General features: G+C 36.8%; 4 protein-coding genes across 5 annotated transcripts; all 4 read right to left on the reverse strand.

The window, feature by feature from the left end:
* Positions 1 to 4,102: 4,102 nt before the first annotated feature.
* LOC107792252 (cell wall / vacuolar inhibitor of fructosidase 1) lies at positions 4,103 to 4,995 on the reverse strand. Its single transcript, XM_016614445.2, has one exon. The coding sequence runs from the start codon at positions 4,849 to 4,851 to the stop codon at positions 4,333 to 4,335; it is 519 nt and encodes a 172-aa protein (XP_016469931.1). The 5' UTR covers positions 4,852 to 4,995; the 3' UTR covers positions 4,103 to 4,332.
* A 12,993-nt stretch (positions 4,996 to 17,988) lies between these two features.
* Positions 17,989 to 23,084, reverse strand: LOC107792249 (nuclear poly(A) polymerase 3-like). Its single transcript, XM_075231359.1, has 10 exons — positions 22,765 to 23,084; positions 22,587 to 22,664; positions 21,801 to 21,908; positions 21,323 to 21,385; positions 21,061 to 21,222; positions 20,829 to 20,942; positions 20,323 to 20,385; positions 19,918 to 20,220; positions 19,571 to 19,735; positions 17,989 to 18,553 (listed from the first exon to the last, which is right to left on the reverse strand). The coding sequence occupies exons 1-10, from the start codon at positions 22,891 to 22,893 to the stop codon at positions 18,164 to 18,166; spliced, it is 1,575 nt and encodes a 524-aa protein (XP_075087460.1). The 5' UTR covers positions 22,894 to 23,084; the 3' UTR covers positions 17,989 to 18,163.
* Positions 23,085 to 26,507: 3,423 nt separating this feature from the next.
* LOC107792251 (F-box protein At5g49610-like) lies at positions 26,508 to 28,270 on the reverse strand. Its single transcript, XM_016614444.2, has one exon. The coding sequence runs from the start codon at positions 28,027 to 28,029 to the stop codon at positions 26,947 to 26,949; it is 1,083 nt and encodes a 360-aa protein (XP_016469930.1). The 5' UTR covers positions 28,030 to 28,270; the 3' UTR covers positions 26,508 to 26,946.
* A 2,648-nt stretch (positions 28,271 to 30,918) lies between these two features.
* LOC107792250 (serine carboxypeptidase-like 26) lies at positions 30,919 to 35,718 on the reverse strand. 2 transcript variants are annotated; one of them, XM_016614443.2, is made up of 10 exons: positions 35,398 to 35,718; positions 34,373 to 34,480; positions 34,062 to 34,157; positions 33,874 to 33,966; positions 33,696 to 33,784; positions 33,308 to 33,589; positions 32,812 to 32,972; positions 32,593 to 32,688; positions 32,016 to 32,121; positions 30,919 to 31,331 (listed from the first exon to the last, which is right to left on the reverse strand). In XM_016614443.2, exons 1-10 carry the CDS (start codon positions 35,654 to 35,656, stop codon positions 31,185 to 31,187), a joined length of 1,437 nt encoding a protein of 478 aa, XP_016469929.1. In that variant the 5' UTR covers positions 35,657 to 35,718; the 3' UTR covers positions 30,919 to 31,184. The 2 variants fall into 2 exon arrangements, with proteins under 2 accessions (XP_016469929.1, XP_016469928.1); XM_016614442.2 differs by having other exon boundaries at positions 32,812 to 32,978; positions 35,398 to 35,717.
* Between the last annotated feature and the right edge of the window lie 36,371 nt (positions 35,719 to 72,089).

Below are 72,089 nucleotides of genomic sequence, written 5' to 3' on the forward strand. Positions count from 1 at the left end.
GCGACGCTTCGCGTCCAAGAACAGCCAACCGATGAGTCACTTGCATTTAAGGCCATTATAACATGACTGACGAGACGTTTCGGGCTTTTTGCATTTCTGTCACGGCGTATTGAAGAAGGAATCGTGGTGCTCATGTCGTTTCTCGTCAGCTTGCTCTCTGAGAAACGAGAAGACTATCTGTATACGGGTAAAAACCGAGCTCATGATATAATCCGACCTCCAATAGGATAAAACTAGCTCGAGATATGATTGCGAAGGATCGGAATCGAAGCAAAGGTCTCATCGAGTCAGAATCCGGGGGCATGATGCCTGCCCTCTAGAATATCAAGGTTATGATTCGAGATCGATCCAAATCCTGAAAGACTTCGGAGAACATTGTCGGGCAATCAAGCCCTACCAACAAAAGGCCGTAATATCTTCGACCGACTGGATATCACGGCATGGATCTCGGTACGTATCGATGAAGAACCAATAATCAGTTAAACAGAAGGGGGGTCTGATAATTCATTAGACACATTGTAAGATGCATTCCAAAGCAATATACTAATATTTTCACTATTATTGTAAGCTTTTTCTCTCGTTCATCAAAATTGTCCACTGTGAGCTCCGATTGAGGGTGAATGCTTCACTAAGTCTGGAATCATCCTACTCGCGTGGTTTGAATTTACTATATCTTTACTTGTCTATTCTAACTCAATTTATCATTTTGTATCAAATTAATCCGTATATCCTTAAAAACACTTACAAATTTAATTGTTTTTCGATTTTGAAGGTAAGTGCACCTTTCAGTTAGTTGAAGGTAAAATATGCTTAATTATGTATCACAGTGCCCAATATCATAATTTGCTTATATTTCAAGTACTACAATTGCAAATTTCCCTATTCTCTTAGTTTAAAGTTTAAACTTTAAAGATAAGAATATGCTTCTATTTTTTTAATACATACTAATATTCTTGTTCTCGCTTTATTTTTCTTTCCTTTTTGGAGATAATGGGGTACAGATCATCATTCATCTTTAGGCAAAACAACTACATCAGTTTTGCTTTTCTTCTAACTTTCCATATTACTACACAACCTTAAAGCATAACCATGATTACCTAATAAAATAACTATGGTATGCATTTTTATATGTTAACTTACCACAAAAAAAATGTGTTCACTGGAGATTTATTTAGTCTAAAACTAGATACGAATCATATTTATCTAAACGTCACTTCCACTTTACAGACAGTCCTAAAGGAAGAAGACGAATAGGAAAAAAGTCACTTTTTTTTGCGAATCTCACGACTTTATTCTTCCTTCTAAAACATCCCGTGCTCATATACAATTCAGAAAAAGGGCTATACTCTTATAAGTAATTTTACGGTTCGAATCCATAATATATAGGTCATACAGAGATAACTTTATCGTTGTTTCAATGCTTTCTTTCACAATTATCATATGTTAAACAGGATATTCGTTACATATTTATGCAATGAGATACTATCACATGTTAAATATTTAGGACACTCAATATTTAAATCAATTCAAATAATTTAATATTAGCAGTAAAAACTCCAAATTAAAAACTTATCATCATATAAGCATTATATATTTTGTCTTCATTGATTTGATGTGATCATTTGAGTACCGGTAAATCTCAATAATACTATTATCCCCTCCCTGGCCTTTTGCAAAGATTCGCAAAATTTGGTAGATCCAGCAAATATTAATTTAACATCTCAAATTTTAGTATTATTTTATTGTGTAAGGTTTTGATTTTTAATTTTCTTTTGTTCAATCATATTAGTTTTATTAAGGGAAAGCGTACATTCATATGCAAGCTCGAAGCAAAGGTTAAATTTTAATTCTCGAACTTGTTAAATTCAAAGAAAATAGCGGAAGATCTTTGCAGATCCTATTCCTAGTAGATTTAAGATTAATCTTGGAGACATCCAATAAAGTTGAAATGGCACAGAAAATTGACAAGCTCAGAGTTATCTTTGAAGAAACAAAAATGAAAATCGGTTTTAAGTTTTGATGACAACTACAGGCTAACATAATTTTTATTTGACAGAATTCAAATTGTAACATAGACAAAAATATTAAATGATTTCTTTTCATCAGCTACTTTGGTGGATAAAATGATTAAGCACCTATACCATTAAGGGATAGTTCGATGCACGCGGAATCTCGCGTTCACGCAAGGTCCGAGAAAGGGTCGCTCCTCAAGAATATGATGTAGACAACCTAACCCAATGTATAGGTCCGAGAAAGACTCATGACCTATACGTCACACAGAAATAACTTTATCATTACAGAATTAATATGTTCAAAAATTAAGTCGAATACTATTGTTATAAATTAAAATCCAATTTAAGCTGTTTTTTTCTTCCTAAACGAGATAGCGCAAGTGGTTTAGATACTCTTTGAAGAAAAGAAAAAAGAAGTGAAAGCAAACCATCACCTCGTAGAATATTTCCTTTATGTCGACGCACCAACTAAACCATCATCAGAAAAGCAAGAATAAATTTTTAGTAGCATTAAACTTCAACTACGGGTCAAAAATTAATTATTTTCAGCATATAGGATAGTTGATATCTTTATTTTTAACTAGAGTTTTGGATTCGAACCCTGTGAATGAGAACTTCTAATAGATAACGTTTTATCCTTTACTTAGTGGTGCGAATTCAAATTAGTCATACCTATAGCCTCTAACTACCGAATGATTAAACCAAAAAATAAGATATGAATTAGGTCCAAATCTTTGAGATAGGGCCCGATAGAGTATTTAATGTTTGTTGTGACGATAAGTTTCATTTTTGTTACTTTCTTTTTAATAGTTGAAACATTGACAAAATAAGTGGCGCACAAACAAAGATATATACTCCGTCTATATAGTTTTAAGGCGATGCGATTCACGGGAGAAATTCAAAAATAGCATTTATAAGTAGTAATTAAAAAATAGTCATAGTTTCAAAAGTAATCAAAATTTAGTCATTTTTCATGTAAAGATAAATCTGAACGAAAACACTATTCAAAATCAGAAAAATATTCCAGCATAATATACTGGAGTTCCAGTATAATATACTGGTTCAGCATAATATGATATGCTGGAAGTCCATACACATGTGCTCCAATCTCCAGTATATTATGCTGGAACTTTCCGCGTGTTGGAGTTCCAGCATAATATGCTGGAAGTTCATACACAAGTGCACCAATATCCAGTATATTATGCTGGACCAGTCCGTGTTGCAGCAAAATAGTGGCTATTTTTCAATGACTTTGCAAACGCTGGCTATTTTTCAATTACCAGTCCGAAAACTGGCTAGCCCGTACTATTTTACGCGATTCACCATGATCTTTTTTTTATTCTTTCACTCGGTAGTCAGTATTGGTATTGTGACCCGATTAAATCAAAATACGTGCCGAAAAGTGTTCACATTGGGAGGTAAAAGTGCTCCATAACGAAGGCGGCTTAAAACCCAAGGCTCGAAACCAAGAACCTCTAGGATTAAAAAAGTATTTATCAATCTATAACAACCTTTGTTGGTGATTCACCATAATATTGTTCTCATATGCCATCATTCCCTTTCTTTTCTTTCCTTTTTCGTTCCTCTCGAAACAAATAAGTGTAAAATATTAAAACCATACGTCCATAAGTAATACACTTGAACAGACACATATACTCTACGTCAATTAGTAATTTTTGAACGATTTAGCTTATATGTACCGATAATGCAAAGTAATATTTGTACTACTAGTGTATTTATAATTTGTTGTAATAGTAGCCTGTACCTTTTTTTCAGGTTAGTTATTCCAATTTTATATATTTTTATATTATCAATATATATAAAAGTTAATTAAATTCTATATCTCTAAAAAGGGCAGCTTGAGCCCGGTGCACAAGCATTATGCATTCACGCAGGGCAAAAGCCGCACCTCTTGGGGTATAATATAAGCAACCTAGCTTGATGAAAGTATCAGTGACTGATTTTACAGCTCGAACCCGAGACCTGTAGGTTATATGAAGACTACTTTATAGTTGCTCCAAAGCTCCCCTCTTAAATTCTAAATTTCTAAGTATAATAAAGATCACACTCGCTTACGCACACCCACACACTCAAAGAAAAGAGATAAATACACTTAAATATAAAAAACTGTACATAATTATGCAGGAGTAATTTCTAATCTATGTTTATGTTTGACATAATTCACACTCATTTTCACATATACACACAAGCACCCAAATGAAATAAAAAAAGCAAAAAAAACACAGGAATATAAAAATCCTATTACAGCACTAATAAACTAACATAACCAGAACCTTGTATCTTTGGTTCTTTAATTTCCTCATAATAGCATTCTAATAATAGATTTAGCCACAGAAGACAGTTCAATAATCTCCTTATTCATATCAGAAACTGGAGAAACCAATCCATTATACTTAAAACTAAACTCACAAGTTTCTGCTTCTACAGCAACATCAACCATTCCATTTTCAGCAAATTTAGGGACTCCTCTTTTTAAAGCTTCAACAGCAACAGTTACATCAGCATGTAGAACAGCATAATACACTATGTAACATTGGCTAAGAGGTAGTCTCAACTCGGGGTTCGATTTTTCGAGTTTTTTTATACTTTTCATTATTTCGATGGACTTTAATTTTACCGCATCTACCATGACGAGGCCGAGGGTGGTGAGGTCCGCCCCCTCGGCCTCGGAGGTACGGGGATCAGAGTGGAGGGTGGTGAGGCACAAGGGGTAGTTTGTGGTGGCTCTGCAGGTCGTGTTGATGATATTATTACTGTTGTTGTTGTCGTTGAATGCTAGATTGGTGATTAACATAAATATGGGGAATAAGTTTCTCATTTGTTTTGAGAGTGGTGTTATTGAAGATGAGGATTGATATAAAAGATAAAAGGAGGAGAGGCCAAAGGAAAGGTGTTTGGTTTTGTTTAGATGACTAGTGAAGCACAAACAACTAATGAACTAAAGCTACTACTTTGTTGAGATATTTATAGGGATAGCGACCAAAAGGATGAATATTTAAATATATATATATATATATATATATATATATATATATATATATATATATATATATATATATATATATATATAGAGAGAGAGAGAGAGAGAGAGAGAGAGAGAGAGAGAGAGAGAGAGAGAGAGAGAGAGAGAGAGAGAGAGATATGTAATCTATGTATACCGGCTAAAAAAAATAAATATTGAGTTTGACCGACTGTTTGTGTAAAAAATCCCGAATCAAAGTATATTCGTACACATTATCTTTAATTCGAACTATATGTAAATTAAATTGGATCATTTTTTTTGTCTTTACATATATGTACTAGGCGTTAATTCCTCATCCACTATGATAATGTATAATATTAGTGAGTCTAATTCATTAAATCTACCTCTTGAGATGGTTACTGAATCTACTAATGATAATTCGTGACAATTGATGTGAATTTACGCATATATTCATGTGTATAGAATTTCTATACTATCAGTGTATTTTAATAAAGCGTAGTAAAAAATATAATTTATTTCATATTTTATTAGGTTACTAATTCCATGTATCACGAACAGTTACCTATATTAAAACCTATGTTGTAAGTTGAAAAACAAGGGGTGGGGGTTGAAAATTTATCCGCGCCCCGTAGTTACACTGAGCGAATAGATACATAATATGTGCTTGTATATAGGTTTCTTGCACTTATTCATAGTTAATTACTAGTACATAATCTCACTTTATTAAATAGCTAATATGGTTTGGTGTAAACATTCCCGCAAGTCTTTGTCTAAATAGGGTAAGGTTGAGTTGATTAACGTGGTGTACAAGTCTTATGAAGCAGCTTATGTGCACTAATAATATAACAAAGTTCCCCAAAAATCAATAACAACGAATTAATTAGGACAAGAAAACATACTCTATTCATGATAAGAACATTTTGATGCTTCTTCCACTTAATCTCATTGCTGTCTTCATTTTCTTGATAATTGATTGGACTGTTTCGTCAAGTTGGATCAAATTGAGCAATTCTAATTTTGGTATGATTAATTGTTGCCTATAAGACACTACAACAAGATCATAAACACGGCTTTCTTGGTCATTCTGTGAGCAAGATAGATATTTTTTAAGCACACGGTAAGGACCAAAACTTAAAATCAAAGCCGTAATGATTACTATTGATCAATAGATTTTTTTAACTTGTACTCGTCGCCAAAGGCGAATCTAGGAATTTAACTTTATAAGTTCTTATAATAATATTAAATTAATATATAATAATAATCGAATCAATAACTGAGTTTCGAGCTAATATTTTTCTATATTTAATCAATTTTTTGTACAAATATAAGATCTAGGCAAATATTACTAAATTCATGTGACACTATTAGAAATTTGGCCAAAACCGACAGCGGCCGACCGACTCACTTTGGTCGGTCAGTTTTTCAAAATATTTTTTTTTATGAAACCGACCAACTTCGGTCGGGTTTTTGGCGCAAAAATGCGAAAAACTATTTTCGCGTCCCGCGAAATTTATTTTTTAAGAAACCGACCAACTTTGGTCGATTTTTCATGTAAAATAAATTAAAATTAATATTCAAAAAACCGACCGAAATCGATCGTTCATTTTAAAAAAAAATCAACCGATTTCGGTAGGTAATTTTATATTCTAATAAAATCGATCAAAATCGGTCGGTTATTTTCGCAGAAAAATATAATTAAAGAGTAGAAATAAAATAAAATAAAGTCTTAAACCAAAATGTACTAATACTTTAGTGGTAGAATAGTATCCTGCCAAAGTACAGACCCCCAGTTCGATTCCCAAACAATGTATTTTTTAATTACATAATAAAAATACCGACTAACTTCGGTCGAAAAATACCGACTGAATTTAGTACAGTCAAACCTCTCTATAACAATCATCCTTTATAACAACATTTCACTATAATAGTTTAGTTTTCTTTTGTTAAGATGATTATTTGCAGAAATTGAAAGAAATGATGAGAAAGAAACCCCTAGATCGGGTGAGACGAGAGAGAAGAAGAGGAATACTTTTTTATTTCATCATCCGTGTAAAATGAATCTGTTACCAAAATTAATAAATCACCCATGCTATAAAATGGGCATAATATACTAATGGGCCAGTTGTACATATTGGAACCAGTACTACTTATCAACCATTGGGCCTCTCTTCAGATGTGCTCTATTCAGCTCAACACCCTCACTCAAGCTTGAGGGTGTTGACACTCCAAGCTTGCCAAGCAGATGATGATGAGTGGTGCATGTAAGGGACTTAGTGAGAATGTTAGCAAGTTGAGCAGAAGAAGAAACATGATGTAAAGTGATGAGACCAGATTGTAGGCTATCCCGAACATAGTAGCAATCAACTTCAATGTGTTTAGTGCGTTCATGGAATACTCGATTCTTGGCTATATGCAAAGCAGCTTGGCTATCACAAAACACAGGAACAGGACTGGAAATAACCAACCCAAGATCAGCCAGCAGTCGAACAAGCCATGAAATCTCAGCAACCACTTTGCGTAGAGCTCTATACTCTGCCTCAGCAGATGAGAGAGATATAGTAGGCTGTTTCTTGCTTTTTCAAGAGATAGGACAACCCCCTAAGGTAATGTAATATCCAGTTACAGACCTTCGAGTCTGGGCACAAGTGGCCCAGTCAGAATCAGAGTAAGCTAGGAGAAAAAGATCATTAGACTTAGGAAGGAAAATACCCAAATCAGGAGCATTCATCAGATACCTCAAAACATGTATAGCAGCCAGCATGTGAGGAACTTGAGGAGCTTGAAGAAACTGACTAAGGTGTTGGACTGAGTATGCAATATCAGGCCTTGTGTGGCATAAGAAATTGAGATTTCCCACAATCCTTCTGTAGATGCTAGGATTAGAAATGGGCTCCCCCATATCAAAAGATAGTTTGATGGAATGGTCAAGAGAAGTATTGACATGAGTGAAATGATCACAGTGAATCTCCTCCAATAGATCATTTGTAAATTTGTGTTGACACATCAAGAAACCTTGGGGTTGTTGGAGAACTTCCAAACCCAAGAAATAGTGAACACAACCTAAGTCTTTGTTTTTGAAAGTAGCATCCAAAAAATCCTTAAGAGCATCCAATTCAGAATGATCATCTCATGCCAATAAAATGTCATCCACATACACTGCTAAGACAGTCAGGGAGCCACCAGAGGACTTTGTGAACAGTGAATAATTATTTTTGCTGGAAATATAACCTCTGGAACACAAAGCTTCAGACAATTTAGAGAACTACTGTCTGGAGGCCTGTTTGAGACCATAAAGAGACTTCTTGAGTTTGCAAACTAGTGGAGAAGAGGAAGAAGAATGACTAGAAACCACTAGACCAGGAGGCACCCTCATAGAAACTTCTTCATGGAGATTACCATGAAGAAAAGCATTGTTGACATCTAGTTGTTAAACAGTCCACCCCTTTTAGTAGCAAGAGAGAGAGTAGGTACTTGATAGTGGTGAATTTAACAACTAGGGAAAAAATCTCATTATAATCTATCCCTTCCTTTTGTATGTCACCCTTTATGACTAATCTGGCTTTGTATCTTTCAGCAGTGCTATCAGATTTCTATTTAATCTTGTACACCCACTTATAAGGAATGGATTTCTTGTGAGGGGAGAGAGGAACAATATCCCAAGTGTGGTTAGATTCAAGAGCTTGAAACTCTTTTAGCATGGCTTCTTGCCAAGCAGGATGTGAGGTAGCCTGCTGATAATATTGAGGTTCCTGCAACTGTAGCTCAGTAGTGGAAACCTTGGAATTTATAAAGACAGTATTGGCAGAAAGAACAGAAGAACAAACATAATCTGACAAGTAGGAAAAAGGGTTGGAAACCCTGGTAGAATGCCTAACAAGAAAGGTGTTAGAAAGAGGAACATGAGCATTAAGAGGAGGAGAGACAGAGGAAGAAACAGGTATAACATGTGGTTCTTGATGGTAGGAGGAAGAAGTAGAAGGATCAGGATGTGATTCATGAGGTACAACAGAAATATCATCAGGAGGAGTTAGTAAATGAGCAGTAGAAGAGTGAAATGAAGGAGGATCTTCAAAGGAATCAGAATAAAAAGGGAAAACAGAAGAAGATGGGGCAGAGGAATAGGGAAATATTTGTTCATGGAAAACTACATCTCTGAAAAGAAATACAGAATGAGTAGAGAGATTAAGATTTATATCCCTTTTTCCCAAAGGGATAACCCAGGAAAACATAGGCAACAGCCCTAGACTGGAATTTGTCTTTTCTAAATTTATGGGTAGTTGCAAAACAAAGACAATCAAATAATTTTAGGTGATCATATGTAGGAGAAGTTCCATGCAGTTTTTCAAAAGGAGTAGCATTAGTTAAAATAGATGAAGGTAGTCTATTGACAATGTAGGTTGCAGTTAACACACATTCACCCAAATATTTGGTAGGGAGTTTAGATTGAAACAAAAGGACTCTGGAAGTTTTCAAAAGATGTTTGTATTTCCTTTCGACCACACCATTTTATTGTGGGGTGTGAGGTATAGTGATTTGGTATAAAATTCCATTATCAGCAAAGAAGTATATAGCCTCTGAACTACTACCTAATTCAAAAGCATTGTCTGATCTAAAAGATTGAACAAAAAATTTGAAATGGACTTTGACCATCATAGTGAAAGCTTTGATTATAAAAAGGGCATTGCCTTTGGAAGATAATAAGTGTGTCCATGTGATTCTAGTAAAATCATCAACCAAAGTAATGAAATATCTGAAACCATTGTATGTATTAGTGTGGTAAGGTCCCCATATATCTATATGGACTAACTGAAAAGCTCATGATTATGACTATCATAGAAAAGGTAGTCTTTGTTGCCTAGCCATAGGGCAACTAGAACATACAAATGATTGCTTAGAAGATACTCGAGTAGATAAACATGGAATAGATTTTAGCTTATGAAATGGCATATGGCCTAACCTTTTATGCCAAAATAGATCCATTTTATTGAAAGTACTAGATGAGTTACAAGTAGAACTGGGAAAACAAGGGATTACCTTTGTTGTAGATGAATTACAAATAGTAGAATAAAAGCATTAGAAGAAAATGAAGGGGTAACCATATCAGGTAGCAGAAAATAGAGCCCATGAGCAGCTTTACCAATTTCCAATGGCTTTCAATTGACAAAGCAGTTGATAGACTGAAATTAAATTGAATTGAAAAGAAGAAACCAAAAGAACATTGTGTAAAGTTATATCCTGCCTAAGATGCAGGGATCCAGTAGAAATAACTTTCACTTTATACCCATTTGGTAAGGTGATTAAGTAAGGAGAAGGTAGAAGTTTAATATTGTGTAAAACGTGTTTGTGATGGGTCATATGATTTATGGCACCTAAATCTAAAATCCAAGGAATTCTTCCTAACTGAGCAAACAAAGAATGCATAACAGAATTTACTGCAAGAAACTGATTTACAGGGAGATTGCACACACCTGCAAAGTTGGCAAAACTAATATTTTCTCCAGGAGAAGTGGACTGAGGATAACCAGAAGAAATATTTGCTTGTTGGAAGAGAGCCATGAGATGTTCATATTGTTCCTTGCTGAATCCATAAGCAGAGTCTAAAGAATTGTTGCTAGTGCCAGTAGCAATCAAGTTTCTTGGAGAAGAATCCCCCACTTGAACACATGCAGCAGATCTCCTGGACTTAGTGAACTTGAAACCAGCTAGAAACCCATGGAGTCTATAACATTTTTCTACACTATGCCCAGGCTTCTTGCAATATTTGAAAGTTACAAGAGAAGTAGACTTCTTAGACTCAAAATTTACCCTCTGATTATGTGGCCTATTGGTGGAAGAAGATATGCAAGATGAAGCAGAGAATGAGGCTGCTGAATCAGCTGAAAACCCAAGAGCTATGGACTTAGTTTTCTTTTGACTTTCATCTTGTTGTAAAAGTGAATAAGCTTTGCTAATTCTTGGATAAGGAGATATCATTAAAATGCTACTTTTGACTGTGGAGTAGGACTCATTTAACCCACCGAGAAACTGAAACAGGTGTTGGTCCTCAATGAATTTAGGAAGTGCACCACATGAACATGTTGGTTCAACATAGGAAGAATTGAGCTCATCCCAGAGACTCCTCATTCTGGTAAAGTAAGTAGTTATATCATATGTCTCTTGAGAGGTACTACTAATTTTTCTATGAATTTGGATATACTTGAAACCATTTGACTGACTATACCTATCATTTATATCTCTCCAGACTTTACTAGCAGTGTTGAAACACATAACGCTCACAACAATTTCTCTAGTCAAGGAGTTAGTAATCCAAGCCTTGACCATGTTATTGCAACGCTCCCAAAAAGGAGAATCGGGTTGAGGTTGAGGTATCCTACCAGTTACCAACCCTAACTTGTTTTTAGCTGAGAGAGAGGTCAACATACTACTACGCCAAATAATGAAGCCAGCTCCATTAAAAGGAATGGTGACTAATTGACTACAAGGACTATCCGATGGGTGAACATAGAAAGGGTGACAAGGATCAAGAGTGAATTCACTAAAACCTTCAGAATCAGTCGTGGTACCATGAAGGTCCTCAGTCACATTCGTGTTATTATTCATTGTAATCAGCAAATTCATTAGCAAAAATACAACAAAGAAGCAGTGAAGTTGTGAATATACAGTAGATGTAACCTAAACTAATATTGGTTCCAGTACTTAAAATGAACCCTAGAAATCAGTCCAAATCGAAGATGCAATCAGGAAAATGAGAAGATTTACCAATCGTCTGCAAAATCGAGAGAATAGGGAGTATCGAAGCTCATATTTGAAATTAAGAAAGTAAAGACCTAATTTTCCACTGCCGAAGAATCACCGCACCGAGAAAATCTCCAAAACTTCGTTCAAGGGTAGGATCAGACGATAGCTGAGGTCGAGATCGTACCAATGATCCCGCTCTGATACCAAGTTAAGTTGATTATTTGCAGAAATTGAAAGAAATGAAGAGAAAGAAAACCCTAGATCGGGTGAGATAGGAGAGAAGAAGAGGAATGTTTTTTATTTCATTATCCGTGTAAAATGAATCTGTTACCAAAATTAATAAATCACCCATGCTATAAAATGGGCCTAATATACTAATGGGCCAGTTGTACATATTGGGCCCAGTACTACTTATCAACCATTGGGCCTCTCTTCAGATCGGCTCTATTTAGCTCAACATCTTTAAAACTAATTTTTATGTTATGTTACAATATGTTTTAAAAAATAATACTTTACTATAATAGTAAAAAAATATTTGAAGAAACGAGGTTATTATAAAGAGGTTTAACTGTATATAAAAACTAAGAAGTGGAACATAATCTTTGTCAAATTGCCATTCGAAGTAAAATGGTTTTCTAGATGGAAGCCCTGAAAAGCTGGAAATTTAGTACTAATATTTTCCCTTATAAATGTTTCTTTAGAATTCCTTTGTTTAAGCAAGTAGCCAAGTAGTATGAAAGTAGTAGGTAACTAGCAAAAGCTTTTAAACCGTCAATTAATTGTTATAGTCCTTTCTTTTAAGGGATCTTTACATAAATAATCGATTATATTCACTGTTTATTTTTTTTAGAAATATATATATATATATATATATATATATATATATATATATATATATATATATATATATATATATATATATATATATATTATATATTGATTATATATAATTATACACATATAATACATAAATTATGCATATATTATACATTCACCAGCTATTTTTAGTTTAAGCGGTTGGGTGATCAATTATTTGGGTTAATTATTCTTCTTTTAATTTGTCGCCAAATATTCTTCCCTCATATTTTACCTTCATTTTCCACTATTTTTAATAACCTCGATAGGAAAAAAGTATTTTCAAAACGTGTCTAACGAATTCCGCCCATTCAAAAATTTTAAACTGCGTACTATTATTATTATTTTTATGCATATTTGGTGACTCAAATCCACGACTTTGAGGTTGTAAGTGGGGATGTTGACCATATGAGCAACACCCCACTTGTTCGTAACTAAATTTGCACGGAAATTCAAGCATTCAAAATGAAAAATTTCTTGATAGAGAGTGTTTCATCTCTCGGTGGATATACTATCTATCCGACACGAATTGAATAAGCGAGAGTAGATCGTAAATACCGGCAGAGGCGGATCCATGATTTCGCGGTCGTGGAGCACCATGACATTCAAAATAAATTTATTACTGCTCATAAACATTGGTACGAGGGTCTATGCTAACATCTGACTATTTCTTGAAGACATTTACAAATATACATGAAGTTTTTGACGAAATTTCCAGATGCCGGTGACTGCTATATGTGTGTGCGCCTTTATATGTCTTTGTAAAAAAAAGTCATAGTTATATGGTCATTTGTAAAATTTATCCAGCATTAGCATATAAATAACTGATATCACAACAAGTGTAATGAGTAATTTGAAAAATCAAATTAACAACATAACAAGTTAAAAATTACACTACTGTTAGTGAAGAAATCTTTAGTGTATTAAGTTAAATCATTTTAATAATATAAAAACTGAAAGTGTACATAATCTTTGTCAAATTGCCACGGAAAGTGACAATTGTTTGGTAGGTGAAAGCGTTGTGATAAAACGATAAGTACTTTTTCATTCTTAATTAAAGGTCTCTAATTTATACAATCGCTTTTTATAGAGAGCTTTTTGTTTCCAAAGTGAAAAATTTCGTATGTGAATCCAAATTATTTGGATCCCAAAATAGAATATTACCGATCATCGGAGGAGAAACTAAAAAAAGAAAGCGCTAGAAATTGAAAACTGACTGATTTTTCCTCCTTTCCGAAAGTTTCTTTAGACTTTCTTTGTATAATTATTTCGTAGCTGGCCAAGTAGCAGTAGGTGATTTCCAAATTGCGATGTTAGCTACTTGTCGTGCCAACTAGCAAAAGTTTTTGAACCGTCAATTAATTGTTTTAATTATATTCCTAATCATAGCATTAACAAACCATCTCTTTTTCTTTTGCCACCAAATATTCTTCCCTCATATATTTTACTTTCATTTTCCACTATTCTGAATATCCTCAATAGACGAAAAAAGAAAAAGATTTATTATAATTTTGAAACGTATCTAATGAATTCTGCCCATGTTGGTTGGGTAGGGGTGTACAAACCAAACCGAAAAACAGTACTATACCGAAAAGTCAAACCAAACCGATTAAAAAATTCGACTTGGTTTGGTTTGATTTGGTTTGGTATTGAGTAAAAAACCCGAACCAATCCGACATATAAATACATAATTTTTATATATACTTTTAAGATTTTATATATAATTTTCTTTAAAAAATATTTAGAAATATTTGGGATTCTCTTGCCGGATATAAATTTTAATATAATATGAAGTGCTCCATATTTATTGACCTTAAATAATGGGTTGTATGATCACTTTCTTATCAAGTGTTACTGAAATGCGTCTATCTCTTTGTTCTTCCATATTCATATCATATGTTAAGATCTATTAAATTCTTATATCTTTTTCGAATGTGAAGTGATTATTAATATTTATGTATCATATTGATTTTTATGTTTAATTACTAGATTCGGTTAAACTGAAAGTATACATCAACGAAAAAATTGTTAACCTGAAAGTGTACATCAACGAAAAATTATTGTCAGACGACTAAAAAAATAACTATTATGTGTTACTAATAGAATTCTCCCATAAGAATATTTTAATCGATAATATGTTTGTCAATGTTTTATATTTTTACTAAATATATATTTACTTATCAAATATTTAACGAAGTAAGATTGAAATAATATTTAAGTAACAAAAAAACCCGAAAACCCGAAAACCCCTACAAAAGCGAACCAATCCAAACCGATATAGTTGGTTTCACTACAAAAAAAAAAACTGAAATTAGCTACGAAGGTCGTCGCTAATCTGTCGCTAAAATGCTCGTAGTTAGCATAATTTTTTGATAATTCGTTGCTAATCCGTCGCTAAATGAGATTAGCGACAGATTTTTCTGTTTAGCTACAGAATTTGTCCGTCGCTAAAACCTGATTTTTTAGTAGTGTTTGGTTTGGTTTTGATAAAAACCGAACCAACTCAGTCCATGTATACCCCTGGTTGGGTGAGTGGTTTTTCACATGAAAGACTGGTGATCGATTCCCCTCATCAGCATCCTTCTCAGTCAGAGCTCGTCAAACAAGACTTGCATAGTCAGTTTACATCTCATGTATGGTTTGTGAGTTATGCACAATGAACAGGTTACCTAGTGCACGGTTTACATCTCCTGTGTGGTTTACAAACTATTGCACAATGAATAGATTACCCAGTATTCATCCGAAGGGTAGCGGCTGCGGATTTCCCTGGAATTTTCCAAAAAAAAAAAAAATGCCCATCCTCACCAGCGGCCTCTTTAGTCAGAGCTCGTCAAACCGGGCTTGCCTAGTACGATTTATATTTCTTGTGGTTTATGAGTTATTGCATAATAAACAGGTTACCCAGTATGCACGCGGAGGATAGCAGCTGCGGATTTTTTTGAGAATTTCCAAAAATAAAAAATAAAAAAAATTCTGCCCATTCAAAATTTTTAAGGTACCTACTATTATTCTATAAATTTGTACGGGCAGAACAAACTTACAAAAGAAAAAACAAAAGAGGGTATGTTTCTCTTTATTTGTTATCTCTAATTTTTTGTTTTTCACTGGCTCCACCAATTTGACTACTCAATTGAAAGCTAACGCTCACTCAACCAATAGAATTAATTAAATTAAAAAATGGTACGATATCGATGATGTTTGAAAATGGCAAGACATATTTAACATATAAAGATTGTAGATATTTTGATTTGATGTAATTGACGACACTAAGAAGAGTCATATGAAAATAAATAAATAAATAAATAAAATTAACAAGAGTTGATTGATGTTGTCGTAGGATTCATTAATTTATTCACGATTAATAATGATAATTTAACTTTTAAGATTGCTTTAATTATCGTGATTGTAAACAAATTGACCTAGATAAGAAAAAGATTTTAACCTCCCATTTGGTCATATATTTTGTCATTATTTTTTTAAAAAAAATTAAAAATATTATTTGTTTATGAAATATGGTCATGTTTTGGGGGAAAATTTTCAAAAAATTTTAAGTTTTTCTTTCACTCACAAAACTTTAACTTTTCTTCAAATAAAATGTATGTCCAAACACAACTTCAACTTTTAAAATTTATTTTTCAACACAATTTCAAAAACTCCTTTTTTCAAATTTCAATCAAATCTATGTCCTAACGCTAGCTAAGTTTATGGGTTACTACAGAAATCTTAAGTTAATATACAATAATAATTGGATTAACGGACTGGATTCCGAGCTAAATATTCTTATATGTTTAATAGATTTTCAATATAAATACAACGTCTAAACAAAAAATTAATGGGTTCACGGGAACACGTAACTATTGAATTGGATCAGCCCCTGTTCACAATTAATAATGGATTTAACTTATATACACCGATAATGATAATGGCTCTCTATCCTCCATGGTTATGGGTAATGTCTGTGTACACACTACCCTCGCTAAATCACATTTGTGGGAATTCATTGAGTTTGTTGTTGTTGTTGTTGTTGTTGTTATTGTTGTCGTTACACTGATAATGATAAAAAAGTTTACACTATCAGTATTATTTTAAATTTTGTAGAAAAATTCTATCTTATTTTTAAGTTATTAATTCCAAACTTTGATGAACGATTTCCTGTACTTATCTTGTAACAGTGCCTTTGTTATTTATTATTGCTTATCCTCGAGAAAATATCTTAGCTAGTGGGAAATTTGTTTACATTCAAATCAAAGATTATCATCATCTAAACGACTAATTAATAATTAATAATCCAAAGATAAAAATGGCATCTTTTTCAAAGTGGTGTCCATTTGCTTTCCTTGGCATAAATAAGTATATCCCTTTTAAAGGTTCCTTATGTAGTCTCTACCATAGACTTAGACATATACTAATAGCCCCTTTATTTTCATGGAATGATTTCTAGATTTTAGTTAGAAACATTTGTCGTCGTCATTCTCAGAACTCGAAATCAAAGATCGAGCTCGAAGTTAAGATCTTGAACTCATTCTCACAGCTCAAAATCTAAGGTCGAGCTCGAAATCAAGACCTTTAGTTAAAAGAGAATAAATCCTAGCGATCTCACCAATGGTTCTTTTTGTCGTTCAATTTAATTCTTTTTATACGCTACTTCCATTTTCAGCATAGAAAAGAATAAATATTACATATATATCAAAACATGTCTACTAGAAAATATATCTGATTTTACTGGGATTATAGGAAAAGAGATTTACACAACAGAGATCAGATAAATAAAGAAGGAACCAAAGATAATTCTTCAAAAAACAAATATTGAAGGAACCAAAAGATTTAAATAAATAATCAGGATAAAAATAAAAAATAAAAAGTAGTGCCTACGTCCCAATTTATGTGGCGGTATTTGAATTTCGAGAGTCAAACAAGTTACTTTTAAACTAGATTTTTTTCATATCCCGTTTAAATATTTGAATTTTAATTATTGTGACTTATAGTAATTTTTACGTAATTTTCAAATGTTTAACTTTTATTTCAAAAGATTTAAAGATTTTATATCTTGATTCATCATCAAAATTAAGAAATTTGTCTCTCGAAATGTGAACACCGCCACATAAATTGGGATGGAGGAGTAATTCTTATGAGAAGTATGCTACCAGGAAGGAGCCATTACTCTCTAAAAATTCAAGAAACTGCAGTCTTAAAACCACAACAGCAGTCAGATATTTTGGTTAAATGGAGTCACTGAACACACCACACTGGAAACGGTGAAACAGAAAGCATCTTCTCATGATAATTCAGGCATCAGTTGACTGAATTAAAATATAAAAAAAAAACAGCATATTTGATCATTTTTATTGACTTAACCATTTCATAACATCAGTATTCAACTTTTCTTCAGTTAGTTAGTAGCAAAAAAAAAACATTTACATGGTCGTTGAGGGTCAAATGAGCATTAAAGGTAACACAATGCAAATGTACAAAGTTTGTTTTCACGACGAATATATGCAGTGTCAAAACCTGTGTTAAGATGTTAAGCATAGAGAAACAGAACAGCAGCAGCCTATTATCCCCCGGCGCTAGGGTACTCGGGACTATCATTTGTAGGCAAATATTCGTCAGCACAATGAGGCTTACTATACTTGGACCGTGGATTGTTTTTTTTGCGATTGTCATCGACAACCCTCCAACACGGCTTAGTGTTCTTTCGTTCGAAAGCAAACTGAGCTTTTTTAGGCAACTGATTTGCTTTCACGATCGATAACTTCATCTTTCCGGTCGAGCCTTGATATCCATTGTCAATGCTCTTTAGAAAGTATTCCTCCACAAGATCAGCGTCTATTAGATCGCGTCTATTAGTTGGTAATCCCCAATAGAGGATGACATTAGGCTCTGATGCATCTGTGTCAACGTACTCAGTCGGGTTGGGGTCGCAAAAACCAAGTAACTCCTCCAGCTGGATAGAAAGAACGAACGCCTCATCAAGACAACAACAACACACCGTGGGGTCTAGGGAGGGTAGTGTGTACGCAGGCCTTACCCCTACCTTGTAAGGATAGAGAAGTTGTTTCCAATAGACCCTCGGGTCAGGAAACGAACGCCTCATCAAGAAAGAACAAAAAATACAAGGACTCCATTTGATAGGACAGACTATAAATTCCCCGAAACATCTCAACAATTTAACACAACTAAACATAAAGAATAATCTCATAAAGAAAAGCGCCAGTCGTTCTTAGCTAAAAACCCCTCCTATATACTATTTGCATTCACCAATATACGAATATGTCTTTACCATTGCTATTCATGACTATCACCTAACACCGCTAACATGGTCGTCGTCCACGCTTCACTATTATGGCATGTCATTAATTTTTATCTCCAACTAGGCATTAGACAATGATTTAGAAATGGTCCACCATATATTGTGCAGACAGTACTTTGTACTATAACGAGCATAGGAAAAAACAATGTCCGGAGAATAGGCAAAGAAAGAGCACAACAAACTGGAAACTCTTGATTCTGAGGATGCTCCACTTCTCAAAAGTAGTGGTGCAGCAACAATATAAGGACCACAAAGAAATCGTTGTGATAATTGCCTTCCCATTTAAGATTCATTATTACGCTCATCTAGTACAAATCTTAGTTTACGATGGAGACAGTAAAAGCCGGGAAAAAAACTTTTCGGTTTCAGCATGGAAGAACAATGCGGAAATAAATTATCCTTCAAAGTCGATATGCATATAACGGTTCAAGCCTCCACAACAGTATATAAAGCATTAGATCAAACATGATTGGGATGTCTTATGCAGGGCCAAATCTGTCTCAGAATCTGATCAGTATAACTTATCGGATTTTAATGGGACATACTCTGTTCAGTAAATTCTAGCAGCAGCCAAAATGCCCATGCATTAAGCTAAAATAGTGATAATATCATTACTATAACAGAGAAAGCAAGTCAGCCGCAGAGACATACCTTGACAAGTAAAGAGCGAAAGCGTGACTTGATCCAACCCACCCAGTCTCCTAACTCATCTTTGTCACAAGCTGAGAGGAAAATTTTGACGAAGAGTCCGTATCTTCTTGCATAAGGAAATGGCTCAAAAAGGATATTCCAATCAAAATCTGGCCTCAGCATATCCTGCAGTAATTATATATAGCGAGTGGTGAAGGGCCAAAAAAAAAAGTTGCTCACAACCTTTGGAGTCCCCGAACTCCCTCAAAAGTCAAAAGGACTAAGGATTATCTTGAATATAAGAATTAAGAGGAGAAAAGAACTAAAGAAATAACCAGAACAACATGATATTAGAAATTATCACATACCTTAGTCAGCATATGACCTCTTAGGAATTCGGTCCTGATTTTATAGAATGTACTTCTGGTAATGTTGGAATGACAAAATTCGTATGGGCTACACGGTAACTGGATTGGCATCCACGACACCTTATCAGTGGGGATGAATGGCCGAGCTATAGTCTCTTGCAAAATTACAGGAGTTGGCCAAGGCCATAAGCCAAATGTCTTGAAGAAAAGTAAAATGAGTGCGCTTAAGCTGGCGGATGGATGCCTTTGGCAGATAAACGCTGAAAGCACAGCCAAGTGAACTCCTCCAAAGAATCCAAGCAACTGAAGGTTATCGGATGATTGGATTTGATTTGTGGCCGGGAAAAGATAATGTTAGCATAAGTATAAAAGCAGAGAAGCAGGGCACCGAGTCATGAATCTTACATTTCCATAAACTCCTCGTCTTTTGGCCCAAAATTTGATGCAACGCAGTACTGCTTGGAATATCTGTAGCATATTAACCAAGAATGTTATAACGGCAACTCTCACGCTAAGTCAAATTAAATGATTCCTATCAATCACATAATGTCAAACCAAACAATTCCTATCAACTACTACAATACCTGCAAAAAGAAATTTCTCTTGCTTATACCAGATATCGGAAAGTTGATGCACGATTACTTTCGGCAATTTCATTCTTCAGTAAACAAAAATTTTTGACCCATTATCAAACACAGTTCAGATTCTACCTAACCAAAATTTCTAGCTTTTTTTAAAACTTAAGTGAAGTATGGTTTAAAGAGAAACTGCAAACAAAATTAAGAAAAGGTATCATTTTCTTATGCCTACTGCCAAGCCAACGGCTCTAGACAGACCAAGTTTATATGACGAACTCAACTTTCAAGCAACTCTACAAACTAAAAGAGTGACAAGCTGACACCATTACTTGCCTCTATGTTTGGCACAAGATGAAGAATGCTCCTATTGGCACGCACACCAGACAAACTTTTCCAGCTCGTGTCATCGATATTCTTCAGAAAGAATGGATTGAAAACATCCACATTCTAGATATAAAGAGAAAATCAATAACATTTAGTAATTGTATAGTATCTGCAGAGGAAGACACTTACGACTTTTTGAACTGTAGTGAGCAAATTAACAGCAATATAACTGTAAACTCACCTCAGGGATGGATATTACTTTGAGTCGTGCATAGGGAAGATCAATGGATATCCCATCAAATTTGAATCGCATCAGAGGAACTTTTGCATACTTGACACAATGGATTTCCGATACTTCAGGCCTGCTCGCAAGCATGTTATGCAGAACGATGAAAAAGTCTTCCTACACAAAGTCACAATGAGATACACATGACATGTAACACGATAGACATTGCACACCCTCATATTAGATTCAAAGAAGCTAAAAAGGATAAAAGACTCACAGCTATAGTGGCAAAGTAAGGACCAACACACAAAGCATCAATATCTGAGTCTGAATTATAAACCTACAAAAAGTGGAACGTGTCAGAAGATGAGGAAGCTGCAAATGAGAAAGAAGCGGATAAGCTCTTATGCTGCAATAAATTGTCAGCTGCGGTGCTAAAAAGGAGCAACAGAACAACGCATTCATCGCACTGTGGAGTAACAGAATAAAGTTTTAGTGGCACCGCCAGTGCGTGGATTGATATTGCTGCTCAAAACTAGGATTACTTTAAGGCAGTCGATTTTAATTGTCTCGTAGAAACTATAAAACCAGTTTAGAAATGACTTTCAAATTTAAACTGCAGTTCATAACAAGAAAATGTGAATCAAATAACCAGAACAGCACTTATTATCCAACATAAATATCTGTGATCAGCACTACTGCATTTTCGAAACAAGACAAAAATATCAAAGGAAAATTTACGGAATTAGACTTACCCCTAAACCATACGATCCATATGTCAATATTGTCCCAGAGGCAAACTTAAGGTACTTTTTTGGAAGACCTCGCTGGTAAGTCACCTCTTTAACCCATTCCACTACTATCTGCAAGATAATATCGTATAAACAATGTGGCAGAAAAGCCTTTGTAGCGTTATGGAATCTAAAGTCAATCACAAAATTAATATAATTGGAAATGACTGAAAGACAACGTAAGACACTAAGATTCACAAGTAACAGGTGATTCTTGTTAGTCTTTTGTTTTCCTTTCATTCTTTTTTCTGTGGCTGATATGTTAAGAAAGTTAATTTTCCTCTTTATTTTCATTCTAGGAGAGGTAGTCAGATGATCAGGTGGACCTTATGTCATAAATTTGAGACCAATTACATAACCTTTAAGAAATATAACTTGTCAACAAAGGCAGATTCAGGATTTTAAGCCTATTGGTGCAGAATACCACTACATCACTACTTCTTTACTACAATGTTTGGACTTCAACAACAACTACGTCTCAGTCCCAAACAAGTCGGGAGGTTTTGAATTTAATATTATAATATAAACATATACTACATCTCAGTTCCAAACAAGTCGGGAGTTTTTGGATTTAACGCTATAATATAAAATATATACTTTTAGAAAATTTACAACTATGATTTAAAAAAAAATGCACTCAATACCTGCTGCCTTCCATAAAACAGACATTCTATTCAAACATATGAGCAAAATATATATCAAATACAGACAAATAAATAGGCCAAATAAATATTATGCTCAAGAAAGAACCTTTTTAAGCTTGTCAATAGCATTTCTCCTCTTCATTTCCTCCGCTGCAGAAGGCACTAAACCTTCATTTACCATCATCTTCAAACAATTAAAACCATACTAGTCAGAAACAAGAGAAAATTAATTAAAAAAAAAAATGATCACAATTCACATGCATGCAAAAATACACACACACAACCTGAAACAGAGACATTGATCTTTCCATTTCTATTCTCAAAATCACATCTGGGCTTCGTCTGAAACCCAGAATTCTTGTAAAGGGTGGATTCAAATGGCTTAATTGGTTTTCAGAAATTCCAAATTCCATGCAAAATTGTCAACCAAAAATTCAAGAATCTTGAAATTCCAAATGATTCTCAAGAATTTCGAAAACTACAGAATCAGAGGATCCCCAACTATTTAGGGACTACGGAACTATATTGACGGACGGGTATTAAGGCCGTGTTTGGTTTATGTATAATCTATGCTAATACTTTGCATATAATTCAGCATTACTAATACATCGTTTGATTACTTTTTAATACTCTTTCATAAAATTCAGTGTTAGCAATCCTGACACGTAGGTGGTTGGTGTCAGGATTTCGGGATTTAGTCCTTCAATTTTTAAGTTACTTTTTAAGTTAATAAATTTTAAATTAATATTTTATACATACTTAATATATTTTTTAAAATAAGATTTGAAATAAAGCTTTTTGTTTCGATAAATTATACTTTAGCTCCATCATTGTAAATAATACTACATGCATATAATATGTAAAAAAAAATTATGTATTATTTATATAAAATATAATGTAAATAATCATTTAAGAATCAGTAATATAGGAATAAAAATAACTAAAATATCCAATATAACCTTCATTTACGCAATCTTTTAAACGAAACATATCTTAATGTTTGTACTCCTCTATTCCTAGATTCTAGAAATTTGTGTTGTCTACATAAGTCGTGAAAGCAGCCTTATTCGTATTCCAGGTGCCTTTTTGACAATCTGTGATAATTAACAAACAATCAGACAAACTAGTTTGGTACCCACGATAAGGGATAATTAATTTCAAAATTAAATTTTAGATGAGTTTATTCTATATTTTGTTGGAATAAAATTGCGGTATAACTAATCCAGGATTAGTTATTCCAAGATTATGAGTTATTTTTATCCCTATAGGAGGGTGAGGTACGTAACAATTTTGGAATAATTAATCTTGGGATAACTTATTTCCCAATCAAACGACTCCTTATTAGTATGTATGTCGGAATAAATGCAACAACTAAAGCCGTTTGGTTCATGGATTAATTATACAATGATTGTTACGCGATGAGTAATAATACAAGAATTGTTATGTGCCGACTAAAAATGTAGAACTTGTTTTGCATGAATTGCCTATTGTAAATTATTTTTGAATTTAGATACTCTTTACTGTATATTGTATGTAATTTACGTACTCTTAATTGATAATTTATCGCGCATGTAATAATACAAAGATTTTCGCATAAGTTAGTGCAAACATTTGTAATGCAAAGTTTCAAAAGCGTAGACAAGGTGTATTAGTATTCAGAGTCTTAGATCAAAAACCAAAGTTATGAGAAGAGATTGCATTAGTCTGGAGAGTTTTATGTTAGATCAATTTTTGGTAAAAATATCACGTGCTAGCCAGTTTTCGGACTGGTAATTAAAAAATAATTAATGTTTGTAAAGTCATTAAAAAATAGTCACTATTTGCTGCAACACGGACCGGTCCAGCATAATATACTGGAGATTGGTGCACTTGTGTATGAACTTTCAGCATATTATGCTGGAACTCCAACACACGGAAAGTTCCAGCATAATATACTGGAGATTAGAGCACATGTTTATGAACTTCCAGCATATTATGCTGGACCGGTATATTATACTGGAAATCCAGGATATTATGCTGGAGTTGCAATATATTATACTGAAACTCCATTATAATATACTGGAACTCCAGTATAATATGCTGGAGTTCCAGTATATTATACTGGAACTCCAATATATTATGCTGGAATATTTTCTATATTTTGAACAGTGCTTTCGTTCAGATTTATCTTTACATGAAAAGTGATTAAATTTTGATTACTTTTGAAACTATGGCTATTTTTCAATTACCACTTGTAAATTTGGCTATTTTTTAATTTCTCCCCAATTTTTGAAGTCCAGTTTGTGGGCTTCTCCTTGGTTTCTATCAGATAGCCCTTATCTTGGCCTGCTACATTTTGGACTCTAAAACAATCTACTCGGATTCTCTACTCCTGCCTTTTTTTGCTTGAGAAAGCGGAACTGAATAATTTTTACCTTTCCTCATCATTAATTACTGAAAGGTTAGAAGTATATCTTTGCTTGTCAGAAAGAGAATGGTTTTGACGTTCCCTTACCTCCCGGAACTTCTTATCCCAAAGTGACAATCAGTAACTTCAGAAAATACAGTCGAAAGTTTCATAATCACCACTTGATGGCCGAGGCTAATGCACCATTACGTTGTAAGTAAAACATTACTTCCTTCAATCTGTCATTAAAACAACAGTCGAAAAAGATTGGTTTGGTTTTAAGAGTGCGGTTGTATTGTCACCAAGAAATTTCATCTTTTGCAAGATTGGCAGTGGAGTCTACCAGAAACAACCTCTCTATTTTCACAAGGTAAGGGTAAGGTCTGCATATACACTGCCCTCTCCAGACCCCACTTGTGGGATCACACTTGGTATGTTGTTGTTGCAAAGAACATGTGGGCACCGAAGAAAAGTAGCATCTATCATTAGAAAATACTCTCATCGTTCGCCTCAAGGGATGAAATGAAGATTTTCAAAGATAAAATAGGATGAGAGGAGTCTAAATAACTCAAAGTAACCTCAAACTTCATCTGTTCATCTCACAGCTGGTCATATTTCCAGGTTAGAAGCTCTAAATCTGGCTCTAATCAGTAAAGAATATGTTTTGGTGGTTTTGTCATTGTAAACAAAACTTTGGTGTATCCTCCCCACTAGAATGAAAAGCATATAAACCAAACTATTTCCTCCTATAGAGATAAAATGATATGAGAAAAAAAAAAAAGGGCAGCCTGGTGCACTAAGCTCCAGCTATGCGCAGGGTCTGGGGAAGAGCCGGACCACAAGGGTCTATTATACGCAGTCTTACCCTGCATTTCTGCAAGATGCTGTTTTCACGGCTCGAACCCGTGACCTCTTGGTCACATGGCAGTAACTTTACTAGTTACGCCAAGGCTCCCCTTCATAAAAGGATACGAGAAAGCACCAATAATATGTTGTGCAAAGTAAACAATATTGTTAGTTCACTTTCAACATTGGCTTCGCTTTGATGTAATGTGGCTCCTCTAAAAACAAGTTATAAGAACTTATAAGTCAAAGAACAAGATTGTATCTAACCAAGAAGCATATGTCCATGCTGACACCACGGCCTAACAAGGTTAAGGAAGATAAAAAGAGGGAAAGGAGGCAAACAACAACATACCTAGTATAATCTCACATAGTGGGAGGAAAGGAGGCAAAAAGATGAAAAAAGAAAAATCAACAGCGTCATAGAACAACTAGAGCATCTAAGAAAGCAAGAGGTTTCGTTTCACACTTTAACAATAATAGGAACACATGAGGGAGCAAATGGCATAGTTTCCCCATCCCATAGCCATATCAGAACCAAAACCGAATGTAAGCCAAATATATGGGGGGTTGGGGGGTGGGGGAGCTTATGAACAACCAACAACAAGACCACAACATAGTAAGCTTCATATGGAACAAAAGACTGCAATTTCACAGCAACTTTATATCATTTTCAAACAATACTGAAAACATATCAACATATAAATTCACTACATTCATGTCAAAACCACCCTTAAAGGTTCCACAAATCATACACAGTATGATAAAAAGATCAAGTCAATGACTACTCAAAGAGATAAATTAGAAGAATGATAGCATATGTACAACAGTTGAATAGAAAATGTACATGATTGTCGGATCAATGGCAGGAAAAAAAGACTGCTTCTAAAGGACTGTGCAGAGAACCATAAAGGCAAGATTGAGGTATCCTTTACAAAGTCTATCAAAACCTGCTTACGCGTAGCAAGGTGAAAGTAGTCTCCAATTCGACTTATAGCGAAAATGTCCTGTACCATCCCTCTAATGCATCGAAGACTCACTTTTTCCACCATTTTCCATTCTCCCCATAAGTCAACATATAACTGGCTACATCCATGCCATAACCACCTTTGAGGTTCCATGCAACATACATAGTGTGATAGAATATCAAGACAATGACCGCTCGAGGAGATGGGAGTTAGACTAATGATAGCATTATGTACAACTGTTGAAAAGGAAGATGTATAAAATCCTCGGATCAATGGCAAGAAAAGAGAGTGCTCCTAAAGGCATGAGCGGAGAACCATAAAGGCAAGGTTGAGCTGTCCTTTACAGAGTACATCTCCTTCCATACACGGCTGTTTCTTTGATATATCAAAACTTGCTTATGTGTAGCAAGGTAAACATAGTTGCCAGTTTGACTTATTGGGAAAATGCCCGGTACCATCCCTCTAATGCAACGAAGACTCACTTTGTCCACCATTCGCCATTCTTCCCTCTCATAATTTTCCATTACCCAAATAACCATCCAAGCCTCGTATATCTGAATCACAGACAAGCATCCATCCAATTCCAACAAATAAACCCGACTCCTAACTCCACAACTAATTTCCTCAGGCAATTGTATTTTCCTCCAAACATCAGTAGCCAAATCAAGAACAAGCATACACGAACAACTATCCGTCAACCAATGCAATCCACCATTAATAAACACAACTTGGTTCTTATTCATACGCGTGAATTGATCGTCCTGCAACGACACAAACTTCCTCCACTTGTTCGACTCCGAATCATAAACCATGCATATAAACGTCCTCTCGGGCCTATGACCAAATGACCTATGATAACCAGCTAAAATCACATTGTACTTTTGTGTTATCAAATCACAAGCCAAACCAACAAGAGTGGCTTCGCCATCGGGATGAAACCTTGTAATAGGTCTTTCCCTACTTCTAGGAAGCAATTTATATTCTCTAGTCAATGGATTACAAACATAATAAACACCCTTATCAGGAATACTAGACAAACATAATAAACCATTACAAGAACCTCTAACTTTGACCCTATCTTTAACAAAATCCAATGAAAATTCAGATACCCCTTTTAAATTATCAACACAAATCAAACTAGATCTTGATTCAGATGAGGGCTCACTGACCTGAACAAGTACCATAGGATTCTTCACTGAAAGTTCATTATAAAGATTTGTAAAGTATTTATCAGATATTAATTTGTACCAAACTTTGCATACAATTTTTGTCTTATAAAGTGATTTAACAGGTAATCTAGCAAGAATCTGAAGAATTACTTCATCTGGGAAAACCCCAAATGGTGAATTCATCTTAAAATTTGTTTTGGGGTTAATAAATATGAGGAAAAAATTATAGAAATAGAGGAAAGACTCACCCTTTTTCACATTTTTGAGGTCTTTTTGCAATTTGATAAAGATTGGGGGATTGAATTAGCTTGGAAATGGAAGAAAATAAGGATGATTTGTGAAGCTGAACTATCAAATTTTGATGTTGGAATAGCAAAAGAAGGTTATCAACTTCTGAGAAGATCAGTGAAAATGGAACGGCTAATTCTCGATTTTGTAACAGAATATGCCCATTTATTACCATATGGGCCTTAAAATGCTTGAATAGTTCAGTTTCCATTTTGGGCTGAAGCCCACAAAACAACCATCCCCCTTTATTTTAGGAAAAGTTACACGATATAGTAAACATATACATTGTTCGTGTATTTATCATTCGTAGCTATATTTATAAAACAATTACTATCCGTAGCTATATTTAAATTTTATAACAAATTTTTTGTAGTACTTAAATAAGGAATCAATTATTTTGAACTGAAACAAGAGAGCAATAAGTTTTTGTAGCTCAGTTGGTTAGAGCACCTGCTTAGTAAGCGGAGATCTTGAGTTCGACTCTTAACGAGACTATTCTATTCTCTATTGATATTGCGCGCACTGCCGGCTCTATGGTAAAGCAAGTAAGGCACTTGCTTTAGGCCCCCGAATTTTGAGGCCCTATTTATTAGCAATAATATATTTATATTTTTTTCTGAAAAAATAGAGCACTTTTAGTAGAAAAGTTAATTTTTTCATATAAAGAAAAAGATAATTTTATTAAATTTGTGAATAAATCATCAATATCAAAATTATTATTATGGCATGTATGAATGCTTATAAATTTTTACACTCTCTTTCTTATTTTTTCCAAGTCACAATATTTTTTTCCCTTCTCTCACAGATTATATACTTTCTCTTTTATCTTTTTTTCTTAATTTCTTTCTCCAAGAGTATAAAAGTTCAACAGCTCAAAAGTTTTAGCGGTAAAAATTTGAGATCATTAGATGACAAGAACTTAAAAAAATATTGTGTTAACCTTGAATGTTCCTTAAAATATAATCGTCACTCTGATATTGATGGTTTAGATTTATTTTTTAAATTAAAAATATTTTTAAAAAATAGTACAAGTAGAAAATAATAATCTAATCAACACATTCAATCAAATAAAAAGACTTGATTCTTTTTCAAATAAATTTATTTTTTATAAAATAATATTAACAGTTTATGTAACAATTGCCTCAATAGAAATACGTTTTCAAAAGATTACATGAATTGACTATATTGTCATTCGAAAAAGAATTATTAGAAGAAATCGATAATAATTTTTTTTCACAACTTTATATCTCAAAAAGGTAGAACAATATTATTATTATTATTGGGAAAAAATATGTTTTACTTTTAAAATTTAAGGCCTCCAAATAAATTTTGGTTTTAGGCCACTAAAATGCTTGAGCTGTCCCTGATTGCGCGAACAAATACAATTAACACAGGATGTATTCATTAGTTACATACAGTAATTAGCTCCAAAGTATTTTATGAAAATTTCTCTTTATTTTACTATTGTTTTCAATTTCACCCATTTTTAAAATATTAAGTCTATTGTAAAACTAAATAATCCATTTATGTGTTTTATAAGTCACCATCTTTTATAATTAAAAATATCCAAAAAAATGTTTGAAAAGGCGTAGCAAAGAAGGATAGACTTTCAATAGTACTATCATATAGAATGAAACATATGGAATACTATTTTAATTTTGTTATACTAGTTTTAAAAACTTATTCATACATATCAGCTATCGTTACAAGTCAAACACTTATAATAGTTATCAATGTTGACAAAGGATGGATGACAATATCGAGTCTAGGTATGCAGTGGCGGACCCAAGATTTTGTGCAAGCGGGTTCAATCTTAAAAGTACATAACTTTAGTCGTAAAATAGTAGTTATCAGGTGGGTTCAAATAAAATATTTATATAAAATTTATGCAACTTTAATCGTAATTTATACATATAATATTATTTTTTGACGAATCAGGTTCATGTGCGTCCGCCTAAGTAGGTTTGAACTAAAAAGCACTTCTGCCAGTTGACGAATGCGTGCTATAATTTTAGCCGTTTTGAATGAATCAACAATTTAGAATCAAACTAAGGTAACTTTTAAGGTGGTCACGATATTGGATTTTTAACGACGGACAAACTAACAATAGTTATATTTTACAGTAAATGATGCAAATATAACTCCATAATAATTTATTTGCACCAGAAGATTTGTGAGTTGTGACAGTGACATCCCAAGTGATTTGCTGAGTGTTTTTTGTTTTCAAATTTCTTTAGTACTAAAAAGAGTTGTAGTTGGTTGAAACATAAACTAACAAACAAATAAATAATCTTAAAGATTGGTGTTTATATATCTATAATAATTAAGCTTGACTTCACAGTATTCTAATGCACATCGGTCAAGTCTTAATAGTTAAAATTTATGTTGCTCATGCTTTTTTAAAATGTTGCCCGGTGCGTGTCGGATCCTCCAAGATAGTGCAAATTTAAAGGATCCAGCAATGGTACAATAGCATTTTTAAATAGTCCGAGCAACATAACTAAAAATTGTTGCATTATGAATAAATAGTATATTAGTATAATATCAGTTTTACTTTAGTGATCTAGTCATTTTAGGACACTGATACCTTTCAAATTTTTATTAAATTACAAGGTGTTTTTGGAATCCAATGATTGTTTGAAAAGAAAAGGGGAAAAGAAATTAATCACAATGAAATCCCAACAGGAAGCAAATAGTTCAAAATAACAAAATATTTCTCTGTCACTGATTATTCAGATTTCAGAGCCAAGAAAAGAGTGGTTAAAATAATAGGAAAAGAACAGCTTAAGGAAAAGAAGAAAACCACCTTCAAATTCATTAATATACAATTTTAAAAGGTACAATTTGCAATGATATCTGAAGTCTTGATTCTTGTTACAGTATAAGTTATAACCAAGAAAGAAGTATAATGCTACAGAGAAAGGTCAACATCTCTCCGCCCTTAAGTGGTAGAGAACATTAGGTAACTTCGTGCAGTAAAATGACAGATTGGTAATGAATCATCAACGAGATTTTTATCTGATAGACTTATTATGGGATATAATCGACGTTTATCTGTGAGCAGGGAGTTCTTCACCGGTTACGAAAGAATGGATGAGGGCTAGAGCTTCACTTGGCTTGTATAGAGGTACTAGATGACCAGCTCCTCTTACTGTCACAAATGTCAGCCCTTCGTACTCCACTATCCGTCCTGCCACCTGCATATTTACATACATTAACGTCTCTCGTTGTCCTCATTTCACTACCACTCGCAAGCGGTTACCATACACACACATACTGACAGTGCAGAAACTTTTACACTATCAATGTAATTTTAGCATGTTGTAACATGCAACCTGCGTTATTTTTCAGGTTGCACTCCAGTAACCAAAGATGCTTAACTAGTTAGCTTCTCATATACATATCAGCAACTCTAGTCGGGTAAATAGAAGTCATGTTTGTCCGTTCGTACTGTAATGTTTTGTCCCACATTTACCATGCTGTAACCTGCCTTATTTTTTAGGTTACACACCAGCAACCAAAGATGCTTAGCTAGTTAGCTTTTCGTGTACATATCAACAACTCGTGCTGTAATGTTTTGTCGAACATTGCATTGTTTAAATGGTATATAAACAACACAGCAACCACGCCTTAGTCCTAAATGGTTTATAAGATTTGAAATACTGTTGACTCAACGAACATTAATTTTATCGAGACAACTATCTTTAGAAGGAGGATATGTTAACTAGATCCGTAAATGGACTCCGACTGCATGTTCTGATTCAGGTGGGGGCAGGGGGCTCGAGACTGGGAGAAAGAGGAAAACCAATCATGTTGTAGCATGGTTTTCTGTTGGATCATTATATAATTTTTATGAGTCAACAATTACAACAAGAACTGACCTGATGATTGTGGAACCACGAATGCCATTCGGACTTCAGAGTCAGATTAAGGGCTTCAATGCAGTATCGCGTCCCAATTACTGGCACTCGTCCATCTGCATCCCCACTTTTTGATAATAAAAAGAAAAAGCATGGTCACATGAATGTAAGCTTGTCGAAATTGAGTACTAATAGCAAATCAGGATGCAGTTCAAGGAATCACAAGGCATGATCCAGTTCTGGACAGTAAAGAGAACTTAAATAGGCAGGTAAAGTATACTTTGTTCAGCCAACATAATAAATTGTAGTGCTAAACCATTATGTAGTGACTGTTATGTGGAGAGAGGGAATCATTTATAACTTAAGAAAGTGAAAATTTTCTGGCATACATATGATTTAATAGAGTTGCCAATTTATTGAATAAAATAAATTTACTAATATCAGTAGTACCCAAGGGGTATGAGTAATCACGAAAAAAGAGTGGAATTGACCCCTCTTAAAATATTTACGACGATTTCATACTAGGATACGTGAAACTATAACAAGAACAAAAACAAGCTAATAGCAAAATAAAGACATAGATAAAAAACTCAAATACCTAAAAATCCAAATCTTCAGGCCCCCTTGGATAAGCTTTTTGTATATTGGCAGGACAGAGAACACATTATAGTTGTACTTCTGGAACACGGGATCACTAAAGTACGTAACAGAAACCAAGTTAGTAAATAATAAACAAAAGTTGCAGGAAGTTCGGGCCAAAATAACCATGACATGATTCCAGAATGTGAAGGAGAATTAAGCTGAAACTTGAACTTGCCTGCAACTTTGCCATTTTACTCTAGTATGACGCCCTTCACTGTTTGCGTGGAGGGCAATTTGAACATCTAACCGATTGAAATACTCTTCAGTAAACGCGGTATAACAGGGGTCATAACCCCCCGGAATTCGTTTCATCCTCCTGAACGCATGATTAAGTGCCTGCAACTAAGTACATCGTCAAAATCAAACATAGTTTCAGGTCATGTTTGCCAAGTTTCTATTTGATTCGTGATGATTGCATGTAGATTTCGAGCTATAAAATAAATAAGCTTGTAACAGTCTTTTGAGAAAAAAGGAATATGTGGTGAACAGATATGTTTAGACAAGAACACCAATTGCAATATGCAATATTATTATGTCTTTAGGCATAAGGAATGGCCTGTTCAAGGCTCAAAATAGCTCCCTAATAGGACTATCAATTATTTTATGTATACCGGCTAAAATGCACTCGTGTGATCCAAGATCATTCTGAAACTTCGGGGTAGAATAATCACCTTGAGTTTAGAAGATTCATGTCCACTGACAGTAAGACTAGCAGAAGAAGAGGAGCTATTCCGGAGACATTTGGGAGCATAAATGTTGTAGATGTCGATTTCTTCATATTTATCCCAAACTACTTTCATTGCGTCATTACATGCATCCGACCAGTTGGAGAGCTTGAAATCACATACTTGTTTGGCTTTCTCATACTCCGAATCATATATTACCGCGTGACTCCAAGCATATTCTAATATCCCTTTATAATCATAGTAGTCATTCGTCTCAGGATTACCAACCTGCAAGTCATTGTATTAGATTAAATAGTGAATTTTGCAGTGATGTGCCAATGGGATAAGAACTACGATAGAGTATGGCACAAGTAGGAGATGAACGCAAACTTACTATGAAGCCTTTGAGATTAATATAAGGATACTTTTTGCTGTCTTTATTTCTGTTGTATACGAGCTCTGCCAGTTGGGGCACGTAGTGTCCTATGATTCCAAAAGAAATGAGCATTTTAGGCACACAGGACATAGTCTTAAATCATTAAAATGAAAGTTCAGGGAAAGGTTTATTTCACCAGCATAGCTCTCTCCTGATATGAAAAATTCGCGGTTCTTAAACTCGGGGAACCTTTCCAACCAATTCACTAGGAAATTGTAAGCATCTTCAGCTGTATGAAGCAAATTGTGTTGCTAAGTTAAGCATACACACTATATATGCACTCTCTTCTTGGAATAGTATTTGCATTTCTCGGGTTGTAATTACCAGAAAAGTTGTCATCTAAGTTGGTTAAATCGGAGGAAGTATTGGTGTATGAGAATCCCACTCCAACTGGAGACTCCAAAAACAGCAAATTGGCTTCTGCAATTGAGGAATCCACAATAACAATACTATCACACTCTTGTACTAAGCCTTGCAAAGGTAAAACTTGTATTAACTTATCATTTTTATACTTTTGATTCTCGTCGCAACAACATAATATAGAGCGTCAATATATTGTAAATTGTGAGGATTCATCGTAAACTGATAAACAATATAAGGTCAAAGTAGAGTATAAATGAAACAAAAGATATGACCTTTATTCCAAGAATAAATGTTGAAGTCAAGACCATCCCCATTGTTTTTAACTAGCAAAGGTCCTAACTCCACAGCAGCACCATATCCAACTGAAGAGCAACCAGGGCCTAATAGAGAAAGCACACAAGTGAATACTAAGAAACTAAAGGAATCCTCTGGTTTACTGCAGTAAAAAAAATAATCCCAACATAAAATTCCGTATAAGTAATACCGCGTTTTGTTGGTTGTACTAGAAAAAGTAATCGTTGCATAACTTAATACAGCATTCCGTAGGCTTTATTAAACTCGGCATTGCTAATACTCGCACAAGTTATGCAGGAACCTATGTATTATACGGAATAAAATGCATTAGCAATAAGTTGACAATAGTAACTAAGGGCAGCCCGGTGCACAAGGCATCTCGCGTTCACGCAGGGTCCGGGGAAGGGCCGCACCCTAAGGGGTGTGATGTAGGCAGCCTACCCAAATGCAAGCATTAGTGGTTGTTTCCACGGCTCGAGCCCGTGACCTATAGGTCATACGGAGACAACTTTACCGTTGCTCCAAGGCTCTCCTTCTATTCTATTGACAACTTAAGACAAAAAACTCCTCTAGAGTAATCAATTCTCACATAACAATTCCTGCATCATTATTCATTTTATAATAATCCCTGTAGTATTTTCACATGCATAAAATACTCTTGCATTATAATCCCTGCATAACTAGTAAAAAAGAAGGACAGCTCGGTGCACTAAGCTTCCGCTATGCGCGGGGTCTGGGGAAGTACAGGACAATATTCAGTTTTAATCTGCATTTCTGCAAGAACCTATTTCCGGGGCTCGAATTCTGATCTCCTGATCACATGGAGCAACTTTACCAGTTACGCATAAGTAAGAAACAAGAATTATGGTCAGAGAGCCACAAAATCCAAGTACAACAACTTAGAAAAAGGACAAAAAGAACAGAATTAAAATCCAAACTTTCATATGAAACAAGAAAAGGAGAAAATGGGGTTCACTTTTTATGAAAAGATATGGGAATTTACCACCATTAAGCCAAAGTAGAAGGGGTTTCTTGGAAGATTCAGACTGAGAGGGAAAAAACCAGTAAAAAAGAGCCCTTCCATTAGTTTTATTGACTGTAATATAACCAGAAAATTGTGAGACTTGTGGACTAGTTGGTTGCCCAGGCAGTTCTGTTACTTTGTCATCTTCTTGAGTTCTTGCAAAAACTTTACTCCAACAAATAAGGAACAAAAATATTAGAACTATGTTTCTGAAATTCTTTGGAATTGAAGTTTCCATTTTAGTTATGTTTTCCTAGTGTGTGTCTGTGTGTGTTCTGAACTTTTAAGATAAAGTGGTCTGAGTCTTGACTAGTGGGTTGACTGCAATAATTGAAAGGACTGTGACATTATAATAGTCATAGCACGAGCACCACTGAACATGTTTGGTTAAAGTATAAAAAAAATAAAGAATTTGAGTTTTCGAATTTCAAAATTGAAAAGAAAAACATTCGTTTTTGTTGTTGTGTTTGGATATAAATTATGCTTGGAAAAAATATTTAAATAATTTAAATAAAATTCATAAAGGTAAAAAAATATATTGCACTCGATTTTACAACAAATTATATTAATTTATCATGATTAAGTAATAAATTAAGATGAGGTTGTTATTAATTAATTATGATGTATTGATAACACCATATGCCTAACACATGTATCATGTAACTATTGAGTTAGTGTGTAAAACCCAAGTACTCTTAAACAAGTTTGTTAACATTAATTTCCTAAACATTAAAGTTAAAATAATGTACAAAATTATAATACAAGTATGAAATTGTAAATAATACTAAACTAATTTTTTAAATTTGGTTGAAGTTATGTCCGACACCTTACTAAATTGATTCAGAGATTTTTAGTAGGGTTGTATAAAGGTGTGATAGATCCAAAATGTCATCTTTAATTTAAACATTCATTTCTGTGTTCTAAGATCTCGAAAAGCATTATTTATCATTACTCGACTTGCATGCGCAATTCGTATAATTTTCCGGAAAGTTTTTATGTGAAAAATGGATTAAAATGTGAAATAGAGCTTTAAAACTCAACTGAGTTGACTTCGGTCAACGTTTTGAGCAAACGGACCCGGATTAGTACTTTGACAGTTCCGGTAGGTCCGTATCGTAATTTGGGACTTGGGCGTATGCCCGAAATTTAAATTGGAGGTCCCTGGCTTGAGTTATCGCCATTTATTAAAAATAGGAAGTTTGAAAGGCTAAAGATTTCCAAAGTTTAACCGCGGATTTGACTTTATTGACATCAGGGTCGGAACCCGATTCTAAAAATTGGAATAGTTCCTTTATGTCATTTATGACTCGTGCGCCAAATTTGAAGTCATTCCGGATTCGTTTAATACGTTTCGGCACGAGTTTTGTAAATTGAAAAGTTTAAAACTCCTAAGTCCGAATCGAGATGTGAATTATAATTTTAATGCTATTTGATATAATTTGAGACCCCGAGTAAGTCCGTATTATGTTACGGGACTGGTTGAAATATTTGGACGAGGTCCCGAGGGGCTCGGGTGAGTTTCAAACGTGTTTCAGATCATTTTTGTAAACATTTACAGGTTTTGTTTTGGTGTTTCGCACCTGCGCAATTTTGGCCGCATGTGCGTGATCGCTTCTGCGGAGGCAGTGTCGCTTCTGCGGCTTTGAGGCCAGGGGAGAAGCTTCGCTTCTTGGGACGCGGGCGCGTGTCACGACCCAATTTCTCCTCTGTATGATGTCGTGGCGGCACCTAGTCTCTATGACTAGGTAAGCTTAACATTTGCGGAATAATAAAATAAAAACATGAATTAAACAACTAACTGTTCAAAATACACAGTAATCCCAAAACCCGGAACATCATAAGTCACAAGCTACAGAAGAAAATTAGTATCTCTATACACCAGAGTCTAATAACAGAAGTAAGGAGGGTATATGACATATGAGGGAATAGACGGGGACTCCGAGGTCTGCGGATACGACATATATACCTTGAAGTCTCCGTACAACAGCAAGCACTCTCAGCTAGTAGCGGGGCTGATAAGAAGTACCTGGATCTGCACACAAAACATGTGCAGAAGAGTAGCATGAGTACACCACAACGGTACCCAGTAAGTGCCAAGCCTAACCTCGGTAGAGTAGTGACGAGGTCAGGTCCGGGCCCTACTGGGATATAATAATAAGACATATGATATAATAAAAATGAAGTAAAACGAAGAAAATTTAACAAGAAAGAATTCATAGAAGGTAATAGCTCAATACACAGAAATACAACAGGGGATCTCCCGAAATACCGTCTCATAGTCCCAAACGTAAATGTGCAGGGGATCTCCCGGAATACCGTTCCGTAGTCCCAAAGTAAATATGCAAGACAGGGGGATCTCCCGGAATACCGTTCCGTAATTCCAAAGTAAATATGCAGTACATGGGGATCTCCCGGAATACCGTTCCGTAGTCCCAAAGTAAATATGCAATGCATACAATAGAAATACAACTACATCACGAAATCTTACGATTTAGACTAAGTACCAGTCAAGGAAGAAGCAGTAAACTCACTAAGCATGCTGCACAGAGTTCACATAAGCAGATAAGATACGTAGACATGATGTATTAGACTAAACAGGATAGGTACAAATATTGCAATAACTCAATTAAGAATGAAAATAGATTAATACTCATTAACATGGTATAACTCAAAAACAAAAAAGGAAAAGAGGTTGTTGCTCAATAAGAAAAATCGGGTTTTTTTACAACTAGCCCGTGTACGCACTCGTTACCTCACGTACATGGCGCTCACATATCACAATAGTTCTAAATCTTAAGAGGATTTCCCTCACACAAAGTTAGGCAAGCCACTTACCTCGAACCAAGCTCAATCAATCGGTCAAAATGCCTTTTCCACGAAAATCTGACTCCGAATGGCCCAAATCTAGCCAAAACAATTACATATCATAAATACAACTATAATAGACTAATTTAATTAATAAAATCAAGATTTTAATAAAAATTCTGAAATCCGCCCTAAAAAGTCGACCCAGGCCCACGTCTCGAAATCGGGTAAAAGTTACCAATTACGAACACCCATTCGCTCACGAGATCACTCGTATAAAAATCATCTAAATCCGATGTCTAAAACCTATTCAAAACTCAGAAATTCGATTGGGGAACGTTTCCCTCATTTTCCCCACTTTTCAATCCAAATTCGAAATTAAATGGAGAAAACGACTATAGATTAATGAAATACAACCAAAAACAAGCTAGGAATCGTTACCCCAAAACTTTCTCTGAAATCCCTCAAGAAATCGCCTTCTCCCGAGCTCAAAAATCAAATTTGTGAATATGAACCTAAACCCTCGATTCTTCCCCTTTTCTGCCCAGCGATCTTCACACCTGCGGGCCATGAGTCGCACTTGCGACGCCGCACTTGCGGACAATCCCTCGCAGGTGCGGAAATCACTTAAGAGGGCTGGGTCCGCATATGCGACAAGGGGCCGCACCTGCGCGTGTGCGCCTGCGGAACACTGTCCGCTTCTGCGGTCTTCTTCCGCGCGTGCGAGTCCTTGGGCGCATTTGCGGGCATCGCAGATGCGGAAATTCCTCGCACCTGTGACCCCTGGTCAAGCCTCCAAATTCCGCATTTGCGCCTGGTCTTCCGTACGTGCGAGCCCGCACATAGGTCTCCCCTCCGCAGGTTCGAAACACCAGAACCAACAACAAAAAAAAAACTCAACAACTTTCCTAAGTCCAAAATTCATCCGTTAAGCATCTGAAACACACCCGAGGTCCCCGGGACCTCAACCAAACATACAAACAAGTCCTAAAATACCATACGAGCTTAGTCGAATCCTCAAACCACATCAAATAACGCTAAAATCACAAATCATCCTCCGATTCAAACTTAAAGAACTTGAAACTTTTAAATTCGACAACCGATGCCGAAACCAACTAAACCACATCCGATTGACCCCAAATTTTGCACACAAGTCATATTCAATATTACGGACCTACTCCAACTTCGAAAATCAGAATCCGACCCCGATATAAAAAATTTCTCTACCGGCCCGAAACTCCAAAAATTCGACTTTCGCCATTTCAAGCCTAAATGAGCTACGGACCTCCAAAATACAATCCGGACACGCCCCTAAATCCAAAATCACCTAACGTAGCTAACTAAACTGACAAAATTCCATTTAGGGACTAAGTGTCCCAAAACACTCCGAACACAAAAACAAAACCTCCCGGAAAGTCACCTAAGCAGAAAAAGGTAAGGGGGAAATAGTAAATAAGGGATCGGGGCTATTACTCTCAAAACGACCGGCCGAGTCATTACAACGCGATACCCGCTTTTGCGATCTTTCTCGCTTCTGCGGCTTCCTTCGCGCTTCTGCGACATGAAGGACCGCAGGTGCGGTCCTCTGCTTGGCTGCCATGTTTCGCAAATACGAGTCGGCATATGCGGAGATTTATCCGCAGATGCAAAAATGCTGGACAGAACACATAAAAATTGGATGTTAGCCATTTTTACTCATTTTTGTAGTTTTGAGTCTCAGATTTGGGCGATTCCAAAGGGGACTTCGACTTGGGTAAGTGTTCTATACCCGAAAGTGATTATATTTCAAAAATCCATGCTTATATTCATCATTTATTTCGAATTTAGATGGAAGAAAATTAGAATTTTGGTAAAACTTTTCAAAAACGAAATTTAAGATTCGAAGGTCCATTTGATATCGGAATTTGATAATTTTTATATGGTTGGACTTGTCTCGGAACGGGTGTTCGGATTTTGTGAGTTTGTTTTTCAAGATTCAAGACGTGGGCCCCAATGTGAACTTTTTAGATGATTTTCAGATTTTAATTCGGAAAATTAATAATTTCATATGGAATTAATTCCTACGATTTGTGTTGAGTATAGTGAATTGTTTGTGATTAGATTTGAATCTTTCAGACACGAATTCGCGAGACAAAGGTCTATTAGAATCTTCAATTTGGTTGCGAAGCGAGGTAAGTTTCGTGGTTAACCTTGACTTGAGGGAGTAGGACTTATTTGTCTATTTGCTACGTGATTTAATGTGCGGGTACAATGTGTCACACCCCTTTTTCTACCCGCAAAATAATATTGTGTGGATTAAAGAGTTTTTCCAATTAAAGTGACAAAATTGAGTAGGGATTATTTTATTTACAGAGTCGCCACTTGAAATTGATTTTTTGTTGGTGTTCCAAGTCACCTTTTATTTGAATCCCTAATCAAAGGAAGATTTGACTCTATTATTATTGGTCTGCAAAAATAAAGTCCGGGTAAGGAATTCTGTTAACCGGGGAGAAGGTGTAAGGCATTCCCCTAATCCGTGGTTCTAGCACGGTCGCTTTTATTGACTAAAATTTGGCTTGAATTATTTTTGGATAAAGTGTGTATTATTTGCCTTAAGTTACTATTGTCTAGTACCGCTTAATAATTAATAATTTTGGCCTAGGAGCGTGCAAGCACACAAGGTCCTTGTTTGATTATATGTATTAAAACAAAGAACGTGTCGGTACACATGGTTTAAATACAATTAATATTGAAGAGTCAAGGAGCGGGAATGCACACATGACTACTTTATTAAAATTTTTTTTAATAATAACGACCAAGGACCGTGTATGAACACATGGTCTATATCTCAAACGTGCCTAAAATTGCCTATCGCTTAAATTAATTAAAAAAGCGCTTCTTTTTTATATTTATTACTTGTTCGACTGAAAAAATAATAATATTATTATTAAAAATAATTTTCACTAATGCAAGACTTTAAACCCGGGTAAACTTATATTAAACTTTTATGGTATTGGGCCACTTATTTTATTTAACAAAAGATAATTTATTGGTTTTAAAGAAAATGCCCATCTTACTTTCTATTGTCATTGGGCCTACAAATTTTAGCTTATTTGGTCCATGTTGCTTAAGAGCCTCGATGACCGAGACAACACAAAATAACAAGTATTCTTCTAAGCCCAAATTGCTTCTTACATTGATGTCCAAACTAAAAATTATTTTTTTCATAAAAGAAACTTACATGCTAATTATTATCTTTTATCTTCTTAACCAACTTATTTCTTAAAGACTAACATAATATTTCTACTCATCTACACCAACATGGCACTAATCAAACTACACTCATTAACAACATAAAAATTATGACTAAATATGAAAACTACAAAAAACGGTAATACTTCAATGCTAAAGAGAAGAACTATATTAAGTATAACATTATGTTGACTATAATTTAAAGCATCAAAATATTTGAAGTTAGAAGTCTTTCTTAGATAATTATACATGAACCATGAAAGTAACTCACGAAAAAAAGCCCAAACTAAACAAACATGGTTAAAAGTGGAGTCTTTATCTTTTTCTTAAACTAAGTAATCTTAACCGAATGCAATTTCAATCACATATATAAAGAAGAAAACGATAATTTAACTAATCTTTAACAGATTTACATAATGATAATACTAATATAACACTCATCTTGAAACAAAATCAGATCCAATATGTTCCATCAACCAAACCGGGATCAAATCCTTCTTATTATCATCAAGAATCTGCAATATAAGAATTTGAAAGTTACCTGATTTGTAGAATAATAAAATACAGCAGTGCAGCAACAAAAAACTCAGCAGCAAATACAGTAGAAACAGCAGCAACTCAAGTGTTAAAACAACCCAGAAAACTCAACAAAATGCTTGAAACTGGTAGCTATCAACTTCACAAATTGCCTAAGGGATCTTTCTATTTTTCTCAAGGTTTTTTGCACTCAAATAATCCTCACAAAACTCTAAAATTTCAGCTTGTTATATGTATTAAGCTGCTGATTTTTTTCAAAGATATATGTCTTTCAACAACTCTCCAAGATGTGTCTCAGTATAAGATAGAGTGTGTAATAGAGTGTCCCCCTTTTCAGTGAGTAAGGAACTCTGCATTCTAAGTGTAAGACAGTCCCTTTTATAGGAGAAAAGTAGCCCTTTCAATAGGCAAATAAAGTTAGATTTTTGGACAGATTTTGGTTCACCAAAAATCTGTCCAAAAGACTGACTTTGTATGCTAAACACTGTTCAAGGTCTGTCCCAAAGGTGAAAGGACAACCTGAAAATCTGCTGTGTCAGAAGCAAGGAGAAAAAATATCTTTTCAGCCACCCTACTAGTAAAAGTAAGCTACTATTACCCTATTTTGTGATAAAATAAACTAAACTTCAGATTTTAACCATCAACAACAAACTACTTTCTCAACACAAATCAAACTTGGACAACTATGACTGACAAAGTATAGACGAGACTAAAAACGTAATTGAACTAAGTATTAAAACCAACTTGATGGGAATGAATTGGATTTGTGCAAACTAATTACTAAACAAATAACTAAATTCACAAACTAATTCTCAAAACAGAACGAGCATCGTTAATAATCGAACAACGACTAACAACAACTAAATAATCGACTAACCAAGTGAACGATTTAACTAATACACTAAAGATCATGTTTAAATCAATAACGAATCTAACAAACCACTAAACTAAATAGAGATAGCTAATTAAATAAACCTAACTTGAAACTCTAATTAATAAGAAATAACCAAAACAGAAAAAATAAAAAATAAAAATAAAAAAAATCAGAAACTAATCTACTAAATAAAAAAAAAAATCAGAAATTAATTAAAGAGATGACGATTATACCTAACAAGTATGCTTGAAGCCGAAAAATAGCTAAAATGGGGGTTCGGGGCATTTTGGCGGTGGTGAGGCAGTGGAGCCGTGGTGGCGGCGAGGAGCGGGCCGGCAGCGACGGGGATTTTGGGGGTGAAATGGGTAGGAAAAGATAGGTCTCGCGGAGCTCTATCCATTCATGTATGTGTTGTAAGGTGGTGTTGGCCGGAGCTTCAAGAATTTGGACCAAAAAGTAGCGGCTAAAGTTTCTTAGATCTAAAATTCAAGGAGTTTGAAGGTTTTTTGAAGGAATTGGTTTGGAGATATGGGAAGAGGAGGTTGTGGAGATTATATGGTGTTAATTTGAAGGTGTTTGGAGGTGGTCCGCCGCCGGTGGGTGATTTCCGGCGGCGGCGGCGGCGGTGGAGAGAAGAGAGAGAAGAGAGAAAGAGTTATGGGTGAAATGAGGGAATTTTTCAGATTTTTGAGGCTTTAAATACCTCTTGAGAGATCAAATACGGACCATTAGATCAATGGGTGATCAATGGGTTAGATTTGATCTTGGGTCACTTAATGAAACGACGTAGTTTTGAGGCAAAACTACGTCGTTCCGGACCCTTTCAAAGGCAGCCCCTTATCTTGCACTTTTGGCCACTTTATCTTAAACTAAATTTACACAAACAAATAAATTAATTAAGTAACTTATTCAAATAATCAATTAACTAGATTAATTCACCAATTGAATAGTTAGTTAATTCCTAAAATGCACAAATAAAGAAAGAAATATTTTTTGGTATTTTTATGATAGGAAATATGCAATCAAAGACACAAAAATTGGGAAATATAATTAAAGCAACAAAACACTAAGGACTTTAGGAGGTGTTAAAATAGTACAAAAATTAGGTATTCACAGCTGCCCCTCTTTGCTCGAGAACATGAAGAGTTTTCGTGCAAAGAAAAGTGAATGCCATGGCTAATTTTTGCTCACATATTACTCCAATGAAAGCATTTTTTAAAAAAAATGGTGACCGAACCCTGCTTCCGAGGTAGCCTACATATCCTTATTTAGAGGAATCAGGTCAGTGTAGTTCTGGGAATATTTGGTAGCTGGGACTACCAGACACTAGATTTAAGACTGTTGTTGCTGCTGTTGTTGCTGTTACTGTTACTTGCTGCTTGCATCAAAAGGAAAAGAGAAAGAACTATATATGTCTGGAAACTAAGAGTTACAAAATTCCTAATCTATGTGTCTTGTGGAGTCAAATCTTGATTCTTGACCTGCACGCTTGTGTTGACCTTAGATTGGATCTTGATGCTCTTTGAGGAAAGGATCATGGCTCATTCTCGATTGCTTGCTTTCCGGATCAGAGTTCGGGAAAATGAAACTCGAGAAGCTGGGCTGCTGACACATTATCCAAGCTAACTCCAACTATCTTGTGACCGAAAAACTTCTTTATTATGATGAGAAAGCTGAAACTGCAAGCTTTAATCGTCACTACATGTGCTCTACGGCAGGGCCTGCAAAGCCATCAAAGACAAACAAAATGAACAAAATTTTCTGCCCCAGTTTGGCACTAAGAAAATTTTGCGAGTTATTGGGTAAAACTGCAGGGCAGCTTATTTTATTTGAAAAATCCAAAAATGAAACTAAAGGCTCCGAAAAGGTTGTTCTTATCTTAGGTATAAAATTGATATAACTTGGACTTAGTAGGTGCGTGTCCCATGGGTATCGTTGGAATGGCTGTGAGATTGGAGGACTCGAACTAGGAATTGCATCTCCTTGGAATAATGACTCATATTAGGGATTGCATCTCCTATTAATATGAATGCGGTTGACTCAAGCTAGGAAGTGTATCTCCTACGAGTGAGGTTGAAAGACTCGGACTAGGAAGTGCGTCTCCTAGGATTAATGGTTCATATTAGGAAGTGTGTCTCCTATTGGAATGACTCATGCTAGAAAGTGCGTCTCCTACGAGTGAGGTTGAAAGACTTGGAGGGAATGTAACCAGGGGTTGGCGCCCTGTATCACCGAGAACGAATGTAACCAGGGGTTGGCGCCCTGTATCACTAACAAAGAATGTAACCAGGGGTTGGCGCCCTGTATCACTAAGGGGGAATATAATCAAGGGTTGGCGCCCAAACTAGGAAGTGCGTCTCCTACGAGTGAGGTTGAAAGACTTGGAGGGAATGTAACCAGGGGTTGGCGCCCTGTGTCACTGAGAATGAATGTAACCAGGGGTTGGCGCCCTGTATCACTAACAAAGAATGTAACCAGGGGTTGGCGCCCTGTATCACTAAGGAGGAATATAGTCAAGGGTTGGCACCATAACTAGGAAGTGCGTCTCCTACGAGTGAGGTTGAAAGACTTGGAGGGAATGTAACCAGGGGTTGGCGCCCTGTATCACTGAGAACGAATGTAACCAGGGGTTGGCGCCCTGTATCACTAACAAAGAATGTAACCAGGGGTTGGCGCCCTGTATCACTAAAGGGGAATATAATCAAGGTTTGGCGCTCAAGCTAGGAAGTGCATCTCCTACGAGTGAGGTTGAAAGACTTGGAGGGAATGTAACCAGGGGTTGGCGCCCTGTATCACTGAGAACGAATGTAACCAGGGGTTGGCGCCCTGTATCACTAACAAAGAATGTAACCAGGGGTTGGCGCCCTATATCACTAAGGGGGAATATAATCAAGGGTTGGCGCCCAAACTAGGAAGTGCGTCTCCTACGAGTGAGGTTGAAAGACTTGGAGGGAATGTAACCAGGGGTTGGTACCCTGTATTACCGAAAGGAAATGTAACCAGGGGTTGGTACCCTATATTATTGAAATGATTATAACCAGGGGTTGGCACCCGGCATTACCGAAAGGAATGTAACCAGGGGTTGGCACCCTGTATTACTGAACGGAGCGTAACCAGGGGTTGAAAGAGTTCTACCTAGGTTAAACTACGAAAAGCAAACCTGGGCGAAGAGTAGTTCTAACCAGAAACATGAGCTGGTACCCCCTAGGTGAAAAGGTTCTACGTGCGTTAAACTACGAAAAACAAGCCTGGGCGAAGAGTACTTCTACCCGGAACTATAAGGTGGATCCCCCTAGGCAAAAAGGTTCTACCTCGGTTAAGCTACGAAAAGCAACCTGAGCGAAGAGTACTTCTACCCGGAACTATGAGATGGATCCCCCTAGGCGAAAAGGTTCTACCTTGGTTAAGCTACGAAAAACAAGCCTAGGCGAAGAGTACTTCTACCCGGAACTATGAGCTGGATCCCTCTAGGCGAAAAAGGTTCTACCTGGGTTAAGCTACGAAAAACAAACCTGGGCGAAGAGTACTTCTACCCGGAACTATGAGCCGGATCCACCTAGGCGAAAAGGTTCTACCCGGGTTAAGCTACGAAAAACAAGCCTGGGCGAAGAGTACTTCTACCCGGAACTATGAGCTGGATCCCCCTAGGCGAAAAAGGTTCTACCTGGGTTAAGCTACTGTAAAACATATGAGCAAAAAGTACTTCTACCCGGAACTAGGAGCTAAATCCCCCTAGGCGAGAAGGTTCTACCATGGTTTAAGCTATGAAAATGGGAGGTTTGGACAGTAATGATGCATGCTACGAATAAAGGAAAGTGGAGATTTTGCGGAAACATACCTTTGGTGACATTCGCCCTTTGAGAATCGCCATTCTGCACTCCTTTGATCCTGCTTCAAACAAAGAAAAATTTGTGAGTTTTTAAAGTGGTGGTCGGTTTGTGGCCTTAATGCCCTTAGTAGTTTGAATTCACCCCTCCGCTGTCGAAGAACTGATTTTGTCAGTGTGATACCGAGGTTCCCGAATACTTTGTATCGCTTTCTAGAGACATTGTCTTTCTGACGTTGCCCCTGGCTGTTTCATACCCGGATGTCCATGGTACCGCTAATCCTTGTCCCTAAGGCAAGGCAATTTTCCTTTAAAATCAAACTTAGTTGTCTTTCACCTAGAACCAATTTCTGACTGTAGTGCTTATCAACTTTTCCCATGAAGCAAGTCTTGCTTAGGTGACCTTTTCAGTTTTTTTGAGACACTTTGTCCCCCTTATCAAAAGAGATCACATATGGATTCCTGCCTTCGTCAATGCCGTATATGCTCCAAATTATGCTCGGTATTACGGGGAAACTGTGGCCAGTTTTGCAGCCATTTTTTGCTTTGCTTTTGATGCAAGATTAGACCGAAAGGGAATTTATGGATAAGAATAGAAGAGCAATTGGAAATGAAAAGGAATTGTGTCTAAATAAAAGGTGTCCCTTTTGGGGAGAGAAACAAGGAGACTTATCTGGAGATATGTGCCGACTTCAATGAATCATGACATGCATTTTGGACTGGACGCCTGATCTGTCTGAGCTGTCTAATTCTCAAAATACGTCGCAAATGTTCATCTTGAAACTGTCTTAGCTGTGCTCATGCCGGAGCATCGAAGACCCTCATTCGGCTAGTAGCGCCCTTTGCGGGTTTTCGCTAACTGACCTCTCTCATTTCTCTAATCACTGGCGCCTTACAGTGCCCATACGGGTTTTCACCGATAAGACTCTCTCATTTCTTCTTCTTCTTCTTTTTTTTTACTAAGATACGACACGCAGAAGGTTGACCAATGCCCCTGGCATGGGGACTTCAAGGATTCTCAGAGATCGATCAGAAGTTCTTAACAGGAAAAGGCGAAAGGAACCTTGAACTGAATTATAACTTTTGGAACTGTTTCTACAGGAAAAACCGTAAGATAAAAACAAACTTCTGCCCAAGTTTTGGAGTATTGGGAATATGGATTTTTTGTTGCGATGGGACTGAACCCAGGGTAAGGCTGCCTACGTATCCTTTCAGAATCAGGTCGGACGTAGTTCAATAACTGAGAAAATTTGTTGTTTGACTTTTTTTTTTTTTTTGGTAAGTACACATGTGCCAAAAGGTGGAAAACAAGGAAGAAGAAAAATGCAGCTTAAAAGGGGTAACAAAAGGGTGACACTTGCTTGGAATAGCGAGCAATGGTAGCCGTCGTCATCTCGATCCAAGGAAATCATGCGTGAAAGTTCCACAGTGGGTATATATCAGAGATAATATCTTTTGACTGCACCTGCATTAATAGTCATGTCTGGTACTCGTCCTTCTTCATCTATCAAATGCAAGGCCCTTTTTGGTACTCTTTCTTGATAATGTAGGGTCCTTTCCAGTTTGGGGCGAACTTTCCTTTAGCTTCTACTTGGTATGGAAGAACGCGTTTCAAAACGAGTTGGCCTACCTCAAAGTGCCTTGGACGCACTTTCTTGTTGTAAGCGCGTGCCATTCTTTGCTGGTATAACTGGCCAAAGCACACTGCTGCTAGCCGTTTTTCATCAATCAACATTAATTGTTCTAATCGGGTCTTTACCCATTATGCATCTTCAATCTCTGACTCCACAATGATCCGAAGAGAGGGAATTTCGACTTCAGCTGGTATTACAGCTTCCGTCCCATATACCAACAGATAAGGAGTTGCACCAACAGATGTGCGAGCAGTCGTGCGGTATCCCAAAAGAGCAAAAGGCAACTTTTCATGCCATTGTCTCGAACCTTGGATCATTTTCCTAAGAATCTTCTTGATGTTCTTGTTCGCCGCTTCAACGGCTCCATTGGCTTTTGGCTGGTAAGGGGTAGAATGGCGTTGCATAATTTTAAATTGCTCGCATACCTCCTTCATCAAATGACTATTGAGATTGGCTGCATTGTCAGTGATAATGGTATTTGGGATACCAAAGCGGCAGATGATGTTGGAATGAACAAAGTCTACCACTGCTTTCTTGGTGACTGCTTTGAAAGTGACGGCCTCCACCCACTTGGTGAAGTAATCAATTGCAACCAAAATGAATCTATGCCCATTAGAAGCCTTTGGCTCAATTGGCCCAATAACATCCATTCCCCAAGCAACGAAAGGCCAAGGAGAGGACATGGGATGCAACTTCGAAGGTGGTGAGTGAATCAGGTCACCATGAATCTGGCATTGGTGACACTTGCGAACAAAACTGAAGCAATCTCGCTCCATTGTAAGCCAATAATACCCTGCCCGCAGAATCTTTTTCGCCAAAACATATCCATTCATGTGAGATCCGCATACCCCCGAATGCACTTCATTCATGATCCGCTCAGCTTCTGTGGCATCTACGCATCTCAACAAGTTCAAATCTGGGGTCGTTTTGTACAAAATTTCCCCATTCAAGAAGAAACCGTTGGCGAGCCGCCTTATAGTTCTTTTTTGATCTCTCTTGGCTTGCTCTGGGTATTCTCTCATTTTCAGGAATCGTTTTATGTCATGATACCATGGTTCACCATCTGGTTCTGTCTTAATTGTATTGCAGTAACCGTGGTGATTCCGAACTTGGATTTCTAGTGGATCGATATGGGTGTTTCCCGGATAAGGGAGCATCGAGGCTAAAGTAGCCAAAGCATCGGCTAGCTCGTTGTGAAACCTGGGAATGTACCTGAACTCGATGGTTTTGAATCTCTTGCTCAAATCTTGTACACATTGTCTGTATGGAATAAGCTTGATGTCTCGAGTCTCCCATTCGCCTTGGGCTTGCCGGATAAGCAAGTCAGAATCTCCCATAACCAATAGTTCATGCACATCCAGATCAAGGGCCATTTTCAAACCCATGATACAGGCTTCGTATTCTGCCGTATTATTGGTACAGAAGAATCGAAGTCGGGCTATTGCAGGGTAATACAGTCCAATAGGTGAGATGAGGATTGCCCCGATCCCAACTCCTTTGATATTGACAGCTCCATCAAAATACATTTTCCATAGGGGGTTGTCGTCTGGAACTACTTCCTCTATTGAGTTGACCTCCTCGTCTGGGAAGTATGTGGTAAGTGGCTTGTACTCATCATCAACTGGATTCTCTTCCAAATGATCGGCCAAAGCCTGTGCTTTCATCGCGGTGCGAGTGACATAGACGATGTCGAACTCTGTGAGCAGGATTTGCCATTTTGCGAGCCTGCCGGTGGGCATTGGCTTTTGGAAGATATACTTCAGAGGATCCATTCTGGATATGAGGTAAGTAGTATAGGCCAAAAGATAATGTCTCAACTTCTGAGTGACCCAAGTCAAGGCACAACATGTCCTTTCTAAAAGGGTGTACTTAACCTCATAATTGGTGAACTTCTTGCTCAAATAATATATTGCTTGTTCCTTTTTGCCTGTTGCATCATGTTGCCCCAGAACGCATCCAAAGGAATTATCCATCACCGATAGATATAAAAACAAAGGCCTACCAAGTTCAGGTGGGACCAGTACAGGGGTTTTTGATAGATAATCTTTGATCATGTCAAAAGCATTTTGGCAATCGTCTGTCCACTTGATTGCAACATCTTTTTTCAGCAACTTAAAGATGGGCTCGCACGTGGTTGTTAGCTGAGCAATGAACCTACTGATGTAGTTCAACCTTCCGAGCAAACTCATGACCTCCTTTTTGTTCTTCGGGGGTGGCAGATCTCGAATGGACTTTATCTTAGATGGATCCAATTCGATGCCTCTCCGACTGACTATAAAACCAAGGAGTTTCCCAGATGGAACCCCAAACGCACATTTGGCTGGATTGAGCTTAAGGTCATACCTTCGAAGCCGTTCGAAGAACTTTTTCAAATCATTCACGTGATCAACCCCTGTCTTTGATTTTATGATGACATCATCGACATATACTTCAATCTCTTTGTGCATCATGTCGTAAAAAATGGTGGTCATGGCCCTCATGTAAGTTGCCCCTAAACCGAATGGCATGACCCTATAACAATAGGTACCCCACGGAGTGATAAAAGCGGTTTTTTCTGCATCACCCTCATCCATTAGAATTTGGTGGTACCCAGCATAGCAATCCACGAACGACTGTATCTCATGCTTTGCGCAATTATCTACAAGAATATGGATGTTCGGCAAAGGAAAATTATCCTTCGGACTTGCTTTGTTCAGGTCTCTGTAGTCAACACAGACTCTAGTTTTTCCATCTTTCTTTGGAACGGGCACAACATTTGCCACCCAAGTGGTGTAGCGTACGGCTCTTACAACATTGGCGCTCAATTGCTTCATTATTTCCTCTTTGATTTTATCACTCATGTCCGTTTTAAATTTACGTTGCTTCTATTGGACTGGTGGAAAATCAGGATACGTAGGAAGGTTATGAACAACTAAATCGGTGCTTAAACCCGGCATATCATCATAAGACCAAGAAAACACATCTCTATACTCAAATAAAAGTTGAATCAAGGCATCTCTAATTTTTTGTTCAGTATGAATGCTTATCTTTGTTTCTCTGACTTCTTCATGACCTCCGATATTAATTGGCTCAGTTTCATTGAGGTTGGGCCTAGGCTTGTTTTCAAACTGTTCCAACTCTCTTTTTATTTCATCAAAAACCTTATCTTCATCATATTCGACCTCTTGATGCATTATTTCGAATTTAGACAGCTTTTTGAGATCTGGGCGTGAATTCCGCATACATGTCATGTTATTAAAGCCAGCATTAACAAAACTGAAATGGAAATAAAATGGTAGGAATTAGGAAAAGGAAAAGATACAAAATTTAATACGAAAATGAACTGCATTTCATTGAATTTGAAAGGATATAAGGGTTAACGTCAAAAAAAAATCATACTAAGATATTTGGATTACAACCCTGAAAGTAACCCAAAGTACAAAAGAAAGAAGCTGCAAGAGTCAACTACCAAGACTCCTTCCTTGTGGGGAGAGGAGTTGCTTCCCAGTTATTGAGCATGGTTTCTGGGCCAATTAGTTGCATATCGGCACGACTAGTGCCTTTACCATCCTGGATCATATTCACTTCAGAAAACATCTGCCTGAGGCCATGGCAAATTTCATCAATGTTTGCATGCGCCGAGGAATTTTGACCATGTTTGAACCGTGGCTCGACAAAAGTGTAGAAAATGTGAGGGATAGGTTGCTGCAAGACCCACCCATGCTTTTTGCGGTGCTTGGCTTTGTCTTCGTCTGCTTGTGTTGGCCTGAAGCCTAAACCAAAAGTACCCCTGTTACTGAACGGAGAAATGGGTTCTGAAATTCCTTGCAATGATGCCCCCAAACCTTTTCCTGGCTCATAACCTTGTCTCATCATAAGTGCAGCCACCATTACGGATGTGGCGGAGAGACGCGGATGTAGAATGGGTTTTCCTTCCTCAACATGGTCCACAACAACTACTTCTAAAGCCTGATAGACAATAGACTTGCATCCTTCCTTGGCCTCAATACATGGGACTAACGGGTCTTTATAAATGGATGACTCGTCTTCTCCGTGAACAATAATTTCTTGCATGTCATGCTTGAATTTGAGCATCTGATGCAAGGTGGATGGCACAGCTCGGGCCGTATGGATCCATGGCCTTCCAAGAAGAAAGTTATAAGAAGTTTCCATGTCCACTACTTGGAAAACAATTTCAAAATCAACAGGCCCAATCGTCATGGTGAGGTTGATCCCCCCAATGGTATCTCTCGCTGAGCCATCAAAAGCCCGGATGCGAACATTGCTGGGTCGGATCCTGTCTGTATTGATCTTCATGCTTTGCAAGGTAGAGAGAGGGCATACATCTACACTCGAGCCTCCATCAACCATGACTCGCTTCACATAATGCCCCTCACATTTGACAATCAGGTGCAAAGCCCTATTGTGACCGGCTCCCTCCTCAGGAAGTTTATCATCAGTAAAGGAAATTCTGTTAACCTCAAAAAATCTATTGGCCATCTTCTCTAACTGATTCACGGTGGTATTCTCTGAGACATGTGCCTCGTTCAGGATTTTGATTAGTACACGGGCATGCTCTCCTGAGTGTATAAGTAGAGATAACAGAGAGATTTGGGTAGGAGTCTTTCTCAGCTGGTCAATGATTGAGTAATCCTGAACTTTCATCTTTTTCAAAAACTCCTTCGCCTCTTCTTCAGTGACCGGTTTCTTTATTGGCATTTGGCCTTCTCTGATTTGCTTAGCCTTCCTCAACTCTTCTGGAGAGTAACACCTCCCTGATTGAGTCAAACCTCCAGTTTCCCCCACTTCTTCTATGATTTCCTTACCTTTGTAGGTTACTACGGTTTTGTCGTAGTTCCAAGGGATGGTTTTCGTATTTGTTACGCGGGGTTGTGTGGCAGGCTTGATTATGATCGGCTCTATTATACCCATCGTACCGCCCTGATTCTCCTTTGTGATGGGGTGACCTCCAAGGACGTATAACTTTGGGCTTGGAGCATTGGAGCGAACCTCCAACCTCGAGATTTTTGGAACAAATAAAGTTTCCCTCTCTGAGCTCTGGGCACCTTTCACAATCAACGGTGCATCTAGGCTTGGACTTACTTCCAGTTTGGTTCCCTCTTGAATTGTTACCACTGTCATTTTTGCTCGACCAACTGGCTTGTATACATGATCTCGTCCAATCATTCCCACAAAATGAACATCATTGTGTACTGGCAACGGGTTATTGGTCACATTAGGAGGGTCCTCGCCATTCGTGGCTACAATCAATTTTTCAACAATGAGTCTTTCTATGGCTCTTTTCAGGGTCCAACAGTCATCAGTGCTATGCCCTGGAGCACCTGAATGGTACTCACACCTAGCATTTGCTTGAAATCCGTGCGAATCAGGATGCATATGGTGGGGAGCGATGGGTCCAATCACGCCCATCTGCTTCAACTTCTGGAATAGACTACAGTATGATTCAGCCAATGGAGTAAAGTTTTCCACCGGCCTCTGCTCTCGACCATAATCCTGCCTAGGACGAGCATTGTAGGGTGCCCGAAAATTTTGCTGCTGAGGTCGGGGGAATCTTGGAACGGGTGCCCGTACCTGTTGATTGGGAGGACGAGCATATGATTGAGCATTAAACACTGTATATTGTGGCGGTCCCACGGAGTACTGAGGAATTGGCGGGGGATAGTAATGTTGAGGGTAGCTGGATTGCCCCTGCTGAACTTGCACATAAGGGTGCGATGCCCCTCTTTGAACTTCCCTAGATCCCGAAGTCATCATGGACCCTTCATCTCTCTTCTTCCTATTTGCCAAACTTCCCGACCCATTTTGGATAGCTTGGGTGGTGGCTTTGAGAGCAGCTTGACTTACAATTCTGCCAGTCTTGAGGCCATTTTCGACCATTTTTCCTATTTTGATCGCTTTCGCAAAAGGTCTACCCATTGCGGACATCATGTTCTGAAAGTAATCAGGCTCTTGGGCCTCCAGAAAAACAGTGATCAACTTGTGGTTATCCATGGGTGGCTTAACTCTAGCTGCTTGCTCCCTCCACTTGATTGCATACTCCCTAAAGCTTTCAGTCGGCTTTTTCTTCATATTGGACAGGGAATTGCGATCCGGCGCAATATCTATATTATATTGAAATTGTTTAATGAAGGCTTGGGCCATGTCATCCCAGACATGCCAGTGAGAGATATCTTGGTCAATGAACCATTCGGAGGCTACCCCCACAAGACTTTCCCCAAAATAAGCCATCAGTAATTCTTCTTTTCCACCTGCACCCCTCAGCTGGTTGCAGTACCTTTTCAAATGGGCGATAGGCTCGCCGTGTCCATCATACTTCTCGAATTTTGGGGTCTTAAACCCTGGTGGCAAATGGATGTGAGGGAACATGCATAGATCACTAAACGAAACACTTTTGTGACCCCCTAGTCCCTATATGTTCTTTATGTTTTGTTCAAGACTTTTCATTTTCCTGGCCATCTCATCCGGCTCAATCGTCTTGACAAGCTTTTTGTTTTCCACTGGTGAATCGTACTGAGGAGTCTGATTATATGGAGTCGAGACCCCAAAAGCCATATTTGGAGAGTAGTATTGGCCATCATAAGCATGAGATGGTGGCTCGTTGATTAGCCTCATCACAGGAGGTGGAGGCGGGATTGTGTATGCCGGTGCACCAGACACGACTGGAGGAGTGTTCCTGACCGGTGCGACTGGAGGTCGCACATTAGAGGTACCAGGAGCAACGTGGAGGCTGTAATTTGGCACATACCCTGGTGGTAGGATGTGGTCGCTCGTTGTATGGAGCGGTGATTGTTGCGACCAAACACACTCACGCAAGTATACGCGGTCGTCAAGTAATAAAGTGACTAAAAGTCGGATGTCGAACCCACGAGGACTTATGATTAGCTATTAACTAAATTAGCCTATCTTAATTATCTAAACAAGAATTAAATCTAAAAATATTTTATTCTAACTAATTAAATAAGAAAAATATAAATAATAAACTTTGAACAGAGAAAGAGCAGATTTTAATGATATCAATGTAATGAAAACGATCTAGGGTTATGGGCTATCTAACAATCCTATTGTATTCTTCAATTGAATTGACCGACTAATTTATCTAGCTTATTGGTTGACAGGGTTAATATTGCTCATAAGAATCTGTCGAGTTCTTACTCGCCTATTCAAGCTAACCTAACGCCTATATGTCTATGGAGTTAGAATCAACAAGAACGCATTTATAATTCCTGTAAATCAACCAAGCAAGGCAATTAGGTATATGTCTATCCTAACCACGAATCCGTTCCCCGATGCCCGAGTTCAAGAACTTGCCCTACTCAATCCTATATGTAATATAGAATTCCCACTTTCGAGTTCAATTCTAGATTCGTAGATAATATTCAATTGGTGATCAAGCAATTAAATAATTAAGTGCAAGATTGAATAAATAAACTAATATGATAAATCAAGAAGTCAAAATCAATATCCGAATAACAATAGTCATGAAAGAACCACAACCCTAGAACGTGAAGTTTAGCTCCATATAGACATGGTAGCCAAACAACAAATCATACAAAGAAACATAAAAATTACTAAGTTTGGTAGGAGAAAGATGAAACTTGATGAATTCCGGCCTCCACAGCTTTGTCGTGGCTTTTTCCCCCTTCCCAATATGTTAGATAACCTAAAAGAGGCGTTTTTAGCTTATATATTGCGTACAAAAGTCGTGGGCCAAAGCTCTCCTATTCCTAGTCCAATTCGGCTTCAGGGATTGATGCTAAGGTGGATGCGACGCATCCACCTTGTCCTCCATTTCAATTTTTGCCTGCGAAGGTGGATGCGACGCATCCAGCCTTCTTTTCTACTTCCTAGTTTCGCACGCGATGGCGAACGCTATGGCCCAACTTCACTGCTAAGGTTGCACGCAGGATGATGTTTTCCTAGGTTGGATGCGACGCATCCAACTCTTCTTCCTCTGGCTAAACCACCTTTTCTTCATATTTTGCACTCCGAACACCTTAAATCGTCACACATAACTTAATTAGTCATCAAACCAATAATTATACCATGTTGGGCGTTTTAAAGATTAAATAACATCAAGAAGTGGTTAAAACATGGGTAAAGTAACATCAACACATATCGAAATATGCCAAACATCACTACCCCACACTTAAACCTTTGTTCGTCCTCGAACAAACCATCCTATAGTAGACGAAACAAAATTAAGCTCTTATCATTCAAAGCACACTGCACCTATGACCGTGGTTATTTGCAACAATTAGGCTCTAGGCTATGCATCACATACCCTTCCTTTTACTTATGCCATTCTTTAAACATATTCGAACAAAGACAACATGCTCACAACAATCCTAACCTCAAAAACCGACTCAATGTCACAATGCACTCATGGCTTGAACAACCAACATCATAGAGAAGTCTAATAACGTTACCTATCCCTCGTGAAACCATGTGCCCTCACAACAAAAGCAGAGAGAGTAAAATCAATCCACACATTCGAATCTCATGCTCACAAAGAAAATCGCTCACTCTCACAAAAGAAGTCACATGCATGTAGTTGGTACCATAGGCATGCCCTTAATGTAAATCTCTACTAATGTAAGCTCGCTCGATCTAAAATCAATTAGGACTTTTTCATGGTTGTAATGTGGGCTAAGGGACGGGTAGGATATATTTTAGGAATAGTGACTCAACTTCCTAAGCACTTTAACACATCATCAAATAACTTAAGCGCAAATTCTTCAACACCACTTCAATTTCACAAATAATATCACCCCAACAATATTTCCTCTTTCTTTAAGCACTACTTTAATTCATACCCACTAGCAAGAATAAGACAACAATTTATTCCTCTATATTTTTCTTTTTTTTTTTTTTTTTCGCTAGTGGTGTATTATTTTACAACATAAGTGCACCCTTCTTTCTTTCATTGGTTCCACTCAAAAGTCACCCCACACTTAGTCCCTTCTTACTTCTTTTAGCGCTCATCTAACAATTAAAGTGCTTTAAGAGGTAAAAGGATCAAAACAATGTCAATTAAGAATAAAAAGGGTATAGGCTTGTAATGTGGGTACCAAATAAAAGGTCTACAGGCTCAAAAAGGGTTAACTAGGGATAGATTTTATTTGTGATAAGCAATAAGCTCAAAAAGATCAAAGAAAGCCTAAAATTATTTTTCAAACCGAGCATCACCTAAAATTTCGCTTCAACTCACATACAGGGCAAGTTCTAGACACAAGTACAATACATGGACAACACAAAAAAAACTCACCACACATGGCACATGACTCACTAAGGACGATCACATTCCGACTCTCAAGCAATGCAAGTATTCACGGAGCCACGAGATATTAAGTATTAAACACAAGGTGAACATAAGTCATGTAAACGAGACATAGGCGCCACAAAACATGTTATCCAAATTAACAAGGCATCATCAATAAATTCAAATCATACAGAAGATACTACACATGCGAAAGTATAAATATGTTACTATCAAACAAGTCAAGGGCGCCTAGGTTCATCATTCTTGCTCCTTTTATTCCCTAAATTCCTAATCTACTCGGAAAGAAAAAAATTACTCGGTTCAAACTACATCCCATGGAAAAGAACCGAGGCACAAAGAAAAACCACAGGGGATTATTACTACCTAAAGAAAGCTAAAAGATATATTTTGAATTTTTGTTTAGACTTTAATCCCTCAAGAAAACTGTCTAGGAGATCAATCGTCGGGAAAAGTCCAATTTTTCTACTTTTTCGTTTTTTTTTTAATTTCTTTTTTTTTCTTTTTTTTCACAAAAGCTACTACACTTAAGAATGAGTACTACAACTAAGCTAAAATAGCACAGAAACTCATCCAAACGATCTTCTCACCCCACACTTAAAATTTTGCAATGTCCTCAATGCACATTATAAATAATAAGAGGGTAAACGAGACTCCCTGGTAGGCCAAAGGCCAAAGCAATAGCGGCTCACGAGGTACTCAGACTTCCCCCAGACATCGTCCTTTGTGTGGGCACCCCACACTTAGTCCTCACCATCTAGCTCACTTTTGCACTCTTCTAATGGCTTTGCTTCCTATGCTCATAATCCTACAAAACAAAAATAAATACTACAAAATAATAAAAATAAAATAAAATAAAAAGTAAACAAAAATAAAAGAAAGCAGTAATGCTGGGTTGCCTCCCAACAAGTGCCTGATTTAACGTAGCGGCACGACGTGAACCACTTTTTGCCTCCACCTCGAACTTATGAATTGAGCCCCTAACATGGCATCCAGTTTGCGGCTATGCTCCAGTGGTGGGGCTACAAAGATAACCAGGCCAAGTAATAAATTTTTCACTCTACACTTCTCGGCCTTTAGATGAGGAATGTATTTTTTGCTTTTTGGCATGACAAATTCAAAAATATAGGCATCATGTTCCTCTTCTATTGACTCCTCCAAAGGCTTAGATGACTCGATTTCCATGTCATCATCCAAATACAATGTCGAAAAATGTTTAGAATGAGGACCAACACGCCCCAACTTTAGAATTGTATTACTATTTATATCCTCATATGTGCACACATTAGAGTCTTCAAATATAACATTATCTGCTACCTCGCATGGCTCTAGTGTACTTTTCTCAACATGGGCATCATCAACAGAAATATGCTCGAATGATTGGCTCTCCACTTTTAGCTCCTCAATTTGGCGTATAAGCTCCTTTTCAGCTTCTGACAACTCATTACTATTTTGTTGGGCGATAGACGCAACAACCTTTGCATTTAATTTATCTTGCAAGTCGTGAATAGTAGTGACAAATTTATAGATCCCTTGTCCCAGTTTAGATCTTCCCTCTATAAAGTGTCTCATCCCATCAGTAAGTTCCTCATGTTGAGTTTCATATATTTCTAACTTTTCAGCCTGTTCTGCCAGCCAAGTTTGGCTCAAAATCTCCTCTTTTTCAAAAATTTTCTCTTGCTGGTACTCGCTCTCTTCATTCAATTCTTCCATATTGGCCTTCATTCTTGTGATTGCTGCCCTCATTCTTTTCATATCTTTTTTGAGTTCATCCTGTTGCTCTGCTACTTGCCTCAGAATATCCCTAATATATGCATCAGGCTCCATATCCTGCACTTCATTGCCCCTATCAAACTCAGAAATATCATTAGAAAGATCATAATAAGGGCTCAGAGAAGGATGAACAAAATTAGGACAACCATCCCAATGGCCATCTTGACCACCACACATATTACAAATATTCCACTCAAAGGATTGAGATTGTGCGCACAACTCGCTCCTGGGAACATTCTGACAATTTTTCCACCAGTGGGGTCCTCCACAATATGGACAAGGATCATCAAAATAAGAATAACCATCATTCGAACAATTTTTATTCCAAGATGCCATGCTAAAATAAATAAAAAATACTAACTAAAATAAAATAATAAAAAAAACATGAATAGATAAAAAAATATCTAATCTAGAAAAATAGCAAATTTCTAAGTCCCCGGCAACGGCGCCAAAAACTTGTTGCGACCAAACACACTCACGCAAGTATACGCGGTCGTCAAGTAATAAAGTGACTAAAAGTCGGATGTCGAACCCACGAGGACTTATGATTAGCTATTAACTAAATTAGCCTATCTTAATTATCTAAACAAGAATTAAATCTAAAAATATTTTATTCTAACTAATTAAATAAGAAAAATATAAATAATAAACTTTGAACAGAGAAAGAGCAGATTTTAATGATATCAATGTAATGAAAACGATCTAGGGTTATGGGCTATCTAACAATCCTATTGTATTCTTCAATTGAATTGACCGACTAATTTATCTAGCTTATTGGTTGACAGGGTTAATATTGCTCATAAGAATCTGTCGAGTTCTTACTCGCCTATTCAAGCTAACCTAACGCCTATATGTCTATGGAGTTAGAATCAACAAGAACGCATTTATAATTCCTGTAAATCAACCAAGCAAGGCAATTAGGTATATGTCTATCCTAACCACGAATCCGTTCCCCGATGCCCGAGTTCAAGAACTTACCCTACTCAATCCTATATGCAATATAGAATTCCCACTTTCGAGTTCAATTCTAGATTCGTAGATAATATTCAATTGGTGATCAAGCAATTAAATAATTAAGTGCAAGATTGAATAAATAAACTAATATGATAAATCAAGAAGTCAAAATCAATATCCGAATAACAATAGTCATGAAAGAACCACAACCCTAGAACGTGAAGTTTAGCTCCATATAGACATGGTAGCCAAACAACAAATCATACAAAGAAACATAAAAATTACTAAGTTTGGTAGGAGAAAGATGAAACTTGATGAATTCCGGCCTCCACAGCTTTGTCGTGGCTTTTTCCCCCTTCCCAATATGTTAGATAACCTAAAAGAGGCGTTTTTAGCTTATATATTGCGTACAAAAGTCGTGGGCCAAAGCTCTCCTATTCCTAGTCCAATTCGGCTTCAGGGATTGATGCTAAGGTGGATGCGACGCATCCACCTTGTCCTCCATTTCAATTTTTGCCTGCGAAGGTGGATGCGACGCATCCAGCCTTCTTTTCTACTTCCCAGTTTCGCACGCGATGGCGAACGCTATGGCCCAACTTCACTGCTAAGGTTGCACGTAGGATGATGTTTTCCTAGGTTGGATGCGACGCATCCAACTCTTCTTCCTCTAGCTAAACCACCTTTTCTTCATATTTTGCACTCCGAACACCTTAAATCGTCACACATAACTTAATTAGTTATCAAACCAATAATTATACCATGTTGGGCGTTTTAAAGATTAAATAACATCAAGAAGTGGTTAAAACATGGGTAAAGTAACATCAACACATATCGAAATATGCCAAACATCAGTGGTTGAGTAGCCAGGGGTATGGTGGAAGTTCCCTCTGAGGGACCACGGGGTGGAGGCTGACCAGACACCCAAGCTTGATATACATCAGACAATTGTTGTCTCAATTTTCTTATTTCCTCCGACTCTTGTTCAACTGATTGACCCTGGGGGTCGTCACTGATCAGCTCGATCTCATCATCGTTGGCCATTACTACTGCTCCCTTAGATCTAGTGAAGTAATGGTGTGTTGCCAGTTTCACCACAAACTAACCACCTTAAGCTTACTACGTAAGACACAGCAAACGTGTTAAGGTTAAGCATTTTATAGATAAGAATCACACATAATGTGCCATGCTCCAATCATTGTCACTATTTCTAGTATGCTTTTGGAGGCTTCATGTTTCATTCCGGCTTATGAGGTTGCTTCTTATTGACGCTCTTATTTTCTTCTCTTTTTTTTTTAACTCACACCTCATTTTGATCCCTCATCTTAGAATCATTGAAAAATATTTTGATCGAACCTTTTTTGGGTTGCCTACGTATCATGTCGCCGCATGAATCAGATCATTACGTAGTTCAGGGGGAAATAATAACATTTTTTTTAATATTATTATTATTATTGAAATTGACTCTAAAGACATAAGTATGACTCAAAATGCGACAAATGAAAAATGAAACTACAAACTAATTGACTGCACTAAAACTTTAATCTTCAATGGTATTCTTGCTTAAACTGATATCATCAAAGGTCTGTATCCCTTAGCCTCCACTCTCCCCCCAAAATCTCGTACAAATTCTGAAACACTACCGGCAACTGTGGAACGAGGGTACGTGCTTGTTGACCAACTTTCTCATTGTTTAGATGACGATGATCGTTGTGAATATATGCTGCTTTCTCTGCCAATTGAAGTACTTGCTCTCTGGCTTGCCCCATATTCACGTGACAATTCTGCAACCATATCTGGGTAGTGTTGAGGGCGTTCCCCATTTGTGTCTCGCGTCCCTCGTATTCTTTAATACGGCGGTTTAGCACAGCTCTCTCAATCATCCACTGACGCCGCTCTGCCTCAAAATCTGCATGTTGATGTCCTCTCTTATGCCTTTTTATTTCTTCCAATTGTGCATGAAACTGACCCTTTGAGTGTATCCAATAGGCCCTTTCTCTTTCAAACTTCTCTCTCTGTTGATCAAACTCCAATTGTTGTTGGTGCGTATCCTCTTCAACGATACTCAAGTCTTCTTGTAGCTTATGTATTTCAGCATTTTTATTTGCCTCAGCTCTTCTAACTAAACCAATAGTGCTTGACAGTTCTTCTTCTAAGCGGGCCGCCTCATTTTTAGCATCCTTTAGATCTTTATCCATGACCCGTAAGGTAGATTGATAATCTTTCTCAATATTTAAACGAATCTGAGCGACTACGGCTTGTAGTTGGGCTTGTTGTTTGGATATGGTCATCTGGGCATGCTCCAATTCCTCTTTTAACCTTTCTATAGCTCTTTGATCATTTCTCCTCCTATTGGACCCTTCAGGCCCATCTCTAAGCGACGAAGGGTCATGAAACCAGGTAATATATTCAGGGATCACCTCTCCACGATCTCGGTCTTCTACCATATCATTCAACTCCGAGACTTTATGTTGCGGCCAAACGCACACGCAAGTATACGCGGTCGTCAAGTAATAAAGTGACTAAAAGTCGGATGTCGAACCCACGAGGACTTGTGATTAACTATTAACTAAATTAGACTATCCTAATTATCTAAAAAAGAATTAAACCTAAAAATATTTGATTCTAAACTAATTAAATAAACAAATATATAAATAATGAACTTTGAGCAGAGAAAGAGCAGATCTTTATGATATCAATGTAATAAAAACGATCTAGGGTTATGGGCTATCTAATAATCCTATTGTATTCGTCAATTGAATCGACCAACTAATTTATCTAGCTTATTGGTTGACAGGGTTAATATTGCTCATAAGAATCTGTCGAGTTCTTACTCGCCTATTCAAGCTAACCTAACGCCTATATGTCTATGAAGTTAGAATCAACAAGAACGCATTTATAATTCCTGTAAATCAACCAAGCAAGGCAATTAGGTATATGTCTATCCTAACCACGAATCCGTTCCCCGATGCCCGAGTTCAAGAACTTGCTCTACTCAATCCTATATGTAATCTAGAATTTCCACTTTCGAGTTCAATTCTAGATTCGTAGATAGTATTCAATTGGTGATCAAGCAATTAAATAATTAAGTGCAAGATTGAATAAATAAACTAATATGATAAATCAAGAAGGCAAAATCAATATCCGAATAACAATAGTCATGAAAGAACCACAACCCTAGAACGTGAAGTTTAGCTCCACATAGACATGGTAGCCAAACAACAAATCATACAAAGAAACATAAAAATTACTAAGTTTGGTGGGAGAAAGATGGAACTTGATGAATTCCGGCCTCCACGGCGGCTCTGTGCTTGTGTTTTCCTCTCAAAAACATCCTCCTCCCTTTTAAAATAGGTTTAGGTTGGCTTTTATATGAGTTGGGGCGTCTTGGGGTCGAAATAACCGAGTCCCAGTCGAAATAGGATATTTTCCCGTCTTGAGCGTCCAAGGCAGCGTGGGGCGCTGGCCCTGGCGCTCAAATTTCTTGGCTACTGTAAATTGCGCCACAGCGAGCGCCCCACGCTCGCTGTGGCCCTCAAATTTCACTTTTTGCGTTTTTGTCCCGATTTCGCTCTAATTCGCGCCCTTTCGTCCCAAATTGCATCCGAATGATCCCTACACATAGAAATACCAAAATTTAGCACAAATAATCATATTAAACATCTCAAATCATCGAGACATGAGCAAAATGTGAGGCGATATATATCAAAATATGCATACATTAAGCCAATTATCAATACCCCACACTTAAACGTTGCTCGTCCTCGAGTCAACCAACAAATAACTCTATCTTTGAGCACTCTCCACCAATGACCATGGTTGATAGCAACAATTAAATTCTAGCATATGTTATCACATACACTTCCTTTTAACTTATGCCATACTTCAAAAATATTCAAATAAAGACAACATGCTCATAACAATCCTTGGCTCAAAAACCGACTCAATGTCACAATGCACTCATGGATTGAACACCCAACATCCTAAAGAAGTCTAATAATGCTACCTATCCCTCGTGAAATCATGTGCCCTCATAACAAAAGCAAAGAGAGTAAAATCAATCCACACATTCGAATCTCATGCTCACATATATATCAAAACAATTGCTCACTATCACAAAAGAAGTCACATGCATGTAATTGGTAGCATAGGCTTGCCCTTAATGTAAATCTCTACTATCTAAGCTCGCTCGATCTAAAATCAATTAGGACTTTTTCATGGTTGTAATGTGGGCTAAGGGACGGGTAGGATATATTTTAGGAATAGTGACTCAACCTCCTAAGCACTTTAACATATCACCAAATAACTTAAGCGCAAATTCTTCAACACCAATTCAATTTCACAAATAATATCACCCCCAACAATATTTTCTCTTTCTTTAAGCACTACTTTAATTCATACCCACTAGCAAGAACAAGACAACAATTTATTCATCTATATTTTTCTTTCTTTTTTTTTCCAGATTTTTCTCTTCTTTTTTTTTTCTTTCAATTTCCGCTAGTGGTGTATTATTTTACAAAATAAGTGCACCCTTCTTTCTTTCATTGGTTCCACTCAAAAGTCACCCCACACTTAGTCCCTTCTTACTTCTTTTAGCGCTCATCTAACAATTAAAGTGCTTTAAGAGGTAAAAGGATCAAACCAATGTCAATTAAGAATAAAAAGGGTATAGGCTTGTAATGTGGGTACCAAATAACAGGTCTACAGGCTCAAAAGGGTTAACTAGGGATAGATTTTATTTGTGATAAGCAATTAAGTTCAAAAAGATCAAAGAAAGCCTAAAATCATTTTTCAAACCGAGCATCACCTAAAATTTCGCTTCAACTCACATACCGGGCAAGTTCTAGACACAAGTACAATACATGGACAACACAAAAACCTCACCACACATGGCACATGACTCACTAAGGACGGCCCCATTCCGACTCTCAACAGATGTAAATATTCACGGAGCCACGAGATATTGAGCATTAAGCGCAAAGTGAACACAAGTCAAGAAAACGAGAAATAGGTGCCACAAAACATGCTATCCAATTTATAAAGGCTTCATGATCAATTTTAAAACATAGGAAAGGCACTACATATGCCAAAGCCTGAATACGCTACTATCAAACAAGTCAAGAACCCCTAGGAATCTCATATTTCTTCCTCCATTTATTTTCTAAACTCTAATCTATTCTCAAAGAAAAAAATTTACCCGGTTCAAACTACATCCCATGGAAAAGAACCGAGGCACAAAGAAAAATCACAGGGGATTATTGCTACAAGAAAAACATATTTTTGGATTTTTCTTTTTTTGTTTTTTTTTTGTTTAGACTTTAATCCCTCAAGAAAATTGTCTAGGAGATCCATCGTCGGGAAAAGTCCAAAAAATAAATTTTTAATTTTTTTCTCAATTGTTTTCTATTTTATTTTTATTTTTATCTTTTTTAATTAAGCTACTAAAACTATTACTACTATACTACACCATTAATTCTACTAACTATGCTATTAAAAATAAATAGCTAGCTAACAATAAAAAGATAAGAAATTAACAATATACTAATATAATACTATAGAAAGAATAGAGAATCTTCCACCCCACACTTAAAAGAGTGCAGTGTCCTCAATGCACAAATATCGCAAAAATAACAACAAGGGTGAACTAGAAACTCCCTGAAAGACCAAAGGCCGAAGCAATAGCAGCTCACGGGGTACTCAGACTTCTCCCATGGATGGTCCTTTGTGCGGGCACCACACACTTAGTTCTCACCATCTAGCTTGTTTTTGCACTCTTCCAATGACTTTCTTCCTATGCTCATAATCCTACAAAATAAAAACAGACACTACAAAAATAATATAATAAAAACAAAAATAAAAGAAGGTAGTAAAGCTGGGTTGCTTCCCAACAAGCGCCTAATTTAACGTCGCAACACGACGTGAACTACTTTTTGCCTCCACCTCGAACTTATGAATTGCGCCCCTAATTTGGCTTCAAGCTTTCTATTATGCTCCCGAGGCGGTGAGACAAATTTAATTGGGCCAAGCAACCAATATCGCGTTTTACACTTCTTGGCCTTCGGATGAGGTATGTAATTTTGTCTCTCTGGCACGACGAATTCAAGAATGTAAGCACCCCGTTCCTCATCCATTGGCTCCTCCAAAGGCTCAGATGACTCGATTTCCATGTCATCATCCAAACACAATTTTGAAAAATGTATGGAATGAGGACCAATACACCCTAACTTTAGAATTGTATTACTCTTTACATCCTCATATGTACACACACTAGAGTCTTCACATATAATATTATCTACTTCCTCACATGACTCTAGAGTGCTTTCCTCGACATGGACATCATCAATACAAGTATGGACGAATGATTTACTCTCCCCTTTTAGCTCCTCAATTTGGCGTATAAGCTCCTTTTCAGCTTCACACAACTCAGAACTATTTTGTTGGGCGTTAGACGCATCAACCTTTGCAATTAATTTAGCTCCCAAGTCGTGAATATCAGTGCCAAAATTTTCAATCTCCTATCCCAGTTCAGCTCTTCCTTCTATAAAGTGTCTCGTCCTATCAGTAATTTCCTCACGTTGAGCCTCATATATTTCTAACTTTTCAGATTGTTCCACTAGCCATGTTTGGCTCAAAATCTCCACTTTTTCAAAATTTTCCTTTTCTTGAAACTTGCTCTCTTCATTCAATTCTTCCATATTAGCCTTCATTCTTGTGATTGTTGCCGTCATTCTTTTCATATCTTTTTTGAGTTCATCATGTTGCTCTGCTACTTGCCTCATAATATACCTAATATATTCATCATGTTCCATATCCTGCACTTCATTTCCCCTATCAAACTCACAAATATTGTTAGAAAGATTATAATAAGGGCTCTGAGAAGGATGAAAAGAATTAGGACAACCATCCAAATGGCTATCTTGACTACCACACATATTACAAATATTCCACTTGAAGGATTGAGATTGTGCGCACAACTCGCTCCCGGGAACATTCTGACAATTTTTCCACCAGTGGGGTCCTCCACAATATGGACAGGGATCATCAAAATAAGAATAACCATCATTCGAATAATTCTTATACCAAGATGCCATGCTAAAATAAAAAAATAAAAAAAAAAATACTAACTAAACTAAAGAAAGAATAGAAAAACAAATGTCTAATCTAGAAAAATAGCTAATTTCTAAGTCCCCGGCAACGGCGCCAAAAACTTGTTGCGGCCAAACGCACACGCAAGTATACGCGGTCGTCAAGTAATAAAGTGACTAAAAGTCGGATGTCGAACCCACGAGGACTTGTGATTAACTATTAACTAAATTAGACTATCCTAATTATCTAAAAAAGAATTAAACCTAAAAATATTTGATTCTAAACTAATTAAATAAACAAATATATAAATAATGAACTTTGAACAGAGAAAGAGCAGATCTTTATGATATCAATATAATAAAAACGATCTAGGGTTATGGGCCATCTAACAATCCTATTGTATTCGTCAATTGAATCGACCAACTAATTTATCTAGCTTATTGGTTGACAGGGTTAATATTGCTCATAAGAATCTTTCGAGTTCTTACTCGCCTATTCAAGCTAACCTAACGCCTATATGTCTATGAAGTTAGAATCAACAAGAACGCATTTATAATTCCTGTAAATCAACCAAGCAAGGCAATTAGGTATATGTCTATCCTAACCACGAATCCGTTCCCCGATGCCCGAGTTCAAGAACTTGCTCTACTCAATCCTATATGCAATCTAGAATTCCTACTTTCGAGTTCAATTCTAGATTCGTAGATAGTATTCAATTGGTGATCAAGCAATTAAATAATTAAGTGCAAGATTGAATAAATAAACCCATATGATAAATCAAGAAGGCAAAATCAATATCCGAATAACAATAGTCATGAAAGAACCACAACTCTAGAACGTAAAGTTTAGCTCCACATAGACATGGTAGCCAAACAACAAATCATACAAAGAAACATAAAAATTACTAAGTTTGGTAGGAGAAAGATGGAACTTGATGAATTCCGGCCTCCACGGCGGCTCTGTGCTTGTGTTTTCCTCTCAAAAACGTCCTCCTCTCTCCAAAATAGGTTTAGGTTGGCTTTTATATGAGTTGGGGCGTCTTGGGGTCGAAATAACCGAGTCCCAGTCAAAATAGGACATTTTCCCATCTTGAGCGTCCAGGGCAGTGTGGGGCGCTGGCCCTGGCGCTCAAATTTCTTGGCTACTGTAAATTGTGCCACAGCGAGCGCCCCACGCTCGCTGTGGCCCTCAAATTTCACTTTTTGCGTTTTTGTCCCGATTTCGCTCCAATTCGCGCCATTTCGTCCCAAATTGCATCCGAATGATCCCTACACATAGAAATACCAAAATTTAGCACAAATAATCATATTAAACATCTCAAATCGTCGAGACATGAGCAAAATGTGAGGCGATATATATCAAAATATGCATACATTAAGCCAATTATCACTTTACTTGCATACCAAATTTTCATAATTTCTTCTTCGTCATGAGGTTGATCTTTACCAAAATCATAACAGAACTTGCTCATATCTCGTGTTGGTGGCACCTCCTGTAGTCGTGCAAATTGGCGCATTACCCGAAGTGGAGCATAAGACTGAACACCATCCAATCCTATGAGTACCAAATAAGAATGGTATGCAGACTCACAAATGACCTCTTTAGAGGAGAACCAATCGTAGTTCCAAGTGATCCGTTTGGCAGATAGAGTAAGAAGTAGTTCTTTCCAGGCGCCAATTCCCTCTGGTAAGTCACATTCGTCAATTCTTTTTTTCTAGTGATCATAAGTATGATTGGGCCATAGCTCACTAAAATTAGTGATCGTAGGATGACGATAGAAATGCTCCAAAAACCATATCTGTAACAAAATGTTGCAACCATCAAAGTTTCGTGCGCCCATTTTACATCTAGTTAAAGCACGAAAAATGCAAGAAAGAATCATAGGGACCAAAGTATAATCACCCCCTTCTGAGGTCAGAGCCTCAACTACACCTGCCAAGCGGATGTCAATGCGTCCCTCTCTTTCCGGGAAAACTACACGCCCCAAAAAGGTGACCATAAATGCAAACCTTCTATGTACCTTCCATGTTTCCTTATCTTCCTTTGATTTCAATTTTCCCACATTCCTTTCGAAATTGCATTCTAGGCCATACAACTGAAACAAAAAGCCCAACTTAACCCATTTGCCTCCTAGACCTTCATATTGTCCGTAATTTATGTTCAAAAGCTTCAGAAACCTACCCTCGTTCACATTTTTTGGTACTATGGGCCTTTGGCGGCGAAGATTGCGGCCCCACCCCTGGAAATGGGCGATTTCCTCTAAGGTCGGAGTCATTTCACAGTCGGTAAAACGGAACACATTATTTTCAGGATCCCAGTGCGGAATCAAAGCTTCAATCACATCCCTCCTCGGCTTTATCGTAATCATGTGAACCAAATGTCCCAAGTATTTCTTTATCTGGTTTCACTCATATTCCTTAAAGTCTCTCCACCAATCCCACAACAACTGTGGTATCTGATCGACAATCAGAAAATCTGGTATCCCTTCTGATCTGGGCCTCTTTTCAGACTTACCTCTTTCCCCACTCATGGTATACCTGTCTACCCAGACACAGGGTTAGACTTTGATCAAACATATTATTGACACACAAACATTTCGATTTCTCGGGTTTTGACTCTTATAAAAGAAAAAGAAAAAGAAAAAGAAAAAAATAAATAAATAAAAGCTAAACTGTGGGACTAAAAAAAAGTATTTTTGGATTTTTTTTTTTGGATTTTCTAAGGAAATAATTGTAAATAGGGAATTAAGGAAAAGGAAAATATTTTTGAATTTTTTCTGAAAATTGGGCCGGAACCGATGAGGTTTGCCTACGTATCTCACATCCGGTGAGAATCAGACCCGCGTAGTTCGGTGATAAAACTTTCAATGAAACTAACTATATTTTCTCTCTTTATGAAAAATTAATCATGGACAGCAAACGCACCAAATCACTTCGGGCCTTTTTTTTTAAATTTTTTTTTTAAAATGAACGAACATTTGTATAGAAATCGGGAGCATTTTTTTTTTATCTGCTTATTCAACTAATCCACCCTAAAGCCGGTCGACATGCAAGCCTCCCAAATAAAGTAACATGTAGCATATAAGTGAACGTTATGGTCTCAAAGAGGATACCTGTCTTATACGGACCCGGCCCCTGTGCCGAGTTTCGCTAAGTCAAATGCACGTGATGCAAATAAAGCGAACCTACTTGGGATATCCGGCATGAGGTATGTTCTTCTAGGTTTAAATCCTGATGGAGGAGGTGTCTAGACTGGCTTACTCGAGCGGACAACCCGAGCCGAGAAGCGTCAAGCGTCACCAGTAGTAGAACAGCACTGGCTAGCTAACGATTCTCTCGCCTAAGCATGTGTGACTAAATCCTTCACCAGAAGCTGGTAGGCTAACTGGATTTATCTCAAGATAGAAATTTTGTGATGCTGGTAGGCAAACACAACATAACTAACTATAAGAAGACTCAAGGGGTGCGAGAGAGGATACAATTTATATGTACAGTTCAACAATATCAAAACAGTATAAAGTGGACAAGTAACAGATTAGGCTCAAATAAATCACAATATATACAAAAATTAATAACGCCAAATAAAGTCAATATACAAGCTCGAATTCTTAATGTCCCCAGCAGAGTCGCCAGAGCTGTCACACCCCTTTTTCTACCCGCAAAATAATATTGTGTGAATTAAAGAGTTTTTTCAATTAAAGTGACAAAATTGAGTGGGGATTATTTTATTCACAGAGTCGCCAGTTGAAATTGATTTTTTGTTGGTGTTCCAAGTCACCTTTTATTTGAATCCCTAATCAAAGGAAGATTTGACTCTATTATTATTGGTCTGCAAAAATAAAGTCCGGGTAAGGAATTCTGTTAACCGGGGAGAAGGTGTAAGGCATTCCCCGAATCCGTTGTTCTAGCACGGTCGCTTTTATTGACTAAAATTTGGCTTGAATAATTTTTGGATAAAGTGTGTATTGTTTGCCTTAAGTTACTATTGTCTAGTATCGCTTAATAATTAATAATTTTGGCCTAGGAGCGTGCAAGCACACAAGGTCCTTATTTGATTATATGTATTAAAACAAAGAACGTGTCGGTACACATGGTTTAAATACAATTAATATTGAAGAGTCAAGGAGCGGGAATGCACACATGACTACTTTATTAAATTTTTTTTTAATAATAACGACCAAGGACCGTGTATGAACACATGGTCTACATCTCAAACGTGCCTAAAATTGCCTATCGCTTAAATTAATTAAAAAGTGCTTCTTTTTTATATTTATTACTTGTTCGACTGAAAAAAAAAATATTATTATTAAAAATAATTTTCACTAATGCAAGACTTTAAACCCGGGTAAACTTATGTTAAACTTTTATGGTATTGGGCCACTTATTTTATTTAACAAAAGACAATTTATTGGTTTTAAAGAAAATGCCCATCTTACTTTCTATTGTCATTGGGCCTACAAATTTTAGCTTATTTGGTCCATGTTGCTTAAGAGCCTCGATGACCGAGACAACACAAAATAACAAGTATTCTTCTAAGCCCAAATTGCTTCTTACATTGATGTCCAAACTAAAAATTATTTTTTTCATAAAAGAAACTTACATGCTAATTATTATCTTTTATCTTCTTAACCAACTTATTTCTTAAAGACTAACATAATATTTCTACTCATCTACACCA

This window comes from Nicotiana tabacum, chromosome 15 (assembly GCF_000715075.1).
Source record: "Nicotiana tabacum cultivar K326 chromosome 15, ASM71507v2, whole genome shotgun sequence".
NCBI classification, from domain to species: domain Eukaryota; kingdom Viridiplantae; phylum Streptophyta; class Magnoliopsida; order Solanales; family Solanaceae; genus Nicotiana; species Nicotiana tabacum.

Excerpts from the sequence above, each read along its gene's own strand:
- LOC107792252 (XM_016614445.2), bottom strand. The coding sequence starts at position 4,851 with ATGAGAAACTTATTCCCCATATTTATGTTAATCACCAATCTAGCATTC.
- LOC107792249 (XM_075231359.1), bottom strand. The coding sequence starts at position 22,893 with ATGGAATTTGGAATTTCTGAAAACCAATTAAGCCATTTGAATCCACCC. Across the intron at positions 22,665-22,764 it reads GATCAATGTCTCTGTTTCAG|ATGATGGTAAATGAAGGTTT; the intron begins GTTGTGTGTGTG and ends AATTGTTTGAAG. Across the intron at positions 19,736-19,917 it reads GAGGTCATATGCTGACTAAG|GATATGCTGAGGCCAGATTT; the intron begins GTATGTGATAAT and ends TAATTACTGCAG.
- LOC107792251 (XM_016614444.2), bottom strand. The coding sequence starts at position 28,029 with ATGAATTCACCATTTGGGGTTTTCCCAGATGAAGTAATTCTTCAGATT.
- LOC107792250 (XM_016614442.2), bottom strand. The coding sequence starts at position 35,656 with ATGGAAACTTCAATTCCAAAGAATTTCAGAAACATAGTTCTAATATTT. Across the intron at positions 32,979-33,307 it reads ATGAATCTTCTAAACTCAAG|TTGCAGGCACTTAATCATGC; the intron begins GTGATTATTCTA and ends CGATGTACTTAG. Across the intron at positions 32,122-32,592 it reads CTGAAGATTTGGATTTTTAG|TGGGGATGCAGATGGACGAG; the intron begins GTATTTGAGTTT and ends ATTATCAAAAAG.